We start from the raw sequence: 57,596 nt of genomic DNA, 5'->3' as shown, positions 1-57,596 counted from the left end.
GAACAACTCTATCCAGGTGCCTATATCACACAACGTTTACTGGAAGGAGTTATCGATGCTTGTGTATGTCTGGGTGGCTTTTCTTATTGTTCAGATTGTTAAGGTAAGTTATTTTACTCTGTAGTTCTGAACAACTAAAGAAGCTTTTCTAGGAACTCATCTATTCACATACCGGACCTTAAAATGCTCTCCAAAAGATATGATCATCACTAGCAATGCAATCAAGTTCCATCTTTCTAATTCCTCTGCATTTGCTTCCAAAGCGCCATGATTTTAACTTTTGTTACTGAATTAGTGTATCTGAACTCTGTGCAGACATATACTGAAACTTGCTCCACCATGTTCTGGGTCCTGAACTCCTTGCAGGTAAGGTTAACAACCAGAGTAGTAAGATTTCTTTCAAGAGCACTATAGAAACACATAACTATGTACACTCAAGCATACATAAAAAGAATGATGTCCAGTTGAACATAATATTTTATCATTTTGTAGGTACCAATTGCAGTCTCCGTTACGCTCTTTGAAGCCATATGCTTATGCAAAGGCACCAGGGTGATTGCATCCAAAGGAAAGGAAATCACAAACTGGAAGTTGCATCAGATTTTTCTTTACTGCAGCTGTGGGATAGTAGCTGGTATGGTGGGTGGCCTACTTGGGCTGGGAGGCGGTTTCATCTTGGGACCCCCTTTTCATGAATTGGGAATTCCTCCTCAGGTATAGTTCAATGCAAGATAAAATTCACTATTCTTTTTATCAGGTATAGTTCAACTAGATAACCTGCATTAACAAGTCAGCTGGACTGGCCTCAGCTCAGAGACATATATAAGCCTCATAGGCTGATAACCTATCATCTATAACATACATTTTCGGGTATCATAACCGAAAACATCAGGCAGAGAAAATCACATCTGCAACCGAAATAAGCAAGAAAACGGAACCAGATTTATGATTTTTTATCTTTTGGCAGGTAGCAAGTGCTACATCCACATTTGCAATGCTATTCTCATCCTCCATGTCAGTTGTACAGTATTACCTTCCCAACTGAGAGAGAGAGAGAGAGAGAGAGAGAGAGAGAGAGAGAGAGAGAGAGATTATAAATGTAGACAGTAGGCAGGTACTAGAAGAGTGCACTGCACTTTAAAAAGCTAGGAGGAGAAGAGGGAAGTGCAGAACATTCAACAGAAAGTATTACTTATTTATAGAAATAGCTTCTGTAAACCATAACTTCCTTGTTTTGTTATCAACTATCATCACCTGAATGGCTCAAACCAAGGTCACTCAGAGGGCTACAATATCAGCAAGAGCAGCATCAATAGCATTAGCATGGGAACTCTTCATTAACATCCTTATGATAATTGAATTTGCCAATGCAGAGAGGCCTCTAAAAGATGAGAAGCCAACAAAATTTATTGAGCAAGACATACATGCATTTTTTGTGAAAGTGGTCAATTTTCTATGGCAGGCTGGAGGGTCTTCTTATCTTCTTATCAGCCTGTTTGGCCAGTGAGTTTGATCTCTCTTAAACACTACGCATCTCCAGCAAGAACACAGAGAGAGATAGAGAGCATAAAAGGGATATAACTATTACATCTAATTTCCTATTAGATTTGATGATTCTTCCTTTCATGTTTACTGTTTTGGTATTTTGACATATATATATATATATATATATATATATACACACATACTGGTTGTTCAATAGTTGGCTCAATAGTTGGATAGACCTTCTTCCAACACCCTATTAAACACAATAAAAAAAATCTGCCTCTTGCCAATGAGGTCATACCATAGTAGAAAAGTATGTTTGGTCTAAGATTAGTGTGTGTGAGTAAATTCCACACCCCCTTCCTATCTTTGACCAAAAAAAAATCTGCCTCCTCAATCCTTTCATATTTGTTTTTAGCAAATAATGTTCAAATTCATTCACATATAACAAATTTTATGGATGTTGTAAACAAATTTTGGATTCTTTTATCATGTATGGCAGTCTAAGGGCCCAATTATGTTGGCAATTCATTTTGATTGGGGTGCGCCAAAGCCCAAACTGCAGTGCACAACCTGATCCACATATCAGATATTAAACTTGTGAAGCTATTTTCTGTGTTTTTTTTTTTACAAGTTTTTTCATGATTCTAAACCGTTGAAGAGAGTGTTTTAACTTCATCTCTGATCCATGCCGGATTTCAAAATCATGGACCAAAAAAAAAATGGTAGACATTGTGTTTCGGTAGAAAGTTTGTTGGGCAACTTGGCACTGTGAAAGGATGTGTTGTTGGATCCTTGTGTTACTGAAAGGACCACTCCAAAAGTAAAGGAAACAATAAAATCATGACATATAACAAAAAAAATGCTTTTTCTGTTGTAAAGTTAGTGGATACCAAGCCAACATGTTGGAAAGAAGCATCATGATGTCTTCCTGCACACTCACATGTGTAAATTATCTTGCATATAAATAGGCATCCTTACTACTTGCAAAGACACACCCAACTAGGAGAAGAAAGAGGGTCAGGAAGAGAGGAAGGAAGAAAGAGAGACAGTGAGAGAAGAGAGAGATTCTCTAAGAGAGAAAAATTAGTGAGCCACATATATTGTAAATACTGAAGTTGTAGCTCTATTATTTTACATAGTGAAAAAGTTACTGCTGCTGCTTTTCGAGGACATACGCATGACCGAACCTCGTTAAATATTGTATCTCATTTATTTTACAGGCAACTTAATATTCTCGCATATACAAATTATTATACCACATTTTCGAGCCTTTAGTTGTTCCAATAAAGCCTCACAAAATGATACCATAAAGAAATTTATCAAATTCATGGTATCATGATACCATGAATTTGCAAATTTACAGTATTCGAGGATGATCTTATGTTATGTTTGCAAGTAGTCTTATTGTTCACCCGTTTTGTGTTTATTCCTGTGATGGAAGGGCAAAGTTCCCCATTGCCTTGAAAACCATTGACTAGTCAACAAGCCAACTTTCTTTGGTGTGCGAGCGTGCCATTGCTAGCAATGAAAAATTCTAGCAAACTTCTTTGAAATAGATAACTTGCGCCCTAAGTCACTGATTTCTAAACAAGGGATTGTGAATTTGGGTGAGGAATATCTCCCAAGTAAGTTCTTTTCCTGTCTCAGACTGGTGAGGACTTCACAATTTATCACAGTATAAAATTGGTATTCTGGCCAGAATAAATAATAGTAAAATTGACTGTTTTTAGGCAGAATTGCCTTTTACAGAACTAGAAAGGGAAAAATCAACTCTAGAAAGACAAAAAGAAAGCTGAAATTCCATTTCTGCCTGGATAGAAGCTTCTGATCCGGGCTGGACTGGGCATGCTTGTGCTGGATTGGACTGCTCCCAACTTCAGTTGTAAATCAGTAACAAAGTTTGAGTTTGGCAGAGCTTTAATCTATTTCGAGCCCTGGGAGGCTTTTTGAATGGGCAGAATTACGGCTTTTTCAGTTTGAAAGGAGCAAAGTGGCTGGACTTGAGGATTACTGAGCAGGAACTGCACTGTGGTACATGTTTTGCTTGGTCAGGGCTCTTCATAAATTTGTTAAGGTTTTCATATTTGTGAAAACTCAAACTCTGTTTGTTTTGGCTTTTGCTGAACCAAATTTGTAATGAAAGAAGTCTCGTTTTGAATGACTTATTTCTCTAAGTCTGAACTCGGAAGTTTTGATCTCTAGCTGGCTTCTTTTGTGGCTCAAATGAGCTTTTGATTGCTCCAGTTTGTTTTGAAGGTTCTTAGTGATCCAGTGATCATTTTGAGTTTTTTCCTTTGGTTGATTTTGATTGATTGTTGAATTGAGTGTGTTTTGCTCTGTTCACCCTCTCCTATATTTATAAGAAATACTTTGGAGTATGGTTTCTTTCTTTTAATAATGGGAGGCAAAATTCTCAAAAGATCTTTCATTTTTAAATGCAAAGAAAAGGAGGTTTTATCAGTTCTGGCATATAAGCCCTCAATGGTCAGTTCTTAAGACAATCACTTCCCTGTTTTTTGAAAGAGAACCTAACTCCTCTTTAATTTCAACTGCCTCTTGTGAGAGCTCAAACCGTGATGGTTAGTTTGATTTTTCAGTTTGAACAACTCCCTGTTTTCCTGCTTATCTCTTTTTGCTCATCTCTTGAAAGATGGTGCATTCTCTAGAGTAGAAACAATATCTTTAAATATATAAAAGGGATTTGATCTTCTGATGGCAGAGATTCAGAGATGTCTCTTCCTAGTTGCATGCTTTTATTAACTCTTTATTAACCCAGTTGAAAATATTGACTTTTCAAAGTTTATTTCAGACAATCACGTGAGTTTGCCTCTCTTTGGGTTTCTTTTTACGAAAATTCTGTGGTGCCTCAGCTGTACCGGTGCAGCCGGTTATCCAAAGGTCAGTATTGCATCTTAAAAATGAAGGGCTGAGATTGAATGACCTGAAGACTTGTTGAGCCCTTTGTTATTAAATATCACGTGACATACAAGTGACTCAGAAAACAAGTGAAAAGCTTCAACGAACGCGCGGAAGCTGCTTGTCTCTGCGATCTATCTCTCTCTCTTGGAAATCCAATCCTCATCTATGTCCCCAAATCAGAATTTGGGCGTCTTACCTCTGCCAACGCCGAGATGCAACAGCCATCGGACATCGCCGATTCTGGAATCACCATCCACGCAAGGTTTGCCTGCTTAGTTGTCTTCTTTTTCCATCGGTTTAATTAAGAAGATTACTCAGTTTTTGTCTTTGAAGAATCTTAATCAAGAAGCTTGGAAGCAATTGGGTTTTGGGGTTGATACATCTGGCATATCACCACATGCTCTCCATTTGTTTGCTTAAATGTTACACTCATGTTGGGTATGCAATGGTGGTACTGCACTTCTTGATTTTGATCTTGGCTACCATATGGGCATTCGAGACAATGGTGGTGGTGAGTTTCTCACGAGTTGCTGCACAATTTTTTCTGTTCAAGAAGCCTCTATGCCAGTGGAGAGAATTGTGCATCAGAGTTTTGGTCATTTGTTTCTTTTTGAATTTGCAATAGTCATGTTAATTGTATCAAGGTTTCTTCTTTCTGTTGTTTATTGTGTGCTATTCATAGTTTTATACCAGTTATCGCACGGAGTAAGACTCCGTTTTCAGGCCACTTTTTTGGTGTTACACTCCAAATAGCACGATGCTTCCAGTTTTTGATTGTGTACTGACATTGAGATGGACAAGTTATGTGCCATTCGTAGATGACATTTGGAATGTCGAGTGGTATTTTTGCTTTTCGAGTGTTAATTTGTTTGATTTTTAGATAACATGTTATTTGTGTTAGATTTAATGTGTCAATTTCTGTTACAGAATTATGATCATGCAATTTTTTTTTCCATGTAAGAGTACTGGGATGGATGCTTGCTTGGGCATTCTTCTCATTCTCTTTTCCACTGCAGATTATAAGCTTAGATGGGTCTGCTTCAAGAAGCTTTGTTATATTCATAATCAGCAGTTTATTTTAGTTGCTTGCAGTTTTTCGGTGCTCTCCTCTTCATCTCTGCTTTTCTCATTAATTCATTTATTTAGAGTTGTGTCCAGGTTAGGCTTTGATTTTTGTTCTTCTTTTGTTTTCTCAGGGGATTCTTTTGGCAGAGGAATTGAAGGGTTAGAAGCAGTTAGGTGAAGAAAATGCTTTCTTTGAGTTACTTCTATTTCAACTTTCTGTGAAATTCCCTTTTCATTTGACTGAAAATGCTATGACCTTCTAATGCAGATCTTCTAAGAAAGAAACAAAGTGGATGATATTTAATCCAAGTTATATCATCTTTATATGTTGAATAAATTGTTTTAGTATTTGAACCCAAAGATTGAGTCTTTGGGTGACTATGCCTTTGTTTGTTTGTTTAAACTTATTTATTTGTTTGCCATATCAATAGCTTCATTTTGGTTTATTACGAAGCATACATTTGGTATGTGATTTGGCAATAGAACATAAATTCAGCCACTATTCCTGTTTTCACTAGTTGATATTAGTTTTGTTCTTTAAACTATCTATTCTATTTTGTTGTGTATAATGGATGAAGTCAAAAAATTTCAGAGGGGAACAATTAAGAGATAAAGGTGTGAAGTGTAAGAACTCAAGCCAAAATATCTAAAATTTAAGATTTCTTTATTCTAGCCAAAAGACGCGACTTTTCCCTCGCATTTTTTTTAAGGGGGAAAATTTGACTTTTTGATCGAGAAGGAATTTGGGAATTTCGTTTGCGCCGTTGCGTATAGCACGGCGAAACGAGTCCGTAGACACGAAGTAGACCCGAATCGGAGTTCTAACGAAGAAAATACGATCAAAACATCGCGAAGGGCAAAATCGTAATTTGGAAAAGTCAGATTTTTATCCCTGTTTTTCTCTCTCCCCGCGTCATTCTCTCTCCCCTCTCCCGATTACACAGCACCCGTGACCTCCTCCCCTTCCAGCCGACCTAGCCGCCACCACCCCGCGACCCGATCTCCGACACCGGTCCCATCCGAACCGCAGTTAGCCCGCCGACTTTTCCCGACCAACCCCAGCCCTGCGCACGCTGGATCCTGGCCGGAATCGGCCATTGTTGCCGTCGGTTGTGTTCGAACTTTCAGTTCGAATATCTCTCTCATTTCTTCACCAAATCTTTCGAGTGAGGTATGGATCTTCACCTATTTTTCATGTTATATCTGATGGCTGGCTGGGCTTTGATCGATTTCATCTCTAGATCACTCAATTTTCGACTTGAAAATTCGGCCGAACTTCGGCCGCCGCGATTAGCCATTTTCGGCCACTTTTTGGGGGTGGTCCAACAACAAAAGTGACTCCAAATGGGGTGTTTTACCTAGGGTAGGAGTTTGGAGTCTTAGTTCCACGATTTTTCGGCACACCCGAATCGCTTTGGACACACGATCTGCCCCGCGCGTGTGGCGGCACGTGGGCCAGGGTGGTGGCACGGCTCTGGCCAGTTTTGAGGTCCTCCTGTCGTCACGAGCGCGTGAGATTTCGCGGATCTCAATTCGGAGTCCGTTTGAGCCCCGAACGGATTTTCCATATCTCGCGATCCGTGAGTGCAGTGTCGTTAAATCGTCGGATCGCGCTGAATTTTGGATATGTCGGTCTACACGATGTCAGGATCGGGTAGGATTCGACGGATTGCGAATCGGAGTCCTGGATACTCCGAAATCACGAACCCTGGGGCTAGGGTTTGAGTTTTAAGGGATAACGTGATTTTGGCCAATCCGACCGTCCAATTCAGACCAAATTCGCAGAACATGGTTCCTCCTCCGTGAGAAACCTTCAGGGTTGATCAGATTGGCCATCGGACACCGAGGACCCCACGGGTCTCGGGTCGGCCGATCTGGTGGTTTATCGCTTAGCCGAGTGTCGGACCTTCCAAAACTGATCCAAGTGTCAGTAAGAGTTTATGTGGGCATAGGAGTAACTCGGGGTAAAATGCACGCATTTCTATGAGCCGGGGGGTGTTTAATTTAAATTTCTTTTATACAGCAGTTTATTAATTTATTATTCTTGGATAAACAGGCACCAGGAGTCCGGCTAATCCACAGGAGGGACCCTCGAGAGGTCCAGCTAGCTCGGACCAGCAGTGAGTGGACTTTTCTTTCTTAAAAAGATTTTATAATTATATTTTATATTTGATCTTTAATAAGTGATTTAGCAAGAATTTTATTATGCAAATCCCTTGATTTTTATGCAAATTAGCTAAGTAACAGATTTAAGATTTTTGAGCCAAAACAGTAGTTTAGTTCAGAGTTAGCAGAATTCAGAGGATATAAGCTTTTATCAGAAACAGTGATTTTGACCACCATGTACCCACCCTACAGTGGTGATTACCCAGAATTGGACCGATGTCGACGAACGTCCGGTCCGATTTCAGTTAGTCAGTGCACTTGACTTGCCTCACGAGTTCCGGGGACGCTCGGACCGTGAGTGCCAGGATTTGCGGCTCGGTAGACTTTGTGTCCCCGAGACCTGCCAGGATTTGGAGTCGGGCATGCACTCTGTGTCCCTCGGGACCTGCCAGATTTGGCTTTCGCTGGTGCGACTCTCGTGTCCCCGGACACCTGCCAGATTGGCGATCGGCCGTGGAGGTCCCCGGTGACCTCACGGTCCCGATTACTGCTGAAGCTACTGGCGACTTCAGTGACTTGGTGTCATCGAGGAATCTGCCGGCGGGACAGGTTGATCATAGTCCCCTGATTTCGCCAGTTTGCGGCTCGGGTAGCCTGTGTGACGCCCGAGACTTGCCAGGGAATTGACGGTTATCAGGGGTACAATTCAGTGGCAGTTTTAAAGGATTTTAAAGCCTTTAATGCAGTTATTGTTTACTCATTTTTATTAGTAAATTCATTTGAGTTATACTGATCTATCTTTGTTTAGTATGTGATTATAATCATGTTATCTATATTTATTTGAATATCTCGAGTTGATTCTGATCAGATTCTAGTTCTATATCCCTATGTTTTCAAACGGGGGTTAGTATGTTCTCAAATATTTTCACGAGCATTATTTTTGTCCACTCACACTTTTAAACTTGTTTTTCGCCCCCAGGCCGTAGAAGAACGAAGGAAACCACTCGGGCCATCAGCTTAGCTCCCGACCCACCACTAAAGTGTAGGAGTTCGTTGTAACTTCTTTGTAATCTTGTAAATATGCTCTGATATCTCGTTGAACTTGAGAACCTGGAGTTAAGATTTGTCTGTTGAATTAGTCTGGCTGTTGGTAGGATTTTTGAGACTGTTTGACAGGTGGAAGATTTTTGGTTTTGGTTAAATTACAGGGGAGGCTCTGTCGAAATTTCGGCAAAAGTTTAATTAAGAAAAGGGCAAAAAGGTCATTTGTGCCCGACATCCGCCAGGTGTCGGACACACACAGGAGTCGGCTCGGTTTCCAAAGCGGAAATTGGGTAGGGTCCTGTCATGAAGCATTTAAGGTATATACATTACTATTATTTGTAAAGGAGGAGGACACAACCAGGAGGAAATTGTTGACGAAGTTAAAGGATCTTCACAGGCAACCAGCAGTTAGATTACACACAACAGGTTGTGAGAACAAAACATGTTTAGCAGACAAACATACAAATTCCACGAAATAGCAGATGATTGTCTTTTTAGCGGAGAAATAATTAGTATAGCTCTACTTTTTCTTTTCTTTTCCTTTTTTGGGTAAAGAGTTAGTTTAAGTACAGAGTTGCCGTATGAAATTTGTTAATGTTTTTGTGTGATATCTGTTTGCTCTTTGTATAAAAAGCCTTAAAGGCTTCTAATATTTCCATTTTCCCAATTGAACTCCTATATTAGTCCCTTTTCCTATAATAGGAACATTTGGTTGCAATTTTTTTCTTTCCTGTTCTGTATTCAGTTTAAGTTTCATGCTTCATGATTGTAATGTTTTTTTTTTTAATAAAAGAAAAGCGATAATTTTCTTTTTTAGTTGCACTATTAGAATTCTGAAACTTTAATTATCTACTTCAATTTGGGTAATTGTCATTATAGAATTTGATTGGTTGTATTTTGAGGTTCTCTCATTATTTGGTTGTTGTAGTTCATTCTAATTACTGTTTTTTTCTTTCTTGCTGTTCAAATTTGTAGATTGTGCAATTTTACGATTTCTCTTGCGTCTAATTTTTTCCATTTTTCCTATTGTAGGCGCACAAATTGCAAGGAAGGTTTGCATCACTGCATTGGTTACTGAAAAGGAATATGGATACATGTGAAAAAACAAATAAAGGAAATTTGTACTGGATAATTTGTCTTTGTGCCAAAATCATGAGTTGCTTAAGTGAAATACAAATCTGTTTTTATTATTTGATTGTGTCTTCTAAGGGGTGGTGCCAAGCTATGCGTTATTCTCTGTGAAAGGAAAATCTGTTTGAGAAACCAAAGTAATGTTATATTTATTCTGTTCTTAATAATGGAAGCAAATTTAACCTTTTGATGAACCGTAATTCTAATATATTACACCACCTAACCTCACCATTTAGCTAACCCTTTGGGCTTAAGAATTGGTGTTTATATGAAACAATAATATGACAATTAATATAGCAAGATATAACGTGTGGCGCAAGTGGTCTTGAGTTGTGTAGAATGAAAATATTAACTTTTAAAAGGATACCTTTGTATACCTTTTATTTATACTTTTCTATCTCATTATGTCAAAGATTTTCTTCAATATGGTAGTATTTTTGTTCAAAATTTTAAAGATGTCTTAAGCTATCTTTAGTTTGCACACAGCCGGTCGGCTTTTGCATTGTAAACATACAATTGCACGACGTTGATGCAATGCGAGAGTGACTGCGCGCAAACCCCTAAAAAGGAAAAATGGATATTTTTTTTTCTTTTTTTTTTACTGGCATAAGTAGACCTATTTTTTGTACTATCAAATGAAAGGTACGAAATGATCCTTGGAAAGTTCACATGGACGCAAATCATGTGGAACATGGTTACAGAAGTTAGTCGTAACATGAACTTTGGGATCATTTGGATCCCAACCTTGCTGTTTTGGGTTGTTGACAATATGAGGTTGGTTTGAAGAGGAAGCCATGCATTTGTAATGGATAGAGTCAAAGAGGCAGTCACTCAAATGCCCTTTTATAATAGAATGGAGGGTTTCAAATGTTAACGCAAGTGTTATCCGGAAAAATTAACCCAGCCAACTAACTTTTTTAAACTAACAGAGTATTTGTTCAGACGAACGCAATACCTGCGTTCCTGGGGAAAAGCTACCCGTTCGCCGAAAACATGCCCCGACCACCTTACCTTTTCAAGAAAACAGAATACTTTTTCATACGAACGCAATAGGTGCGTTCGTTGAGGAAAGTTTTATGTTCGCCAAAAAAATATATCCAACAAACTTATTTTTTCAAACAAACGGGGTGTTTGTTCTAGCGAACACAAGGGTTGCGTTCGTTGCGTTCGTTCAGTAAAGTCACCCGTTCCCCTAAAAAAGGACCCAACAAACTTACTTTTCTAAACAAACGGGGCGTTTGTTCAAATGAACGCAAGGGTTTGCTTTCGTTCAGAAATACTCGACGTTCCGCCGAAAAAGAAGGCCAACATAGTTACTTTTTTAAACTAACAGAGTATTTGTTCACAGGAACGCAATACGTGCGTTCCTTGAGAAAAGTTACCCGTTCGCCGAAAACATGCCCCAACCACCTTACTTTTTCAAGTAATCTGAATACTTTTTCACACAAACGCAACAGGTGCGTTCGCTGAGGAAAGTTTTATGTTCGCCGAAAAAAGAAATCCAACCATCTTACTTTTTCAAACAAACGGAATGTTTGTTCTAGCGAACGCAAGGGTTGGTTCGTTCAGTAAAGTTACCCGTTCTCCTAAAAAAAGGCCCAACAAACTTACTTTTCTAAACAAACAGGGCGTTTGTTCAAATGAACGCAAGGATTTGCTTTCGTTTAGAAATACTCGACGTTCCGCCGAAAAAGCCCCGCCGTCATTGTTACTTTTTTAAACCAACAGAGTATTTGTTCAGACAAACGCCATACGTGCGTTCCTTGAGAAAAGTTACCCGTTCGCGGAAAACATGCCTCAACCACCTTACTTTTTCAAACAAACGGATTACTTTTTCACACAAATGCAACATGTGCGTTCGTGGAGGAAAGTTTGATGTTCGCTGAAAAAATAAATCCAACAAACTTTCTTTTTCAAAGAAACGGAGTGCTTGTTCTACTGAACGTAAGCGTTGCGTTCGTTGAGTAAAGTAACCCGTTCCCCTAAAAATGAGTCCAATCAAATGACTTTTTCTAATGAACCTGGTGTTGGTTCAAGTGAACGCAAGAGTTGCGTTCGTTCAATAAAGTTGACCGTTCCCCAGAAAGATGGGCCCAACCAACTTACTTTTTCGAACAAACGGGTATGTGTTCAACCAAACGCAAGTAGGTGCATTTGTTTAGAAAACTTTGACCTTCTAACGAAAAAGGAACCCAATCCAAAGTACCAAGTACCAAATACCAGCTACCAACTACAGACGAAGGATTATTTAAGGAGTTACTTCCTATACATTTCAACTCAAACATTTCCACCTCTTTTACTAATAACATTACTCATACACAACCTGAAAGAGAAAAACGAAAACCCAAATAATGTCACATTCAATGGTTGGTAGCTCAAGAGGCTCCTCCACGCCTAAGAAGAAGGGGGTGGGTGATGATGATGGTGTTGATTGTTCAATTTCCTCCACTTATTACTAATCTCTTCTTGTACCTGAAATAAAAAATTCTCATGAATATACCCTTCTTAATAAAATAATTAATAAACTGACCAAATCATTGTCATCTCTCACCTTATGGTCCAACTTTGCATTGGCCACTTTCCCCATTTCATGTCGTTCTTTTTTCCTGTAAATCATTTATTTTTTATAAAAAAAACCATTATAATATTAAGCAACCACATTTCCAATTTGTAGATGTACGTGTAACTTACATGAAATTAAAAAATGCATCTCGGCCAACTCTTGTTTGTTGCACAGTACTCTCGACCTTGCGCTTTCCTTTCGCTGATCCCCTTTTTTGAGCTTCCATAACTTGCACAAATCAAGTACAAAACACTATCATGCAATTCTCTCTAGCGCCGATCATTTGAATACTAATCCAAAGCCTAATACACCCTAAACCCCGTAAACCCCGTAAACCCAGTAAACACTACAACATCACATTGCTTAATTCAAAAAATACGGGGACCAGGATTTGCACACAGTTGCTTAGTAATTGCATGTACTGATATGCAATTGCACGACACTACTTGCAAGTGCATCAGCCCTCGATTATAACATTGCACAGATAATGCACACAACCCACCAATGCATTTCTATATTGGGCGGACATTCTAACTCATTTCAAATCCCAATCCAAATCTTAACCATTCCTAACATTACACTTTCGGAACACTTTACTCCCCATACAAAAAATTCAAAAACACAGTCAAACCTACCTACCTACCACGAAATCACCTCACGTGCATAATTTCAAAACAAAACTATATCCTGTAATTGCATTCAGTTACTTGGATTTGCATACAGGCGATTAGTAATTGCATATAGAGATATGCAATTGCATGAACATAACAACCATGAATGTGAGATACCCACTTCACCTCACGACACTTTCAGACTGAGAAACCCACTTCATCTCATGAATGTGAGAAACCTACTTCCCCTCTTGCCCCAATTCATCACCACAGAAATTCAATTAACAATAACATAAAACATAGTGTTAACTTACCTTCACAAGGAACTAATACCAAATGCTTTCACAAGGGCTCGATTGCAGATGAGAGGAGTGCCAACAACCTACCAACGACTGGAAAAACTGAATTCCAATTCCTATTATCAACCCAAAATGCTAACCCAAAAAATTTCCCCAAAATCCAAACCCTAGAATATGGGGTTTTCTACAATGATGACAAAGAAGAGAGAGAGGTTGCAGAGACAAGGAAGAAACTTTCTACAGAAGAGGAGTTGAAGAAGATGACTTTGATGTAATGAAGATTATCAGTTTCAAGTTGAAGCCCCTCCACTTTGAGGAAGAAGACTGAGTGCATGCGAAATTGTATTAGGAGCAGCGTCTCCAAACCTTTACCTGTTGACCAGGTCAGCAGGTTTCCTATGTTTTTTAAAACCCCTCACGTTATTGGCTGTACTGGTACAGCCGATGCACCACAGATGGTCTCTTCTTTTTAATCATATCGGGCCCAGTCTGAATTTCCGGGGCCATGGGCTGATTTCTCTTTCTATTCTTTCAAGGCCCATGTTTTATTGTTATGTCTTGATAGATCCCGGGCTGGGTCTTCTTGGATTTTGGGTCTTTGATTCCTGTTTATTTTTAGAGTCCAGACTTCTCGGGCCCTGTGTTTTGTCTTTGTTATTTTGGGCTCTGTAGTGTTGGGATGGGTGCGCAAGATTTTGGCCCAAACACTTATTTACCATGTCCAAATTTAGGAAGGATGTGAATTGCCAAGTCATATTTCTTCCCTTCATTTGCTTTTTCATTGCAATCTTGTTTCAAACATAATCAAGCAGCCAATTTTATGTAATTGTAGAGGAATGAAAGGTTAAAATAAGGAAACTCAAGTGACATGAAATAAGTGACGCGACAATAATATGATTTATCGAAAAAGTGTTTTTTTTCTATTCAGAAAATCCGATTATATATATGAATCAAACTTCTTAACTAAACATATTTTTGTTCACATATCTTGTTCTTTCAAGATTTTGTTGCAAATTTAATTAACATTGTTTTCAAATTCCTCCATCCGATATATCATTATATATCTCGCAATTCCCATTCAAGGTCCAACCAATAAATTTTTTAAATATTAATATATTCTCAACCAACAAACAACCAAATCATGATCCAAATCATATGCGGCTATAAGCAAAATCCACAAATCATAGTATGAGCAATCTAAATTAACCCCGTGATGGAGCCAGCTTTACAGGCTCTGCAGACACGATCTTTGATTTGATCCTAGCAAATTGGAATATTGGACTCGGGGAAGCCTCCTGTAGCTCCATTGCTGCACATAATTTCATTTCACTAGGAAGAGTAAACCCTCTTTGGCTACGAACTATGACGTCTTTGCCGACAAAGCCCATTTGTATTTGGCTATTATTTAGTTCATCACATTGACATGGTGCTTCCGCACTTAAAATCTTTGCTCCCTTGGAACTGTCCAGTGGTCTGTTTAATAGGGAAAATATGAACAAATTAAGATCACGGGTGAAGAGCATTGGAGTGAAACACACCAAATTAAACTTCAGGAAAACACATACAAACATAAATCAAGGTTACATACATCACAAATAGCTTATACATATCTTTCTGTCATGATGCTCCATTTTTACAATGCAATTGCTACAGTTCCCAACTTCCCATTGGGTTCAGGTTTAAAACAAAAACATATAATCTTCCGAAAGAAGATTGTTTTTTCGAAATAGTAAACCCATTCTTCATTCTTATAATGATAAGCTTAAAAAGTATTTGCATCCCGAAGCACTCTAAAAACGGACTGATGATATGAATCCCTCCATGCCAAGAGAAGATATGGCTTGCACTATTTTTCTTCATTTCAACATCTATATATGATATTTAATACAAAATATTAAAAACAAAACTTGAGTGAAACTGAAATATTGAGTTTGAGTTGATATAGTGTAATGTTGTGTCCATCCATCCATATGCACATGTTTTTGTTGTTGTTGGCAAGCAGGTATGAAGATGTTTATTAAATCTAAAAATTTATATTAGGTTTTGGGTTGAGTTGCAGAAACGCTCTTTGTACTGAGAATGATAAGCAACCCACGAATTGGAAAGTAGTAAAATATATGGACAATAACAAGTTTAAAAGAGACAAGGAAACAATCCACTTACAGTTGAGTAGACCCGGCATTCCTCTCACCCAAACTTATCAAGCAAGCACGTAGTGTAAAAGAAGGAAAGTGAGAACCAGGTGGAGCTATTTTGAACAGTGATGCATGGACGAATTTCAACATTCTGCTTTCGAAGTTGTAGCTTAAGATCCCTTCTGAAGTGCCAAAGAAAAATTCATGAGAAGATGGACTTATTGCATGTGGTCTCAACACTGGAGTACCATCACCCGGAAAGCGCCATTCCAATCCCTTCCCAAAAAGAGTATATCTGAGAGTCCATTTATCACCAGATCCGCATCGATCATCGTAAGACCAAAAGCGAAAAACATTTGAACTATCACGCTTTATATAACAGACAAGTTCCATTGACACCCCAAGACATGCCATTGTTACATCGTGGTTGTCGTCGTCTTCAGAGACATGAGGGAGTTCAAAGGCTCGAGCTTTGATAGTATTCAGGTCAATACACAAAAGTTTCCCTGAACAAGCTAGGCTGTATATAGCCCGACGCAAGTACACAAAATGACTGCAAAACTTGGAACTTTTGAACCCCTCAATAAACATGGGGTCGAGTTGCAATCCATGTCGAATCCATTCTCCAGATTGCGACGAAAATATGTCAATGTGCACCAGGGTTTGGGTTAGGGTTGAGTTTGAGGTCAAGGTCGAGTAGCAACATGATTGTTGTTGAGAATAATCAATTCGGACAACTCGGTAGTGATTGGATTCAATAGGGTCAAAAACCAAGGCAGCACAAAAATAGTCATGTTCATGTGAAAATGCTTTAGGTATGGAGACATGTTGTCTGGTGATGGGGTTGGAGACACAGAACTGATAAGTGTGTGGGTTGAACAACAGAATTAAGCCATTACAACAGTCGAGGTTACGATCAGAGGTGTCGCGCGTCTGATTTTCATATAAGCGCAACATTCTCTCGCGGGAAACTAATTCACTTGGTTTGTCCAAGTAGATATAATTAAGATCAAGATAGGCGTGACTGAGTTTAACACAACTATCATCAGGTGCGTGCAGAGTGCGGAAGAAAAGACCCAAAACAGGAGACTGCGACCAAAATCTCCGCAACCAAACATGAGAGATTATTTGATGCCATGACTTCGCCACCATCTTGCATTTCACCAGATCCTTCTGTGATAATCTAAACAAAATATTGCACAACAAATCATCACATAAAGATAAAATCCCCATACCCGAATCCTGATCCGCAACGGCAACGGCAGCGGGCGAGGACACCACTGACAGGTTGCAGAGACGATCAGTAGTCATTCTTGTATATTTAACAAGAAGAAGGGAAATATTGTGAAACTCAATTTTGATCTTTAGGTTCAGCCACAAGAGAAACCTCAATAAGTTGATTGATATGTAGATCGAAAACTAACTATAAAAAGGAAGGCTGGCTGAGTACCAAATCCTTCTCCTATGCGGATTTGACTTTATTTCTTTTTACCTATTTTGATATGTAGAGAAAACTCCTATTATATTCATATTTTCTCTTTTTGGTAGGAAACTCCTATATAATAAGAAAAAAAATTACTATACCTATTTTCTGACATTAAGTTTCACCCACAATTGATTCCAAAACTACCCTTTCCCATCACAATTGAATATAATAATAAATCTCCTTTATTTTTTTCTTTATTTTTTGCTGTGGAGCAAAAATAGTAGCTGATATATTTTATTTTGTTGCTTATTTTGGCTTTCCTCTTCCCACGTGCTCTCTCTCTGGCGTTTTTGTGAACCTTATGCGCCTCAATCCTCATAAAGCATATCGCCATAACCCAAAGAGACATATTTGGGGATAAAAGAAGCTCCGAAGATTGAATAGGTGAAGATAATATCTTCGGAGCTTCGTTTAGCTAATGCTATCTCTTGGGTCAGATTGAGCTCCAGCATTGATTGCCCATCTCTCCTTCTTCAACTCCAAAACGGTGTGTTTCCTGTTTATCCATTCAACTGCTTTTACATTTCATAGCAACGATGCTTTCATGCTTCAAGTCCAATTTTTCAGATTCATTTTCATATGGGTACGTTGTGTTATGGTTTGGGGTTGGAGAAGGGGGTGTGTGGGGGTGTTTAACAATATTTGCAGGTAACATAAACTTTTTGAGATGATTAGGTATTGAAGCTTGAAGATAATATAATTTCGTAATTTCGATAAAAATCAAAATTTGGCGGATATACAAGCAATATTGTTGTGCATGTAGCAAAAGCTCACATTTTTGTGAAGAAATTCAAAATTTTGTTTCACATTTCAGGTTAAAGAGGCATACGTATCGCCCTGGAAGTTGAACAGACTCAGCAGCAGTAGGTTTTAGGTTAAGCTGTTAATAGATGTTCTGAGAGTGATGAGCTTTTATCTTCTATATCATATTTCAGCTTGGATTTTCCTTGAGACTGTAGTTGAATCAAGGGTTTTTTACATAAGGGGATAAAAATGCAATCCGGGATACTCCCCAAGGTGAACACTAGTATATGTTCTAGTATTTGGAGAGTCCTAAGTGGGAGCGGGCTACCAAATTCGAAAACTTTACTACCTTGTCAGGGAAAATTTTTGTCTCGAAATTCAGGGTTGTCTTGTTCGTTACCATATTCAACCCTTTTGATACCCGACACTGCTAGATATAATTTTAGTCCTTTGCGTAAGGGAAAATCTATGGCTGCTTCAAGTTCGACACCTGTTTTTGGGGACGTTTATGTTGATGACTTAATTTCAAGTTGCGGGAACTCATTAGACTTCACAAAACCTACGGCTGTTTATTTTAATGATAGACGCCAGAGCAGTTTCCTGAAAGCTAGCTTGAGTTTCAGAAAAAAAGAATCGTACAACAGTCATCTGATTTCTGTGCATGTTGGACCTTGGTTGAGGAATTTCCATAACTCATCTTCCGTGTGCTGTGCTGCTGGTGCTGCTCATAATGTATCATTTGATGGCAACTCTAGTGATGAACAGCTTGCAAATTCTACCATTTTGTCCGACCCGTATGTGCTGTTTACTTTGCCTCTTTCGTTGTTCGGTGGTCATTTTCATTATCTTAAGTCTTTTTCGTTTGGAACGGAATTAAGGGTTATCTTCTGTGCACGTGGATGCAAAAATGTTAATTTATTTATATAAAACAGTATGAACTTGGTATCTAGTGTAGAACAAATGGGATTGATTAGTGTTTACAGCTTATAGCACTCTTTAATACCAATATAGGCATTGGTCTCCTCAGTGCTTATATATATTGCTTGGTTTCATTTTCAGACCAATTTTGGGAGAAAAAGCTCTGAAACTACTTTCAGGATCATGTTATCTGCCACATCCTGATAAGGAGGAGACAGGAGGAGAGGATGCCCATTTTATTTGTGAAGATGCACAAGCAATTGGTGTAGCAGATGGTGTGGGTGGATGGGCAGATGTTGGCGTCAATGCAGGACACTTTTCTCGCGAACTTATGTCCCATTCTGTAAGGGCAATTCAAGAGGAGCCTGAGGGTTGCTTCGACCCGGCCAGGGTGTTAGAGAAGGCCCACTCATGCACCAAAGCAAAGGGTTCGTCAACAGCTTGCATCATTGGCCTTACCGAAAAGGTTTGTTGTTTTCATTTTGACTAACCATTGGTGCTATAATTTACTGTTTGGGATACTTTATCATTTTGACCCTGTAAGGAAATATGTGATCTGGTTTGTGGACGCAATCATGTGTGGCTGCATTACACTGCTGTAATAAATTGACAGAAATGATCTTACTGTCTAGTATCTATCCATTACTATATGCAAACCAGGGTTGGAATTATTTCAAGAAAGGACCTAAGTACTTCCTGTAAATGGACTCTTCCATATGCATAGTAATTGCTGACTTTTGCATATAGTATTTTGAGTTGCAAGACTTACTTATATATAAGTGGAAGTCTATTAAATGCATCGAATAATCTTGAAATAAGTGATTAATAGAGATTAAAAAATAGGCTGCAGATGCCCAGCCCTTGTGAGTCAAACCTGGATAGGATGCATGATTGAAGTTTCTAGTACATAAATTGGAACAACTTTTCCTGGTCTGTAAGATCACTTGAGTTTGATTGTTGTGTGCAATTTGGATGCTTGTTTTCTTGAGTGTAGAAAGTCAGGTAAGGTTTATATATAGTTGAGTGTGTTTTCTCATCAGTTTTCTTCTTCTAACAGGGACTACAAGCTATCAATCTTGGGGACAGTGGATTTGTAGTTGTGAGAGATGGAAGCACCATCTTCCAATCCCCTGTGCAGCAGCATGGCTTCAATTTTACGTATCAGCTGGAAAGTGGCAGCGGGGCTGATCTACCTAGCTCCGGTCAGGTCAGTAAATTATTGAGCATTATACTAGTTGTCACTCGCATATCATCAAAGTAATACATAGATTCCCCCAAATGAACTTGTTTTGACTCTATATATTCTAAAAACACTGCTTCGAATAGTTGTAGTGGAGACTGACTGTAAGATCTGATGTTATTTTTTCATTTTCTTAAATACACAATTTTGAAATCTTGAGAGTTTAAGGTTTCTTATCCAAATCACACTGCTTCCAATAGATGTGTGTCACTTTCCCTGTCATTGTATGTACATTGAGGGGAGAAAACTTTAATAAAATTCCCTGACCAACTAGCGCCTAATTGGGATTTGATGTGGACCAGGTCTTTCTGATTCCTGTTGTCCCTGGAGATGTCATTATAGCTGGAACCGATGGGTTGTTTGACAACTTGTATAACAACGAGGTTACTGCTGTTGTTGTTCATGCGGTAAGGGCTGGCTTGGAACCACAGGTAACTGCTCAGAAGATAGCAGCTCTGGCACGGCAGCGAGCACTAGATAAGAACAGGCAGACACCATTTTCTACAGCTGCTCAAGAAGCCGGGTTCCGTTATTATGGAGGCAAGCTTGATGACGTTACTGTTGTTGTGTCCTATATAACAGGCTCCAGTAATGTTCTCTCAAATCCGGGTGTAGACAAACCATCTCTTTGCTTTTTGTAAGGTTGCTGGCGGAGCTTAGAAGCTCATCACTCTGTTTTGCCATGAAACCCAGAGGGAGCTGTATTTACATTGGTTTTTTTTTCCTAGTGCTATCTGAGATATCATTTTCATCATCAATGTCAAACAATACGTGCAATTTCTTCTCTTCTAGTTCTTGACTTGAATCTGAAAAGTTTGAGCTGTATTTCACTTAAAAACGCCACCCTTTGGAAATCCAGAGGTGTGATTCAATCAACTTTAAAACAGGTTGCATTTTCACTTCGTTAAGGTCGCTTGAAATACATAGAATTGTGTTTCCTCAGCCTTTAATTCTGTTTTTCCTTGAAAAGGATTGAAATAAGATTCAATATTTTATCTTTCTTCTGTAGGCTCAAATATTTCTTATCAACAAATAAATAATTTTCATCCTTTTTTTTCCCTCTAATTTGCAGCAAAATTTATTTTGGACTTGGGTCATAGAAGTTTATTACATTAAAAGAAAACACGCAGCATAACATATATTATTTTTATTAACAAAACATGCAGCAATCCAAACTCATAAGACAGAACAGCCGAGCCAACTGGAGAAGATAGATCGATTAAACCTTCAAGACCCTCAAATATCTCCTTCCCTCTTCAACATCAATGCCTCTGCCACCTCCCTCTCGTTCCTCTGGCTGTCTTCCTGCCGACTCTTCTGGTCTTTCTTTGCCTTCCCTTTCTTCCTGTTGTCTCCTAGCCTCTTCTTGCTCCGTCTGTGCTTCCTGCTCTCTTCTTTCCCATTCCTTTTGTTGCTGCCTCTCCCTCTCTGTTTCTTCCTCTTGTCTTCTTTCTTCTTCTCTTTGCCTCCCCTCCTCTTCCCTCGCTGACTCTTCTGGTCTTTCTTTGCCTTCCCTTTCTTCCTGTTGTCTCCTGGCCTCTTCTTGCTCCGTCTGTGCTTCCTGCCCTCTTCTTTCCCATTCCTTTTGTTGCTGCCTCTCCCTCTCTGTTTCTTCCTCTTGTCTTCTTTCTTCTTCTCTTTGCCTCCCCTCCCCTTCCCTCTTTTTTGCTTCTTCTTCTTCTCTCTGTTTTGCTGCTTGTTCTTCTTCTCTCTGTCTTTCTGCTTCTTGTTCTTTTTCTCTCTGTCTTGCTGCTGCTTCTTCTTCCTCTCTCTGTCTTGCTGCTGCTGCTTCTTCCTCTCTCTGTCTTGCTGCTGCTGCTTCTTCCTCTCTCTTTCTTGCTGCTGCCTCTTCTTCCTCTCTCTTCCTTGCTGCCTCTTCTTCTTCTCTCTTCCTCTGTTCTTTCTCCTCTGCTCTCTTTCTAGCCTCCTCTTCCTCCCACTTCTTAGCTTCTTCTTCTTCCCTCTCCTTCTCAATTTCTTCCATCATCCGTCTCTCCTCTTCTTCAGCACAAGAAGTACAATCTATAATCACTGAGTCAGCCTGTGCAGCCAAAAGTTGATCAACCGTTGTGTTGCTAACATTAAACGACGCCGCCAAGACCTGTTTGTCCAAACTCTGCAGAACAGAGTATTTTCCAGCCAAAAACTGTGGATAGTTTCTCCTCGTTGTTGTGCTGAACCCCATGAACACAAGGGAGTCATTGTTAAACGACATCTGAGCCATTGGATGGAACCTCGGCACGGCAAATACATCTCCTTCATGAACCCTAAGCCTCATGCTTTTGCACTCTGATTTCTTTGCTGCAGTGCTAGAACAAACCACCCTAACCATCCCTTGCCCATGTAGTACTATTGCTATCTCAGTTGCCCTTGGATTCCAGTGAGGCCCCATCATTGACCCCTTCAATAACAAAGCGAGTTTTAGAATTAGGCATCAAATTAATTAGACTCTAATTAACATAAGATCAAGCTAAATACCACAGAACCAGACCTTTGTCAAATTCACCATGAAAAGACCAATGTTTGATCCCTTCAACAATTGGGAGTTTTTCTTGTTCACAGTTAAGCTCCAACCATTGCAGTTCTTGAAATCTGGGCCCTCATCAAAAATATTATAGGTCTTTGTTTTCTTCTTGTTCTTGTTGAATGCACTGCCATCTTTGCCTGTCAGGAAGGTTTTCAAGAACCGAGCCTCCAAATCCCAGAAAGTTTCCTTCTTTGTTGGCACTGCGTGTACAATGCCTGATTGGTCTGTTCCATTTATTATTGATTCTATCACTTCATCAGAGACCTAATCAACCACATCGTCTAGTAGTCAGAAAACCAACAGAAACCAAAATCTTCACAATTATTTCTGACAGATAGCAGGATGATTACAATTTACAGCAAAGTTGTCGATTTTGGCCCAGAGTTGTTCATACCTTAAAAGCTGATCGAAGCACTTTCGGATCAAAGGCTCGAACCAGGTCCCTAACACTAGAGTATGCTCCTATTGCTGGGTCCTGCACAGGTTTTGGTATCAGAAAAAAGAAAATTTGGACACAAGTGAATGAAAATGTCCATTGAATCAGGAAAAGAAAAAGAAGCAGAGAAATAGGTGGTCTTACGTATAAGTCATCATCAGTGTTGGTTGCAAAGATTGCATAGATTCTAAGCTTCTGGCGCTCAGCCTGCAAATCACTCTGTACAAAGAAAATAGAGCCTGGCCTAAGCCTAAAGAGATCACCTCTCTTTATAGCCACCCTTTTAATGTCATCCTCATCACCCCAACTCAACCTCCCACTGCCTAAACCAACAAAAACAAAGATTACAAAAAATCCCAAATCACATAATAAACAAATAAAAAGTATAATTAGAGCACCTGTATGAACATAGAAGACCATGTCTGCATGGAGAAGTACAGGAAGGAAGAGAGAGTTGGGTTCCAAGGTGATGAACTGAATATGGTAGGGCCCTCTGTGCCCATCACTGATATCAATGGATGAGATCTCTCCATACTCTGTCACAACCAATGCCCTCCGTTGATCTCTCTTTACCAGAGACCCTGCAGCAGCAGCAGAAGCACCTGAGCCATATTGCTCCTCATTTCTCAATATTGCCTTTGCAGCAGGCAAAGACAGACCAATGAAAAGCAAGATGAAGAAGGTAAACGGAAATGGTTGTTGGTTTGAAGATTTGTTGTTCAACATTGTAAGAAAAGTGAATGGATTGCAATGAAGTGAGGAGGTTGAGGATCTATATAGAAGAAAGGTGATGAGATGCGGATCAGATAAACAATTATAGCTCATGCGTTTAATCCAAAAAATAATAATAATAATGTTAGAGCCAGGTGGCTTTGTTCATGGACACGTGGATGGTTATTCAGGCACGTGGCAGGTGATCAGGGTCCTTGTCTACCCGTGGAGGGAGACCATGCAGTTGAGAAGTTTTCGCGGGAATCAAACGGGTTTTTGTTAGAAAATCTGAGTTGGGCTCGGACATTTTGGGCTCATGACGTCTTCAAACGCTGTATTGTATTGCTATGTTTTGTCCTCGTTTTTTGGGTTTTTTTTTTTTTTCAATTATGTCACTTTGAATTTATTTGTGTTGAATTTTTATTTATTTATTTAAAATAGACAGGGGGAATTAAAAGTGAATTAAACAAATGCAATTTATTTTATTAAAATAAAATCATATTGGAATTGTGCTCTTCACCTAACAAGCCTATTTTTGAACAAAAGAGAAGAAGCAGCACAATTTTTAGGGTCTTTCTCAATTTAATTTATTTTGTTTTATCCCCACTCACTAATCGTATTTTATTTATTTATTTTTAGAAGATCTGGCTAGGCCATAGCTTTTGGCTACTACAAAATAAAAAATTACGGACATTAATATGGTTAGTTATATACAACTAATTGTAGACAAAAACTACTCGATCAGTTTTGGATTGGATACTCAAAATATTAACCTTCTTGGATTTAAACCTTTTTTTTTTTCTTTTTTTTTTGGTTGTTGCTGGCAAATTGGCATTGAAAGGGGCCTAAGGCTAAGGGCATAGCTTCCTGTTAATGTCTTGGTTGTATCATCAATCCAACTACATATCTGAGAGTTGGTCATGCCATCATCAATTCAAGTTGCAGAAGAGTATACCAAACACCTTTCACCATACACCACATACTATTTGGAGGAATCAAAGAGAGAGAGAGAGAGAGAGAGAGAGAGAGAGAGAGCATGTATAAAATGTGGAGGAATCAAAGAAGAGAAAAAGAAAATGAAGAATGGTGGTCATACATATATAAAAACTAAAATGAATCAAGGGGTATTTTTCAAAGCAAAATCAACATATCCAGTGGGGATCCCAATCCCATATCACAAAAAGGAGGAGGGCTTGCTGGCTCTAAGTGTAAGGTGAATGCTTGCACGAGAGAGATAGAAGATCCTCAGGCCACTATGGTGCCTAAAAAATCTCCCTACCACAGCTGCATGCGCCAGTGCTCTCTCTCTCTCTCTCTCTCTCTCTCCCCATCACCCTTTGCCTTTTATTTTCTTTTGGAGAGTGGGTGAATGGACTGGTGAGACCATCTTTATATGAATGATTTAAATCAGAATCTCAACCCCGCTCAATTCCCATCACCTCCTCTCTCTCTCTCTCTCTCTCTCTCTCTCTCTTTTGTGTGCTTCAAGCTTCCCTCTCCCACCGTGTGTGCCCCGTGTACTTAATTATAAGAAACCTTAGTTCTTAAGTAAGTACTTTTCTACCTCCATTGATAAGTATTGGCTACAGAAAACTCCATTTTCATACTAATTTGCAATATTAAACTATTTTTAGGCCACAAAAAAAATTATTTTCGCCCACTTTTAAAAGCATTAAGTAAATCCTAAATACATATAAACAACTCGTGAATCCTAACGTATATGCACAAACGAAGTTTAGGATAATGAGAAATTTAATCCCAACGTCTATAACAATATTGACAGTTTATTAATAGAAGAATTTTGACTATAAGGAGTTAAGAGATCATGTTAAGCAAACCTTGGATCTTCCATATCCTACCCATAATGGAATCATCTGCTGATGTTTTCCTTTGTATTATTAGGAAAAATATGCTTATCATTATTGTCGAAAGTGTCAGTAGATATACAATTGAATTATTTTGTAACTCTTCATCGATGCCGTCAGTTGCATTATTTTATTATATTCTAAAAGAATGGACGAGGATGCCTTAATAGTTAATGGTATATAAAATCATCAAAGCTCAAATCAATCTGCAACATCTATACTTGTCAATTTACAAAAAGAAATGTCCATTAAAAAAAAAGGGTTAATTAATACAAACTACAATGACATTAGGATTTGTCGTATTCTTTCTGTTTTTTCTACTGCAACGTATTCTGTCCTTTACCATCTATTTATCTTTTCTTTTTAGTTTTGTCATCTTCTCCGTTCTGAAATTAAAAGAAAGGAAAAGAAATAAAAAAAATATAGCTCTTTTATTTTTATTTTTTATAACTGGATTTCAAATGAGAAACTTGTATTTGACCATACAATTTAAAGTTTTTAATGGAATGTTAAAAGAAACTATACAAAAAGAGACTACGTTTGATACTTGTTAAAAATTATAAAGAAAACTCTATATACACAAGTGGTTTAGACGGTGAATTTAATTTGCAGACTATTGGTCTTAGATTCGAATTTTATGACACCTTATTGGTAATGTGTATGTGAGAAATCCCCTTCTCCTTCCTAACTCCGAGAAGGAAAAAAAAAATTTATCATGCAACATAATGCAATAAAAAATAAAATTCAAATTCCTCATTTTAAATTCAGAGATCAAAATGCAATTATTATTTTTTTCTTGAATGTAGTTGCATAGGATCCTATATCATCCTTTCATAGTGTTTACATTATTAAACGACAAAAAAAGAGCACAGAAAAACTCAAAGAATTGGCAATTTAACACAAACCCTTTCTTTTCCTCTCCTTCTTTTTGGCTTTGGAATGAAACACACATGATAATCAGGTTGATTAGGACTTAAGTGCTTCAGCTCATTATAAAATTAGTACTAAAATACTTTTGTTTATAGGTCTCTAGCAAAAAGACTCGACCCATCTTTCTGTGGTGGGCAAAAACTTTTCCAATAGTAAAGTTCCTCCCACCCATCACACCCATTACCAAAACAAAAGGTGCAGAAAATGTGCATCGCTAGATCTTGTGTGTTAACTTGCTCTTTGGTACGTAAATGGACGGAAGGATTTGCATCAATCAATCGGTGATTGCAATCTATCTCTCTCTCTCTCTCTCTCTCTCTCCATATTGGAAATTCTTGTAAGGAACATATTCTCTCTTTCTGGTTGCCGCCAATGGCAATTGGCCAAAGCAATCCAACGTGGGCCTGGTTTCTACGCTGCTATGGTGCATGCCCATGCAAAACCATGCATGTCCGACAAAAAGCAACCCTAGTGGCTCCTACTTGTGGGTCCTGTGGGTCCCTCGCCTGTGCCCAATCAATCTACGCTGGAGTATTTGCATGTAGGGTCCATCCCTTTGGCCTTTGGGTCCCTCCTCAACGTCAACAAGTGTGAACGTTGCTTCATTCTTGTAGAGTACGTCGACAGTTTGTTCTTTGATTAATTAAGTAAATTAAGAAGAGTATAAATTAATGCTAGTTTAGGGTATTAAACCTAAGATAAAGAGAGAGTTAATTATACTCTAATTAGGTTTTAATTGGTACTTTGCCAACTTCCGATGTGGGAGAGTGAGCCAGTATCTGCGGCCCTCTCAAAGATTTAATGATGGTTCTTTTTCTAAGCTTTTCTCAAAGTGGGATAAGTAAAGGTAAAGGGGGGTTGGTTTTAGTAAGAGCTTTTGTGGGTCCTCTCCTCGGAAGAGTTTTGGGGAAACACAACTTTGGAGCTTTAACGCCAATAGTTTGACTTATTTGTCGTTTTACGTTGAAGACTTGAAACGAATTGAGAAGTCTTCCTATATGCAAAGGCCTTGGAATTTTGTACAGATGATGTGAAGGCATTGCAAGTGACCGTTTTTCACCTTTACCCATTTTAACAGATTCAAGACGAAAAAGGAAAAGGATGCATGACATTAACCAAAACACAATTAGGACTGAAATGGAGCAATATTAGGGACCGTAAGTACGAGCGCGTGTGACTTCCAATCGTTTACGTGGTGTTTTTATGTGTGACTTTCTTATTCTAAAAATTATCACCAATAATAAACTTATAAAAAAATAAATTAATTCAGAGTTTGAATCTGCTAATTATATTGTTAATCACATTTATCTCATAAGTGGAATCCACTCACACATTAAGATAGATACCTCAAATTAAAATAAATATAAAAATATAAAATTTTGGTGAGGAATATGATGAGGAAAATATAGTGCATGGAAACCTAAACTTTCCCCGTTGAAGCCAATCGTTGATTGGTGCATGTAAGTAGCTAGCCAACCGCTCACTTCACTGGTTTGAGTGATTAAAGTTTTGCCTATGCGATCCTTCTGAAAATCAAGCAACACTAGATGGGTTGAGTTCAGTGCTTTGCATGGGCTGAGTGAGAGTTAACAAAAAGCGAATTAGGCAGCGAATCAAACAAAGACACAGAAACTCAAAAAGCAAATGGCCATGGAAGACTTGAGCAAGAAGCCTCAAAGAGATTAAAAGCCTCCTCTGACCCTCGTCATCCATGTCTGTCATGTATGACATATTAATGCAAGCAAGCACCAACCTCCATGCACACACGCAAAGATAAAAAGCCAGCAATCATCACATCCAAAAGCCCCCTCAGCTCTTCTTCAACCTCATCTCCCTCTTTCGTTTCCAGCACCCAAAAACAGAGCAGCAGCTCATAGAGCAAACAGAGCTTTCTTGCTAAGCCATGAGAGTACCCGTTTCCTCTCCACAAACCAACCCAAAACTCGAATCTTGCAACAACAACAACACAAACACAAACACCAACCAAACCAACCGAGGCCTCAATTTTCCTGCCAATCTCAATATCCAAAACTTGTGCTACGAACCCACGTCTGTTCTTGACCTGCGTCACAGCCCCAGCCCGGTGGCCGAGCAAAAACCAGCAAAAATTTCAGCGGTTTCAGACGTCCTGTCTCACTCAAATCACCATGACCCTCTTGAGTGGGACGAGCAGGCCCTGCACAATCTGGACTGGGACTCGATCATGAGAGACTTGGGCCTGCACGACGACTCTGTTCCCAACTTGAAGACTTCAATTCCGCAATTGAACTCCACCGACTCACAAATTTCTCATCTTTCCGACTACCCACATCCCCAGCCGTTCGACCCGACCCAGCTGGTCCACTCCGATTTCAACATCAATCTCTCCGAAGTATACTCCACCCAGAATTTCACTAACACCACCCACAATTTTTACGACCATCAGCCGGGAAATTGGAACGTCGGGTTTGATTTCATAGAGGAATTAATCCGCGCCGCGGACTGTTTCGACTCGGACGAGTTGCAGCTCGCCCAGGGGATCCTGGACCGCCTGAACCAACGGCTACGATCATCCTCCCCGTCGAAACCCGTCGGGAAACCGCTCCAGCGTGCGGCGGTTTATTTCAGGGACGCCCTCCAGTCCATCCTCAACGGCTCAGATTCAGCGGCTCACAATCAGCTCTCGTCCTGGTCCGAAATCGTCCAGACCATCCGCGCCTACAAGTTCTTTTGTGGAATTTCACCAGTCCCGATGTTCTCCCACTTCACGACCAACCAAGCCCTCCTGGAAGCCCTCAGCGGCTCCGCCTTCATTCACGTCGTCGACTTCGACATCGGCTTCGGTGGCCAGTACGCTTCCCTGATGAAAGAGCTCGCCGAGAAAGCTGACGTGGCTGGCCGAACCAGCCCAGTCCCACAGGTGCTCCGCATCACCGCTATCGTGCCCGAGGAGTACGCAGGCGAAACCCGGCTGGTCAAGGAGAACCTCTCCCAGTTCGCTCAGGACCTCAAGATCAGGTTCCAGGTAGAGTTCGTCCCCGTCCGTACGTTCGAGATGATGTCCTTTAAGGCCGTCAAGTTCATGGACGGAGAGAAAACGGCGGTTCTGCTCTCGCCGTACATCCTGCGCCGCCTCTGCTCTCAGAACAACATTTCCGCTTTTCTTGGCGACATGCGGCGGTTGTCGCCAAGCGTCGTGGTGTTTGTCGACGCCGACGGGATGGGGGACTCCGCAACGACGTCTTTCAGGAGGAACTTTGTCTCCAGCCTCGAGTTTTTCTCCGTTATGCTGGAGTCGCTCGACGCGGCCCCGGCGGCTTCCAGCGAAGTGGTGAAGAAGATTGAGACGTTTTTGCTGCGGCCGAAGATTCAGGCGGCGGTGGAGGCGGCGGGGAGGAGGGTCCCACCGTGGCGGGAAGCGTTTCAAGGGGCAGGGATGAGGGCTGTGGAGCTGAGCCAGTTTGCGGACTTTCAGGCCCAGTGCTTGCTGGGGAAGGTCCAGGTCAGGGGGTTCCACGTGGCGAAACGGCAGGCCGAGTTGGTGCTTTGCTGGCACGATAGAGCCCTGGTTGCCACGTCGGCATGGAGGTGTAATTAGGGCCGCTAATTAGCGTTTTGCAGCTAGCTAGCTAGCTAGAACTAGCTAATAATTAAGTAGTTATTTTACTTCATTATAGTCTATACTCTGACTCTTTAACTATTGGGGGTTTGGGGTGTAATTATGTTTTAAGGTTAAGTTAATGATCCCGACCAATTTGTTTTGTTGGATTTGGGACTAGTTTTCTCTTTCTTTGGTGTACGTGTGGTTCTCGTTTCGTTTTGCCCTTGTAACTCTTTTTTCGGCTTGTTTTTGAACAAACATAACAGGGAAGCTAAGCAATTATTGGCAATGTCACAACACTCAATTATGAATCAATGAATCATATTTCATTCCACATCACTTATTTCTTACATTTCATCTTCATAGATTGAATTATAAGATTGACTCTTGTAGCCTAAGTTTGTAACTAAAATAGAGCATTTAAATTATTAACAATATACTGGTAGTTAAACCAAGTGAGCAAGATGATCTTAATTTGGTCGCAATTACATGTTGGTGAGATTGTATTAAGCACACTCCAACCCCTTGGATTAGTAGGGCAGACCCGATCCGTCACGGGTGGGTTGTAAAAATCTAATAACAAAGCATGTAAGTGGCTTGTAAATTCAAGTGATTTAAGAGTATTTATTATTGTACTCGAAATCCTAAGTTCGATTCCTCCTTTTTCCAATATTAATTTACATTACCAATTGCTTTAGTTCATATATAGGTTGCTAAACCCTCTTCCCAAGATTAATAATCTTCAAGGTCTAATAAATCTCAACATGTGAATTCGATTGAATTAGAAAAAAAAAAAATTACAATTGATTAAGAGTAAAATACACGGATTTGGATTTTTTAAAAGTATATATACGATAATCAATGGAGAGAGGAATTCAAACTTGAATGCAAGAGGACAGACTCACAAACCTACGTCTTGTGGAATGGGTTTTAAATTTAACGAAAAATCATTTTAAGTGATATTAGTTTTTAATTTACTTTTTTTTTTCCTTAATTTAAATTCTCAGTTTTTCCATTTATCTCGTGCCTACTAACTTAGATTAATAAATCACAAGTATAAAAACGCCATATATCGAAAACGAAATTAGCGGTTAGGCGGTTTCCCTGCGCTCTTTGCTCTGCTCGGAGATGGCGCTTCTCGGATCCAACATAGCCAGCGAGGTCAAGTTTCACCTTCCTCCGATTTTGCTTTCCTTTCTTTGCTCAATGACATTTTTCTCTTTTGGCTTGCTCTCGTTTCAATTTCGCATCAACAGTTGTAACAGGCTGATCCCAAAATTCGAATTCCAGTTTGATTTAGGGATTCGTAATAACTGATAATATGAAATTAAATTGTTTATTCAATAATATTTCCGATGATTTACTTTAAATTGATTATTTGTTTTTAGAATTTCAATTTTTGCTGATCCGGTGCAAGATAATGAATTAGAGGAAATAAACCAATGATTTTTTACCATTTCCAGTGAGAAATTAAGAAACTTTGATTGTCAAATGCAGGTAGGTTTACGATTGCTCCTTTGCCCTCTCGGTTCAAACATTGTTCTTCGAACAGCATGGTAAGCCATGACTACCGTTTCTTTCTTCTGTATAAGCTTCAAAAATGGTTATTTTGTGATTCGACGTTCAGTTTTTCTCTGGTATAGTTGTTCTGTGGGGATTGGTATACCAGTATACTGTACATGCAAGGCAATTGAGAGGAAAGATCGTAATGCACAAGAAAAGTGGCTTTTATATTGGGCAGGTTAGAAGTTATTATTCTTATTAGTATTATTTTCCTTTTGAACTTGGATTTGGTTCACCTTTCATCTCAACTGTATGCAACTAATTTAGTTCTTTCAATTGTCCACTTCAAATGGTTGCAGCTTATGGATCTTTCAGCCTTGTGGAAATATTTTCAGACAAGCTTATTTCTTGGTAAGATTCTGGATCCTATTTCTCAAAATCATTACAATTGTCATGAAGTTAGATTCTCTATTTTAGGTTAGATGGGTCAAGTTTTCCCCCTTGAAAACCCGATAAATTGTTTTATTTGTGTCGTTTAACGTGTACTACTTTTTTACATGTGCATGTTCATCTTTGTATATTTGCCCAGAATCCCATACGGTTTTGTGTAGTTTCAGGATTACTCTTGACCTCTTTCGAGTTTGTACATTACAGATGGTTTAATTAAACCCCTGATGAATTGCATGTGTCAACCACAATGTTTTGATGAATTGAATAGCAAAAAATTCAGTTTTCCTATATAATTAAAAGAAATCCACATTTTGAAAAATAATAAAATCAGATATCCTACACTCTTTCATATATTTTTAAAGTTATCTATTCATGTACTTGTTATAATCATGACATGAACCATTTCTCCAACAAGACTATGGTGCAGTAGCATTCAGGATATAATGTGTTTTTAACTATCGTTACAAATGAGATTATGTTGGCATAGGGAAAGAGTAAATTGCATCTTAACAACATTATAAGAAAAGATATCACTACTAATTTAAGCATGCGTTTACCTGAGCTTGATAGACAACCTCATTTTGATTGTCGTTGTAACCAGGTGCCCAATGTACTATCATTTGAAGTTTGCCTTTCTTGTTTGGCTCCAACTTCCATCTGTCGATGTAAGTTCAATGCTATTCTTCTCTTTGGAGTGTTTGTGTCAGTACATAATGAAAATGACAAAGGCAGTCACAAAGTTGAGTTGGTTCTAATTATCTATTTTCTCTCACCCTCTCTTGCATTAACTTCCAGTATGTCATTTCAATTATCCTCGTATATTCAAACTCATTTGTAATTCGGGAAACATCCTGGGAATGTTTGGATAAATTGAGTAATTTCACAATTTTTTTCATCTTTCTGTTTTGAATGATATTTTTTCTTTGCCAGATTGGGATGAGATTTGACCCATGACCTATTCTAATCTTAACCCTTTTCCCCACCTACCTCATCACTTGGACTCTTCTCCTGGGTTTATTAACAAAACCATATTACATAGTTACTGTGCATATATATATATATATAATTATAAAATGAAGCTCATTGCAGATAATACTAAAGCATATTTCTTTTGAATTAGGTTGAAATTTCTTTTTTGAAAGGCATTTTGGAAGGGACTTGGAAGGGGGTTGGTGCAATGAGATTATGAGGAGTAAAATGTAGTTTAGACTAGTTGATTTAGCTTTAGAGTTTATATCTTTTAGTTGTGATGTCAAGTGATAAGCAGCTAGTCTCGGCTGTCAGGCAGTAATGACAGCATCATGATTGTCATCCAATTCTGTTGAACATCACTTGTTAATGAGGATGATAACAGGCACTTGGAAGAAAATAAATGCATATTTATTTTGGTTTTTTTTTTTTTTTTTCTCTATGGTTGCATTTTTAGCTGTGTTCATAATGCTTTGTAGCATTTCATAACATACTCTGTTTATATGCATAACTTTATGAGATACGGACACATGGGGAAAATTGTGTTGTAATTAACTACCTGCTTTCTTCTATGAAAATTAGTAAATAACTGCCTGATTCTACCAGGGAGCAAAGCAGTTGTACACGAACCATCTACGTCCATTCTTTTTGAAGCATCAAACTAGGGTTGATCGATTTCTGGGACTCACATATGGTGAATTGGTATGCCTTCTGTCTCTTGAGCAATGTGAGTTTATGTGAATATTACTTTGGTAAGCAGTACCCTTGAAATTTGTTGGTCATGGTCAAAATCAACTGTCTGTGCAAGTGCTTGTTTCTGTTTTTACATTGTAGGTAAAATACTACGATGTGCATTCATAGAGCTATCTGGTTTCTATATTGCAGCACAAACTCATTAGTGCACACCAAGCGGAGATCGAGTATGCTAGGGCTGTGGTGATGAAAATTTTGGGTTCAGGTGAGAATGACATTGGTACCCCCACCACATACACTCAAGTCAAACACCTACAGTTTCTCCCCTGCAAAGGGATCGTATATAATGTGATGGATATCATTAGTTTAACAGGCTAGTAGTTAGAGCTTGTTTGTTATATTTGCTGGTCCAGTCTTTCTGACTACAGTTCATTGCCCTCCCTCCTATTTAACAGACCCGAGGCCTAATTCAGATGTACCACAACAGAATGCAATAGAAGGCCAGGCAAGAATAGCCCCAGTTTCGGAGTCTGATCATGAGGATTAGTGATATTATTAAAAAGAGAATGATTAGTGTTTTTCCCTGTTGGTAACATGTGTAGTTTTGAAATCCTTCTGTTCCTGGTGCAAAAGGAGAAAAGAAAGAAAAGTACCTTCCCTTTTGTAACGTAATTGTGTATTTCTTATTTGTGCTGTAATTAGTGAAGATCTGAGGTAGTATGCAATGAAGAAAATCATTTTTGGGTAGCTTTACTCTTGGCATGTTATCTCACAATTTGGTAAATATGATGTCAACTCTAACTGTACTTTAGCACATGGAAATATTGCTCATGTTTATCTTTACCACATTCGGTTTCACGTTTTGTCCTTGTCTTTTCCTTTCCTACCCTTTTTTTCTTAGACATATCAGAAGCCGTCTGGTTGGAAGATCTTTAACCAAGCACTGCCTTTTCTAACTGATGCCCTGCTAGTGGTAAGAGAAAGGGAAACACCACCTATTTTCCCAACTCTCACATTTGATGTGGAATTAATGAATCTATGAAAGTAAAAAGCACGGTGAATTGCATCATTTCTTTCTCAGCCTCTGCCTCTTCGAAACAAAGATACAAAAAGTTTGCTGTTTCTATAACCAAACTCCTCCACTCCGTCCGCAGCATCATTTTTGAGCACAGAAACAGTAACAACGGGGAGGAAGAATGAGGGAGTACAAATTGGTTCGAAAAGATAAATAGTCAATGGAAGCAATCTATTATATACTCTTTTCCAATGGTACAACAACAATTTGCATGGCTCCGAGGATCCAACTCAGTTGAAAGTTGATAAATAAACGTTACAGTTACAGAGAAGGGTTAAGTGTATAAATTAGTAAGGGAGACAAATGCTCTACGCTCAATTCGAGTGAGGGTCATGGCTTCCGGAGCTCAGTAAATTTGTGTTACTACAAAGAGAGAAATTAATTCCTTCTCAACTGTTGCCCTCACCACCACCAGGCTGCTGCTCAAGGTTTGCTACGAAATCTGGTCCGCACACTCGTGTCAACTCTTCCTGTATAGCAGAAAAAATCATTAGTATCAAAAAATGGACTGCACTAGTGGAACAGATTAGTGAAACATTCAGGCAACTTTGATTGCTTTTAACCCATCAAGCTACAACTTGAACCAGCAAGGATCCTCTCCCCATTTGGGTTTATGTGAACATGGATATGACATTTGACATAGAAGTAAAATAAGAAGAAAATGTAATTGTATTGAAGTAAACCTTTATATTAGTATTCTCAGATGTGAGTTTCTCGCATTCTTCTGAGAGCCTGTGCAGTTCATCTCTAAGGTTATGATTCTCATTGCTCAATGTCTCCACCCTTGCTTGTAGCTCTTCACACTCCGCCTGGTAAACATAAGAAATGGAAGAGGGAGTTAAGCATATATATGTATGATATCAATATATATTATATTTGTTCAGGTCTTAGCACATAGCTCTACTGTTTGATTGGTCCTTTAAAATTGATCATCATGTAGCACACGATGCTTATTAAAATTTCCACTAGTTAAAGAGGGACAAATATTACTTTTTTTTCTTCCTTAAATCCGATTTTCCTCCCATAGCCCTTCATTTGTGACCAAATTGGGTACTGACCTTTTTATTGAAATTTAAATAAATAAATAAAAAGCGAGATAGAACAGGGAAATTGCTGCCAAATAGTGTATATAAGAACATCTGTACCTGCTTCCGTAATCTTGACCTCCTAGCTGACTCCCTATTTGATTGCTTTCTTTTCTGTCTTTTCAGTTCACGTTCGTCCTGTCAAAATCATGAAAAAAAAAATTAAAACCTTACTAGAACTTACTATAATGCCAGTCTTTTAAGAAAGATATTCATAATGTCTCCACCATGACTAGGCAAATTTCCTCTTGGCACACAATCTGGCATGTTAATTTACATGGTTGTTAATCTAGCATTAATTAAGTGGAATCTTTAAATGTGCTTCCATATTGGTCCGAAAAATAAACTGACAACATCTCTCTCTCTCTCTCTCTCTCTCTCTCTCTCTCTCTCTCTCTCTCTATTACATACACATATATCATCATGTGTGCGTGTAAATTTTTGCTTGGATAGTGATTACAAAATAACAATTTAGAAGATAACAGAAAGATTCGTACTTGAATCCAGTGGTCAGCACCCGCAGCTGATGGAGCTCCTGATGGATTTGCTCTCATTTTTGCTCCTCCAGCACCTGCAGGGGTTGAATTCCATAAGTCCATTCCGATATTCAGATTAGTAGCAGGCATAGAGGCAGGCTTCCCAGGCACTGAAGCTTGAACAATTGCCCCAGTATTCTGTGCATTTGCTCCTGGAAAATTAATTATGAGCAAACCATTTTACAAATATAACACAAGCAGGAAGTTGAACACGATTAATATACCATCTGCAAGCATCTTGTCAAAGCTTCCCCTCTTGTTTGCACCATACTCCTAGAGAGAAATCAACCATGTTTTCATTAGAAGAAAAAGAATACATCATACCAGAAGAAATTTTGTTCGAACAGGTTAATATGGAAGTATAAAGTCCAACACAGAATATCTAAGTGTAGATGTGGGCAAGCGAAAAATGGGCAACAATAATTTTCCAGATGGGCCCGCAACTTTGTTAGTCAAGCAAAATAACAACCAACACCTAGGAGCAATTAGCTAAAATGCTTATACACACCTGTTGGTTAGCATTATCTTCACTGCCATCTGATGAACCCTCACTACCACTTTCACCACTATTATCCAAAAAATTTACAGTCAGACAACAAGGCACCACACTGATACAAAAATCTTGCACGGAGCCAATGTAAAATGAGAAAAGAGAAATCTAAATTGTCGAAAGGAGAAATCCAAAGCAAAGATTAGCACACCTTGAAGCGCCATCATTTCCTGAACCTGAAGTTGCTTTTCCACTCTCCCCAGCCTTGCCACCAACCAAACCTGTATTTCCTGCAGTTCCCTTGGGTTTTTTGGTTGAAACCCGCTCTTTCCCATCTGGGCCCTTCCCTTCCAACTCTGGATTTGTCTGTGCTGAGGCTGGAGTCTAAAGAGTAAATGAATGCAAGAAATCAGCTGATGAGGTTGAAATCTTAGATAACATCATAGAGGCCATTTTTATCAATGAAGATGGACAGACGTGTATAAAGCAAATAGGTCAGAGTTGGTTTGCGAGGGGATATAATCATATGAGAGGGATAGCATCATACCGCGACCATACTAGGATGAGCATAAACTCCACCTGGAGGATACATGGCTGGGTACGGAACTGGAGTTCCATATGGCGGCATCATAGGATGCTGAAACACAAAAAGAGAATAAACACCACCTTTTTTCAACCAAAAAAAATAAATGCAATCTTCTTTCCTATGTAACAAAGGAAAAGACATTTACTTGGGCTCCCCACATATAGGGATGTGGAGTTGGGGAAGCAACAGTAGAGGCGAAAAAGGGAGGTGGAGTAGCTCCAGGACCATAATAAGCCTAAACAAGAAGCTATGAGCTATTAAAATTATTTATCAAGATATCAAATTTATCTATCTGCTTACTTCAAAAAAAATCACATATTGACCCAGAATGTGTTTTCATCATGAACCTGCATAGAGCTGGACCAATCAGGATATGAAGGTGTTGTTGGTATTTCCTGTAAATTCATGGGAGACTGATTAAAAACTCGAGGGGAAAGAATTGAGGACTTAGGAGGAGGGAGGGAGGGACTACCTGAGCTGTAGAAGCTTGTTTGGAAGGCTTAGAAGGCGTGCCCTCTTCCCCTGTCCCCATTTTTGTTGGCCCAGAAAACACCCCTTAAGTTCACAATTTAACAGATCACGTTTATTCTTATATATATATATATATATATCTATGACGCACCTGCGAAACAACAAAATTAACAGCCCTAAGATAAGTAATTAGATGGTTCAATTAATCAAGATTAACCAAAACAAAAAATGTGGTTAACCAAAGAAGGGTTGAGAGGGAAAGACTGAAAAATCCCCTTCAAATTGTCAAATATTTACTATTCAGGCACCGATTTGACACTCAAAGCCAAGAAATTTATCAACTGGGGATTAAATTACACCTACCCTTATCTCAATTTAACTAATTTTCCTACAGCAAGCTCAAAATTCAATCAAACCATTATCACAGAGCTGAAGCAAAAGCTAAGAGTATATAAATAGCAGCCAATAAGCGCAACAGATTAACTTGCGTACGCAACAAAGAATTCAACAAAGCTCAGATTTTGACACAATCCGTGGAATAATACAAACACAAAACGAACAGAAAGGCAATTTACGGGAAATCAGGCCATGAGACGCGTGATTTGCATTATATAAGGAGAGAGAGAGAGAGAGAGAGAGAGAGAGAGAGAGAGAGAGACCTGCTTTCATGGCGTTTAGGAGAGTGAGGTGGAAGTCCAGGTGGAACAACACTTTATTTAAGATCAACGGCTAACAAATTAGGAATCTAGGGTTTTCGAATTTAGAACCTTCAATTCAAAACTACGTGGGCGAGAGCGAGAGAGAGATAGAGAGAGAGAGAGAGATGAAGGCTTCAGCTTTTTCTCTCTAAGTAGTTTTAGTTTTAGTTTTGTCGTTGTTTGGGGATGGGGCTTCGGCTTTGGGTTTGGGGGGCTGAGTAGATATGTGGGTTGGGGGCTGTACGGAGTGATCCAGTGTGGCGGTGGTCTACCGGAACAAAAAGGGTTAGGGTTTGGCGGGGGAGACACGTGCGAGGAAAATGTGTCCAGCTGTCCACGTTTCACTGGATTAGATCGTGACGATGCAGAAGCCACAATGACTCATCCTGACAGCCACCTTTTCATATTAATTTAATTTAATATTATTACTTTATTTTATTTCTTTATTGTTTATCCCTACTCTCTCTCTCCCTCCCTCCTGTCCGGTTTCTTGTACTAACTCTCCTTGATTTACGGCCACGTCACCCTAATAAAAAAGCTATAGTTTTTAGTTGAATATGGAAAAAATTCATGACCCACTTTCTCCTCTTGAAAATTTGTTCCTTGTATCAAAATACCCGCTGCTGTTACATATTTATCCCACTCAAATTATAGCACGTCTCTCGATCTTCAATATACACTAATTATGTGAGTCCAACATTTATTACAATTTTTGTAACATGCAAAAACCCCACATCAATACAAATACTTAAATATCTTATTGTCGTATATATATACGTGCAATCATCTACAATTTAATCGAAGCGTTTTTAGAACCTGAATAGTTTTGATATAGAACCCTACACATCTTTTCATTAGTAAATTATCCAAAATTAAAAATTTTGGACTTAAAAATAGCTTTTTACCTTCTTTACAAATTCACATAACTTGGATAGAGTTACCACTAGCAATGATGTTTTCGCTTAGTCAACGCATAAGATAAGCACTACTAAGCAACCAGCATAGAAAGGGAAACAAGATCCTTATCTGAAAGCCTACTGTTTTAACTTGTACTAATTTTGCCATAGCCAACAATTCAAGCATCAGAAAGGGTGTCATTATGACTAATCACATTAACTTGTACGAAACAAAATATTCCAAAATCTAAGAGTTTTAAAGGGACAAGCCAGCATACCTATGAAAATGAAATACAAAATCCAATGGTTTGAGAAGAATTTGAAGAAAAATAAAATGCTAAAGATCAAAATTGACAAAAGATTAAGCTCTTGATTTGTAAAGCAATCCCAACCGGGAAAACACTTTGTATCCAACTCCCTCTCTAGCTCTCTATCTGTTTTTTTTTTTTTTTTTGGTTTTATTCTAAGGTTCCTACCAATGTAATTTCTGTACAGTTGCCTGTAACACAAGTTACATAACAACAGTTCAGCTCAGAAACCCTGGCTGTGTGTACCTATCTATATCTGTAGTTCTTCTGTGTATCCTACAAAAGGTGAGTGAATAACCAAAACAATTCCTAGCCTGTGGAGTGAGCCCCTCAGCCCTAAAGAACCCAAAACAGAACCCACAATGCCACTTGTCAACCACACCAGCACTTACATACAAAGCACCTCAAGAAGCTTAATGATCTGCTCTTCTTTCGCCTTTTACCCTTCTTCTTCTCTTCAGGCCTGTCAATCACATGGTTGGTAATTGCCGATTCTTCTTTCTTCACATTGCAGTTCTCAGGATGTTCAACTTCAGTCTCAACGACTTTGGGAGGTTCAGCCTCAGTTGAACACAGTTCCTTGAACAAGTTGGAAAGAAAATCTGTGATTTCCATGAACTCAGGCCGGGTCTTTGGGTCATGTGCCCAACAGGACTCCAGGAGTGGGATGATCTGCTCAGGAATGTCATCCAGGCTCGGCCGTACTGCCTGCAAAGCAAGAGCGAAAAATTCATCCAAATGTTTCCACAGAATGTAGCAAATCATAGAACATCTGTTTCTATGGCAAAAGAAAAATCCACCAACAGTCATTTAACTTTCGAAAAATTGTTTTCATGTTACACTCAGTTCATCGGATCAGCAGCAAAATCAAACTTTCCCAAATATAAACAATCATACAAGTTTCTTAGTAAATCTAAGGCAATTCGAAAAGATCAAGCACCATGGAATGAAGTGGGCTGAGTTTTAAAAGAGAATACAGATAGGAGTGCTAAAGAGCTTGCAGTAGCTATCAGATAGAGTTTTCGGGTTTCTGGAATATTATTTTATGTTTAAATGTCAGTCACAGGATTTACTTTCGCTGTAGCATATGCTGCCATTATACTAGCCCTTCCCCTGAATGGAGTTTCGTTCATCAGCAACTCCCACAGAACTATGGAGAAGCTGTACACATCTGCCTTGTGATCATATTGCTTCTTCACTCCTCTTGGAAGTGGCTCTGTGTGGAATAACTAATTCAGATAAAAAGAAAAAAATTAGCCATATTATGAAATTTTTTGCAGTATAAAAATTTGAACAAGTAACACAAAAAACTGCACCTCAGGAGCCATCCACCGGTATGTACCAGCCTCACTAGTCATTGCACCCGCTATCTCCTCTCTAGCATGCCCGAAGTCAGCCAGCTTAATTTGCTTCATGTCTTCTGTAATAAGTAGATTGGCTGGGAAAGAAAAGGAGGTTATTTTTTAGATTAGAACTCAATTTCTGCGAAGAACAATGTTTCAACCATATTGTCTAATACTCTAGAATTAGAACTTAGACGAGCATGCAAAACTAAAAGAAAACAGGATGATTCTAACAATAGCATTCTGGCAAATGTTCAAAACTAGAAATGATTAAATATTTTTGTAGATCTACTAAGGACCTCATTTACAATTACAAGCGGGATATGTTGCCAACCAAACGCCTGATCAGTTGCCCATCATCAAAATAAACTAAAATAACTAGAACAACCAGAAAAAAGAAAAGGAAAAGGAAAAATTACCTGGCTTTAAATCACGATGGATAATACCATTTGCATGCAAGTATTCCATAGCCCGACTTATATCCAATGCAAAACTTATGGAAAGCTTTAGATCTAGGGTCTGTGGCCTGATGTTCCGCAGATGCTTCTGAACTGTACCGCCTCTCATAAGCTCAGTAAGTATCATCAGAGATGGTTCAAAACACGCACCAATAAACTGTTTCAGAGCAATGACTTATATGAGCACATGGGCAAAGGGCATTGATCATGAACGTAAGATGTTCAAGCTTGAATAAGTGACACTGATATGAATCTAGATACATTTAGAGGTGAAGCATGGTGAAACCGAAAGATACAGAAACCAAAAAGGAAAAGAGATTTTATTCCTTAATATGTAGATTTCCAAATTACTATCATCACTATATCTCATAATTTATACTAAAAGTTCCAGATAATACTATCATCACTATTAATATGTAGATTCTATTCCTTAATATGTAGGTTTCGTGCAGATAATACTCTATCAGTTCTTAGAGTGCTAGTAAATTCTCAAAAAAGGAACTGTAATCACATACAGTGATGTATAGCAGGAGTTGTTTGTCAAAGATACTTTATTCTCACAGTCAGTACAGTACCAAAAGTTCCATATATGGTTACATTATGAGTAATTTAAGGAATCGTGAGGGAACAAGTATTACTCCAAGCAAAGATTATCCCAAACCATCATTACTTTAATATTTAGGCAACCAGTTTGCAGAAGCTAAAAGGGCATTGAATACCAATTTAGGAACAAAAGTACAGCGATCTCAGAGGTGTTCATTTCCTCAGGTCACGATTTCATCTCATCACCTTGATATAAATCGAAGAAAGATGTTTCTTGAAACAAAAAGTCAATTTACATAAATGTTTTCGTCTAATAACCAAACCGAGGAACTGAGGAACCAGAATAGTATAGAACTCATCCCAGGCAGGTACAAGTTGTTAAAGTCCTCTACAAAAGAGAGAAAAGGCTTTCCAATTCCAAGAAATGATGAACAAACAGTATATATTTATAAAAAATGCAGGCATGAGAACAAATAAGAGGAAATAAGTAGTAGGATACCTTCACAATATTGTCATGTTTCACCTTTGCAAGAAGTATAACCTCTCTCTGAAATTTTTCCTTCAATTCAGTTGATTCTTTGGTTGGCTCTATAATTTTTACAGCGACAGGCTTGGATTTGTACCTAGAAACATAGCCTTGAAAGAGTCAGCACCCTATCATCATCCAGAACTAAACATTCCTCCATTGCAGCATGGAACAACACTCAGATTTATGAGTTATACACACACAAATTATAAAAAAAGCACACGATACCATTTAAGTTTTGCACACAATACAAGTAAAATCCCGTCTCATATAGTAGGTTTCAGAAAATCATTTAGCGTAAGAAGCAAGACCCTGCTACAAACCTTTTCTACTGACATTAATCATTAATGATTTTCATACTAACTGCAACAAAGAGATTAGATTTGTGTCCTCAGTGACATCTACGTTGGAATATGCTCGCTTTCCAGGAATTCAACCTTCGGGTATAAAAGATATGATAACTATAAATAAACTAAGTTAATGAATCTAAAAAAGGCCTCACCAAGTTAAAAAGATCTAAAGATATCCTCATTTGCTATTCCTCACTACGTAGTTTGCCATTCCGCTCTAGATAGGGCAACTTCTATGATCCAAATAATTATTATGACAGCTGTGTTTTAAATTTTTTTCCTTGCATTGAAGGATGACACATAAATTATACTGACCTTTACAAACACTACACTTTTCAACTCTACTCAATCGCAGAGTGTCTTCTCCTGTTTTCCATCTGTTCAAATTGGCCCAAGCAGCCAAATAATTAAAACTCCTTTTTACCACTTCTTGGCAAACTGTGCTGTATCATGCAATTTTCTTGGTCCTGCATGTACCTAAACCTATGGACTTGGTAACATATCTTTATAGCTGAACTTCTTTAAATATAATCTGGTCTCATCAACTGATATGTCGCCAAAAACCAAATATCAGATGATAATTCTCTCTGTCCTGTATATGCCTAAAAGTCTAAAACTGTTTACTCTTCATTAATCTTTATATTAAAACTTCAAAGTCTAATATTAATCTGGCCTCATCAACTGATATTACGTCCTCAAAGACCAACGATCCATACGTTAATAATCTCATTATGATATGCAAATGCTGTTGGTTGAACCCACCTGCCTGCCGTCTCACTACCCTACCCCGTCTCCTAGTACCCCGGGATACTGAAACATAAAAGACACCATAAATAATGGCCAGGGCTTCTAAATTAAAACAAGAGATATCACCTACCATAAGTAACCAATGGTTTTAAATTTCTAATCTACCACACATTAATACATACCTCCTTCCTTGAACTATTTTGCTTGGTGATTAATGTAGGATGGTTTCGGTCCTATATAATATTTAAAAGATTGCCAACAGATTTTCTCACTTGCATTATATACTGCTAATAATCGTCATGATTGCATTTATGCAACTCCTGAGAGCATAGAAACGCTACACGCCTCAATGCCTCATTTCAGAGTGATGACTTGCAGAGAAATAAGGGAGGCCTTGATCACAATTCAACAAAACCTATAATAAATTAATTTTTGATCCCTCCTATGCTAATAAATGAATAGATTCCAAATGCAGAATGTTTGCATCCCATTTTGGAGCATCCACAACCGCAATCAATCGAACCTACATTAATGAAGTTTTTGATCCCTCCTATGCTAACAAATGAGTGGACTGCAAAATCCAGAATGATCACGTCCAATTTGGAGTATTCACCAAAAGCAGTTAAAACCACATGATTTCTCTCAATAATGATTCTCATCAATGCCATTCAGGGTATGTCTTCTCCTAGTATAAACGGTGATCCAACCACTATAACACATTGATATAAGACCACCCCCAAAAGAAAAACATGCAAAACTTAAAAAGGGTTACACTAAGGACCCTCTAATTATAATTTACTGTGGATTTAAGGCAATGAATTTATACAAAAACTCTGTATATGCAGCATAATAGCACGAAATTCTCTCTGCTTCCTTACTCGAAAGAATGTACAATCTAATCTTGGCAATAAATTAGAGTTATATGACAAATGTACCACAAGGAGACCTTAACTCACTTTTCACTCACAAAGGGTTTACCAATAATGAGAACCAGGACTTTAAGATCAAAGAAAATCTAAATGTGGCTCTGAAATTAACAATTGGCACCAAAAAACACCAACACTCGTTAAAACGCATAAAACATCAAAAACCCTCAAAAGGGTTTATCAGAAAGACCCAGAATTCCAAGACTAAAGCAACTCACAGACCAAACCAAAACAAAGAGACCAACTCAACCAAACAAACCAGCACCAAAAGCAAGACAATTCAAGAACATGCAAACAATGTGAGCAACCTAATCAAGAAGCACAACCAAGAAAAAGAGAGCAAACAGATACAGAGACAGTGTTCCAGTGCAAGAAATGGGACCCACAAGCCTTGGAAGACCGTAGAGCGTGGCCCCTCTGTGATTTTTGGACCAATCTCGACGCAGCTCGGGTCAATGAGCCAGCTGGGGTCAAATGACGGCGCGCTTCCACAGTAACCTTTCTCGATGTTCTCGAGGGAGGAGGTTGGGCACGAGTTGCAGGCCTCGCCGGGTGAGACTGGGAGGACCTCATGTCCCGCCATTGCTGGAGCTTCTGTTTGCATTTTCACACAGAGAAGAAGAGACGGAGAGACAGAGAGAGTCCACGAAAATGGGTTTTCAGCGGAAGTGAGAAGTGAGTGAGAATTAAAACCAATTGTACAGAAAAAAAAAAAAAATTAATACCCGAAAATCGTAAATGGGAAATTATGGTGTGTTTTTAGGAGGTATTTAAAAGCAAGATGGACCTGTGCGAGAAATGCGAGGGAAAACTAGGAAACTTTGGTGCATTTTTGGAAAAATCTAATTTATTCCTTAATCCTTTATTTATTGGAGTATGGATCCGGTACGGCGGGGTACATGGGAGTCCGGTTTCTGGTTGCCACGTGGACATACGAGGTGATGTTCCATTGGTCCAGCGGAGTTGTATTACTCTTTTGTTTGTTTCTTAGTTGGATAAACTTCGGAGCAGGTGCTGACTTGTTATGGAAATCTTGGATGGATAATGGACGTTTTGGGGTCTGCAACCCCACCTGATTTAATTTCAGCCCTCATAAGTTGCTGTCACAAATAAATTTTTTGTATGTACTAATTGTTATACCAATTTTGTCTCACTAGTACGTCGTATGTGATGACTAGATATTGTGAATACGAGGTTGTATATGTTTAATTCATACAATAGGGTTTCTATTTAGTGCAAGCGATTAGGGGAAGGAGTTTACAATAATATTTATCAGGTGTTCATATAGATGGAGATAGAAGAGCTCAACCAACTGAGCTATACCTTATTAAATTATATATAATATAATTGGTTTTTATTGTTTCACAATTACGTCATATGTGATGACGGAGTGTTGTAAGGAGGGTATATGTTTAATTCATACATTAATTAGTTGTTTCAATTAATCAATTTGCTAAGGTAGGGCATTCAATCTTTAGTAGATGCAAATTATTACACTAATTATGTTCTCACAAAACCCTACAATGTGGTTGATGATTGAATGTTGTGACAAAGATGTATATATTTTTAGTATGTGCCAAAAGTGTTTGTGGGCTTCTGGAGAACATTGCGATGCCTCAGTCCTTTTGCAGGTTGATGCTCAGCTACAATGTGTTACTTGTTGATCAAGAAAGGTTCGTTTGGGCCCTTGGTTTGGACTTTGACGCTGCCCTTCTCTTTAAATGCATTAGGCGTGCCACTACTATTGTTTTACTCTTCTAGTAGAAAGAGAAAATGAGTGATCAAGTGATGTGAAAATAGTGCCGGGCTCATTGATCCTAACCTCTAATCAAAGCCATTGTGCTCCAAGTAGGGAATCTTGCTCGGATAAGTTCTTTTCTATGCCTCAGTTAAGAGGACGTCAATATTTCACTTGCTATGGAATAAAACTTGGAAGAAACACCAACTTTAAACTAACATCGGACAGAAGATACAATAAAAGTTCAAAGTTGATTATGTCCGAAATGCATAATATTGTTACAAGAAAGCAAATGTGAATCTATTCAGACTAAATACATTTGATTAAAAACAATAAATAACCTAACAACAGAAAGGGGGAATGGTTGTTGGACATAAACAGAGCTCATCGGACACCACTGTAATCTATTTGAGACATTACAATGAGTCCGATGAAAGTGCCAACAATATCTGCAATGCTCAAAAGGGCTTGCAGATACTATTTTGATCTTGGATAAACTAGAAAAAGTGACTAGCTTATAAAAATCATACCAAACACTGATGTTGGCAGAGCATTAAGGTTAAAAACCATAACAAAGTAATTTCGATAAGGAGTTGTCAACTGGAAATTAGACAGAGCATGTGTTTGGGAAAACAAGAGAGTTCCAATAAGGAGTTGTCAACTGGGGACTCAAGAAATTGATAAAGGAGTTGATTCAAGTCTTAGCCATTGATCTGCTGTGAGATGCGTTTGGAAGTTGTTTTGAGTCAAGTGTATTTGAAGTTAGTTCAAATAAGATGTTTGTTCTTGAGAGAAAAGTTAGATGTCTTATTTGTAGTCTTTCTAGAATATGGGTTTTGTCCTCTTGGTTAAAAAAGGAATGCCATGATTACTGGCCTCTTCTCTTCAGCTGAGTTTGGCGGTCTTTTGTATTTTCCTCAGTTCTTGTGCTTTTAGCTGGCTTGGACAAGTTGGAACGTCCGACCTTCATGGTTCAAATTGTATTTAATGCGATTGTCTTGCTCTTCTTCCACCGCATGAATTTTCATCAATTGTCAAAGTCAGCCTTGAGTTCAAAATTGGATATTCGTGCCTTTACCCAGGTAATAGTAACGGTCTTATGAGGTTTAGTCCAAAACCTTTGAGAAATCAGCTATTGCGAAAGCTCAAAATTTCAGTTAAGGTTCGAATTAAATTGAGTTTATTTGTATCTGTCTTACACGAAAAAGCACTTAAAATAATGCTTGGCTTACTAATTTTTGTACTTGTTTTAGGACAAACGACTAAGGATTTTGTAACATCCCACATCGACCAACGGAGATGGGGTGATATGCCTTATATGTACATGCTCGCCTCCATCTAGTACGAGGCCTTTTGGGAGCTCACTGGCTTCAGAGTCATGGAAACTCCGAAGTTAAGCGAGTTAGGGCTATAGCAATCCCATGATGGGTGATCCACTAGGAAGTTGCCAGTGAGTTCCCAGAAACAAAACCATGAGAGCAGAGAGGGGGGCCAAAGCGGACAATATCGTGTCACGGCGGAGCTAATCCTGGGATGTGACTAGGCGTGGCAATGGGTCGTGTCGTGTCGGGTTCGTGTTGTGTCGAGATTTTAAACAGGTCAGAAATGGTCAACCCGAACACGACCCGTTTAATAAATGGGTCAGAAATTGTCAACCCGAACACGACCAGTTTATAAACGGGTTGACACGACCCAACCCATGTAACCCGCCACCTGTTCATTTTTTATTATAACTAAATTAATAATTTTAACAGTTTGATAAAACTTCCCCCAAATACAACCTAAGTAAATAATTAAATACAAATATATATTCATTAGTTCAAGTTCAACTACAAATTGAATAGAAAAGTTCAAGTTCAACTCCAAATTGAAGAGAAAAGTTCATATCACTTGCAAATAAAACGGGTTAATGGGTTCGATGCGGGTTGACACGACCCGTTAAATAAACGGGTTAGATATGTATTATAGCGGGTTAGCGGGTTGACCCGAAACCCACTCGTTTATTAAACGGGTCAGGACGGGTTGACCCGAAATTGATCTGTTTTTTTATCGTGCGGGTTGAACTCGGTAATTTCTCGTGCGGGTTTCGAGTCGTGTATCGGGTCGTATCCGAAATTGCCACCCCTAGATGTGACAATTTGGTATCAAAGCCACTCTGCCATGTGGTACGAATGTGCCGACGAGGACGTTGGGCCCCTAAGGGGGGTGAATTGTAACATCCTATATCGACCAACGGAGAGGGGGTGATGTGCCTTATATGTAATGCCCGCCTCCATTTAGTACGAAGCCTTTCGGAAACTCCGAAGTTAAGCGAGTTGGGGCTAGAGCAATCCTAAGATGGATGACCCACTGGGAAGTTGCTCGTGAGTTCCCATAAACAAAACAGTGAGGGCAGAGAGGGGGGCCCATAGCGGACAATATCATGCTACGGCGGAGTCGATCTCGAGATCTGACAGATTTGTATGAAACCAGAGTGTGCAAGCCTTTGCTTTTTCTGTTGACCAATTTGTTTAGTCAACGTCTATTTCAAGTTTCGTATGTCCGATGGGCTTTTAGGCTTTCGAACATAAATTATGTCGAGCCCTGATTTATTTGACAACTCACTTAGGTAACTAGGCTTTAATTGTTCATAAAATCAACCCATTAATTGCAGAAATTGGACTGAGCTAATTTTGGTCCAAACATGTTTTTTTTTTCTTAGTCAGGATTAATATGTTTAGAGGGCAATCAAAATAAAAAAGAGTCCATGCCTTTGCTACAGTAGGTCATGTTGAAGAACAATCAGTATAAAACCAAATAATAGAATAAAAACGAAATATGTTATATATATATATAAAATCAAATCAATACAACAGTAGAATAAAATACAGAATATTAACTTGGATTGATGATAGAGTCCAGTAGAGTTGCAGTGTCCTTTAGACAGTATTTCTCCTCTATTCTTGTGCTTGTATTTCGATAAGAATATGTCCACCTGGATTAAACTATCACAAATTAAAGCCTAAGCACTGTGGCTTTGATTTTTGGCGAACAATGATATGATTTCTCTCAGGAAGTACTTATATGTGAGAATGATAATGTTGTTTAAAGTTGTTCTTTCTGATTTGGATGAATTGTCAATATATAGAGGTCTGACACCTCTTCATCCAATAATGACATTAACTGTTTAACATATTCGAATTTCAGATTTTAATTTTATTTGAAAAAATGAATTTCTAATTAATAAAAAAAAGATATTAATTAAATCAACAGTGACAGGACCCGACCCAATTTTCGCTTTGAAAACCGAGCCGACTCCTGTGCGTGTCCGACATTGGCAATTGTCGGACACAAATGACCTTTTTACCCTTTTTCTTAATTAATTTCCTTCCGACTTCTGCCGAAAATTCGGCAGAGTCTCCCCTGTATTTTGACCATACCCAAAGTCTTCCACCTGCCAAACAGTCTCAGAAATCCTACCAACAGCCAGACTAATTCAACAACAGTTTCCAACCTCAGTTCCTTAAGTTCAACAGGATATCAGAGCATTTCTATACAAATTTACAGGATTAACAAAAGAGTTACAACGAAATTCTACACTTTGGTGGTGGGGCGGGAGCTAAGCTGATGGCCCGGGTGGTTTCCTTCGTTCTTCTAAGGCCTGGGGGCGAAAAACAAGTTAAAATTGTGAGTGGACAAAAATAATGTTCGAGAAAACATTTGAGAACATAATCACCCCCGTTTTGAAAAAAACATAGGGATAAAACTATAATCTGCTCATAATCAACTCGAGATATTCCAATAAACGTAAATAAACATAATTATATAAATGTTCACATAATATGCACAATCTATTCGAGTAACATATGCGGAGTATCAAATATACTGATAGAGATGCATGAAATAATAACTGCATTAAAAACTTAAAAATCCTTTAAAACTGCCACCTAATTGTACCCCTGATAGCCGTCAATTCCCTGGCAGGTCTCGGGCGTCACACAGGCTACCCGAGCCGCAAACTGGCGAAATCAGGGGACTATGATCAGCCTGATCCGCCGGCAGGTCCTCGATGACACCAAGTCACTCGAGTCGCTCAGGCAGGATACAGGGGACCGTAGTCAGCCTGATCCGCAATCCTGGCAGGTCTCGGGGACACAGAGTCAGCCGAGCCGCAATCCTGGCAGGTCTCGGGACACCAAGTCTGCCGAGCCGCAAATCCTGGCACTCACGGTCCGAGCGTCCCCGGAACTCGTGAGGCAAGTCAAGTGCACTGACTAACTGCAATCAGACCGGATGTCCGTCGACATCGGTCCAACTCTGGGTAATCACCAACTGTAAGGTGGGTACAAGGTGGTCTAAAATCACTGTTTCTGATAAAATCTGCTATCCTCTGAATTTTGCTGACTCTGAGCTAAGCTACTGTTTTAGCTCAAAAATCTCAAATCTGTTGCTTAGCTAATTTTTATAAAAATAAAAGTATTTGCATAATAAAATTCATGCTAAATCACTTATTCAAGATCAAATATAAAATATAATTTAAAAAAATCTTTTTAAGAAAGAAAAGTCCACTCACTGCTGGTCCGAGCTAGCTGGACCTCTCGAGGGTCCCTCCTGTGGATTAGCCGGACTCCTGGTGCCTGCTTAATCAAGATTAATAAATTAAACAACTGCTGGATAAATAAAATTTAAATTAAACACCCTGCCCCCGGCTCCTAGAAATACATGTGTTTCATCCTGAGTTACTCCTATGCCCACATTAGCCCTTTCTGACACTGGGACCGGTTTTGGAAGGTCCGATGCTCTGTTAAGCGAGAAACCGTCAGATCGGCCGACCCGGGACCTGTGGGGTCCACGGTGTCCGATGGCCGATCGGAGCTTCCCGGAAGGTTTCTCATACAACGGGAACCATGTTCTGCGAATTTGGTCCGAATCGGACGGTCGGATCGGCCAAAATCGCGTTATCGCTTAAAACCCTAACCCTAGCCCTAGGGTTCGCGATTTCGGAGTATCCGGGACTCCAATTCGCGATCCTTCGAATCCTACGCGATCCTGAAATCACGTAGACCGACATATCCGAAATTCAGCGCGATCCGACTATTTAACGACACTGCACCCACGGATCGCGCGATATGGAAAATCCGTTCGGGGCTCAAACGGACTCCGAATCGAGATCCGCGAAATCCCACGCGCTCGTGACGACACGAGGACCTCAAAACTGGCCAGAGCCGTGCCACCACCCTGGCCCACGCGCCGCCACACGCGCGGCCAGATTGGGTGTCCAAAGCGATTTGGGTGTGCCAAAAATCGTGGAACCGAGACTCCAAATTCCTACCCTAGGTAAAACACCCTATTTGGAGTCACTTTTGTTCTTGGACCACCCCCAAAAAGTGGCCGGAAATGGCCGATCACGGCGGTCGAAGTTCGGCCGATTTTCAAATCGAAAATCGAGTGATCTAGAGATTGAATCGATCTAAACCCAGCCAACCAGCAGATAGAGCACTAGAAATAGGTGAAAATCCATACCTCACTCGACTGATTTGGTTGAGAAACGGAGGAGATCGAGCGACTGGAAGTTCGAGCGAGCCGATCGGAAGTTTTCCCAATTTCCGGCCAGAATCCGGCGTGCGCAGGGCTGGGGGGTCGGGAAATGTCGGCGGGCGAGCTGCGGTTCGGATGGGACCGGCGCCGGAGATCAGCTCGCGGTGTGGCGGTTGCTAGGGCGGCTGGAATTGGGAGAGGTCGCGGGCTGCTGCAATCGGGAGAGAGGAGAGAGAATGACGCGGGGAGAGAGAAAAACAGGGATAAAAATCTGACTTTGACCAAATTACCATTTTGCCCCTCGCGATGTTTTGATCGTAATTTCTTCGTTAAAACTCCGATTCGGGTCTACTCCGTGTCTACGGACTCGTTTCGCCGTGCTCTACGCAACGGCGCAAGCGGAATTCCCGAATTCTTCTCCGATCAAAAGTCAAATTTTTCCCCTTAAAAAAATGCGAGGGCAAAACTGTCTTTTGGCTAGAATAAAGAAATCTTAATTTTTAGATATTTTGGTTTGGGTTCTTACAAACAGAGCCCAAGAGCCCAAGGCCATCTTTTGACAATTAAATATATATATATATATATTTATTTATTTATTACCCAAAAATATATATGTATTTCAAGCCCAAAACATGATGAGGCCCAACTTTCCCTCCACTAGACCCATACCCTATTTAGAGTTTCTAAAGTGTTGGTGCTTATAAATCATTAAAAGAAACAACTCCTTTCCAATGTGGGACTAACTACAAGTGTATTTTTTCCTATACAAACTCTAACATGTCATTGTTGCTAAAGTACGTCATATGTGGATGACTGGATGTCGTGAGTAAAAAAGGAATCCAACCAACCCACAATGCTCTAGGTCTTTTATTTAGCATGAAAAGTGTGCAGATGACCACCTTTAAAATAGATTGAACTGGAATAGCATTATATATGGAACAAGAATATGTCTCCACCTGCATTTAGAAGAAAGAACACTGATAAAATTTGATCAAATTAAATGCGCAGGTAATTGTTCTGCATGGTGTGGACTGTGGACATAATTTTCATCAATAGATTGCAGGCCTATCCAATTTGAATCTTAATAGTGCCACTCCTAACTTAGCTATGAGTTTTGATGGCAGGCCAGTGGAAATGGAAATGGAAATGAATAGAGAGATCCAATTGGAACAATTATTACTTGTATTAGGTCTTAGGTGTCATATATTTACTTTAATTAGCAGGTTTTGTATAATTATTTGGCAATGGCTTTTAGGCCTAATAGTACGTCATATCCCTTTTGGGCCTAATAGTACCTCATATCTCTAAGAAGAAGGATGAAGTGCAAAGGACCCACTAGTGTAGTGATTTGAAGTAATTGCTCCCTTAGAAAAGGTTTTGGGTTCAAGTCCTAACATTCGTGTAGTGTATATGAGTTTAGTTTGCTATCGCCACTCTCAATAGGAAATATCTTTTTAAAAAAAAAAATTTTAAAAAGAAAAAAAAAAAGGAGGAAGGATGAAGCTAGTACCCTCAAGCCAAAACATAAGTGCAACTTGATTAACGTACCATTTCATAGTTTGCATCACGATAGAGCAAAAACAATCCTTTCAAAATTTTCAACAGAGTCATAGAGATACCTTATGGTTTGGTTTTGTTTCTCCCCTTAATTTAGTTAATTTAGCTAATTAAAATCGGACCGCGTCCACCCTGCTAGATGTTCGGAGCCGCTTTGGTGGTGAACCTCATTGACTAGTATACCAATATAGGCTTTCAGTGCATAAATTACAAAAAGGTAGAGCTTATCATGTCCCATTGAAATTGGGAAACACACATAATAGACATTTTGCATTTCTCGTCTCAACAAGAAGAAACAAGAAGGAGTAACGCAATATTGCATACGAAAATAAAACACACATGCTGGCGTGTCAGGGCAAACAAATAAAGAAGAGTAGTGCTGCTACATGCATGGAATTGACCACATCTTTTGAATTATCATTTGAAGGCTTCTTTCCTAAGTGCATGTGGCTGCAAATCATCTACTGTTGGCTTGTCCCCGTCCTCCTCCTTGAGCGGCTGTTACTCCTCCTTGAGTGGCTGTTACTCCTCCTGATCCTCTTAGATTTGGAGTTCCCATCATAATGAATTTAACACCGACACCTAGATCATGCAATAGTGTCATTTGAATACATTTCACAATATCCTCCTGGGAACTGAATTGAAGTTGTTTAAACGACTCTGTAAATCTTCTGAGCCGGAAATCCTCCTCAGTCTCGTTTACGAGTTTCTCAATTGTATGATCACCTCCTCCTCCAACTTTGCCAAAAAATACTTGAATGATGTTTCTCGGATCACTGGCACATACTGCTTTGAACCAAATAATTGAAAATCCCAAGTAAAATTCAGCATAGCGGTACTGCTTGATTTCTTCTATCTCTTCTTTACCAAGTGATCCAGACGATCCCATCTTTAACTTGGCATGGGTATTCGCTAATATCTTACGAGATCTTTTTCGTTTCGAGAATCAAATTCCTTTCTTCCTTCTTCAAAAACTATTTGATGAATCAAAACCTTCAAGAAAAGATAGTGACTCATCCTTAGCCAAACTTGCTTTAGACTTCTTTCGTTATGCAGTAGAAACCCCTGAGAAAGTGTTAAATCAGGACTTCACTACTGTTGAAGGAAAACATTTACTGGATTTACTCCGCTGGAGTTTTATCCCTAAACCCTACGATCATTCTGTTAAACGTAATACATTTGTATTAGTTGTTAAAGTAGAGTTGTGTCTCTTAATGAAAAGTTATGTTTAGGAAGAGTTGTATCTCTTTAGAAGTTAAGAGTTATGTCTGTATATGAAAGGGTCTGAGTGTTATTATATATAGCCAATGATATAGGCTGCTGGTATATATCTAAGAAGTTAATAAAAATCAGTTTGTCTAATTCCCTATTTTAGAAACACTCTCTGCCTCACTTTATATTTCCATCATACACTTCAGTTTTGTGATCATTCCTCCAACAAATTTGGTACCAGAGCAGTATTTGATCTTATCGCTACCGCTGTGATTAGCAATGGCATCAAGTTCAAATTCCTCTACCATTGGGAATATCCAGAATCTAATGCCTATTTTTTATGGTGAGAATTATGAGTATTGGAGTGTTCAAATGAAGACTCTGTTCATCTCCCAGGATCTTTGGGATATTGTTGAAGATGGGTATGAGGAGCAAGAAATATCAAAAGCAGGAAAGGAAACGCAAGAAAAGCAGCAGACTTACAAGGAAAATAAGAAAAAAGATGCCAAGGCGTTGTTTCTAATTCAACAAGGAGTAAGCAAAAATCTTTTTCCAAGATTACTTCCAGCAACAACATCAAAGCAGGCTTGGGAAATTCTCAAAATTGAGTTCAAAGGTTCAGAAAAAGTTATCTCAATCAAACTGCAATCCTTATGGCGGGAATTTGATAACTTACTTATGAAAGACACTGAATCCATTCAAGTATTCTTCACAAAGGTTTCTGGGATTGTGAACCAAATCAAATGTTATGGGGACACTATTCCAGACAAGAAAATCGTAGAGAAAACTTTACGAAGTCTTCCGCCAAAATATGATCATGTCGCTGCTGCAATAGAAGAATCAAAAGATTTATCTACACTTTCTTTACATGAATTAATTGGTTCATTGGAAGCACATGAAAAAAGAATCAACAGATCCACAGAACAATCTGTGGAGCAAGCTTTCCAGTCCAAGGTGAATTCGAAAGAGAAAGAAGACAAACAAAAAGGAGGACAATTCCAGAAATCTCAAAATGGGAGAAACAAAAATTTTGGGCGTAGAAACTACAACAAAGGAGGCAATAGTTTCAATAATCAACAACAAGGCAGCAGTCTCAATCATCAAGAAGGAAGCAACAGTTCCAATAATCAACAAGGAAGCAGCAATTCAAATAATCAAAATGGAAGATCATCCATTCAATGCTATGTTTGCAACAAATATGGGCATAAAAGTGCAGATTGCCGATACAAATGTACCCGATGCAGGATACCCAATCATTCACAAAGAGACTGCAGATATCAGAAAAACAATGAAGCAAATTTTACGGAGAACAATGACTCTCAAGAGCAATTATTTTATACATGTTTCAGTTCTCATAAAGATTCCCAAGATGTTTGGTACGTGGATAGCGGATGTAGTAATCATATGACAGGAAATAAGCAATGCTTTGTCAAGTTAGAAGAAAAAGTGAACTCACAAGTCAAGCTTGGTGATGGAAAACTACACAACGTGGAAGGCAAGGGTATCATTTCTGTGCAAACAAAAGGAGGTATTCCAAAACTTGTCTATGATGTGCTGTATGTTCCTAATTTGGCTCAAAATTTACTAAGTGTTGGACAACTTTTGCAAAGAGGATTCTTGGTGAAATTTGAAGATGATTATTGTGTTATTTCTGATAAAAAGAATAACACTCTGATGGCAAAGATAAAAATGACAGCAAACAAAGTTTTTCCGCTGCTGATGACATCAAAGGAAAATTTGGCTTTAGAAGCAGAAAAAGTTGATGGGTCATTGTTATGGCATTTAAGATATGGGCATTTGAATCAAAGAAGCTTGCAGCTGTTACACCAGAAAAGTATGGTGGTTGGACTTCCCTCCATTCACTCTGAAAAGGAAATATGTGAGGGCTGTATCTTTGGAAAATTCCATCGATTACCATTCTCACAATCATCTTGGAGAGCAAAAGCCCCTCTTGAATTGGTACATGCAGATATTTGCGGACCAACTCGTACACCATCCTTCAATAACAAAAGGTACTTCATTCTATTCGTAGATGATTTCTCAAGGATGATGTGGGTATATTTCTTAGAACAAAAGTCAGAAGCATTTTCTGTTTTCAAGCAATTCAAAGCTTTTGGAGAAAATCAAAGTGGTCACAATTTGAAGGTGTTAAGAACAGATCGTGGTGGAGAGTTTACATCAAATGAATTTTCTGAATATTGCAAAAGCAATGGTATTAAAAGAGAGTTGACAGCAAGGTACACCCCACAGCAAAATGGAGTTGCCGAACGAAGAAATCGAACCATTGTCGAGATGGCAAGAAGCATGTTGAAAGCAAAGAGTCTGCCAAATACATTTTGGGCTGAAGCAATTCATACAGCAGTTTTTATTCTTAATCGGTCTCCAACCAAAGCAGTCAAAGATAAGACTCCTTTTGAAGCATGGCATCGTTTTAAACCAAAGGTGGATTTCTTCAAGATTTTTGGGTGCACTGCATATGCACATATCCCTTCTCAAAAGAGAGAAAAATTTGATGAGAAAGGTGAGAAATATATTTTTGTGGGATATAGTGATCAGTCCAAAGCTTACAGATTAATTGATCCAAGAACCAAAAGTTTGGTAATTTCTAGAGATGTTATTTTTGATGAACTCAAAGCTTGGAAATGGGAGAATTATGATATTGAAGTGCCAAGATTTTTTGAGGAACCAGATTCATCACATTCAGAAGAAACTCAGTTCCTTCAAAGTCCAATTCCAAGTGCAGGGACAGCTGATCCTAGTTCACCAGATTCAACTCGTAGACTAAACGCAAGAACGCGTTCATTGGCAGATATATATGAGTCATGTGATCTTGCTTTGAGTGCTTTGGAGCCTCAAAAATTCGAGGAAGCTGTTGTCACACCCCGGACCGGCTCCGCCGTAGCGCGATATTGTCCGTTTTGGGCCTGGCTACATTCTCACTAGCCCGCACGGTTTTGTTTCTGGGAGCTCACGAAGCAACTTCCCAGGGTGGTCACCCATCCTGGGATTGCTCCAGCCTCCACCTCGCTTAACTTTGGAGTTCCTACGAACCCAAAGCCAGTGAGCTCCCAAAAGGCCTCACCAAGGTCAGAGTGGCGCAGCGGACTACCCAAACTCTACC

General features: G+C 39.0%; 7 protein-coding genes, 1 long non-coding RNA gene and 1 pseudogene across 11 annotated transcripts in view; 4 read left to right on the top strand and 5 right to left on the bottom strand.

Annotated features, from left to right (window-relative positions):
• The window catches only part of LOC117635444, a 2,429-nt pseudogene extending 1,384 nt beyond the window's left edge, over positions 1-1,045 (top strand). The window contains exons 7-10 of the transcript XR_004586895.1: positions 17-103; positions 316-366; positions 493-714; positions 968-1,045. The product of XR_004586895.1 is annotated as a sulfite exporter TauE/SafE family protein 3-like (transcript). The remainder of the gene's footprint in view (positions 1-16; positions 104-315; positions 367-492; positions 715-967) is intronic.
• An 11,151-nt stretch (positions 1,046-12,196) lies between these two features.
• LOC117635777 lies at positions 12,197-12,586 on the bottom strand. Its single transcript, XR_004586946.1, has 3 exons — positions 12,445-12,586; positions 12,305-12,359; positions 12,197-12,225 (listed from the first exon to the last, which is right to left on the bottom strand). It is a non-coding gene; the product is annotated as an uncharacterized LOC117635777 (long non-coding RNA).
• Positions 12,587-14,323: 1,737 nt separating this feature from the next.
• On the bottom strand, positions 14,324-16,832 carry LOC117635062. Its single transcript, XM_034369393.1, has 2 exons — positions 15,390-16,832; positions 14,324-14,699 (listed from the first exon to the last, which is right to left on the bottom strand). The coding sequence occupies exons 1-2, from the start codon at positions 16,670-16,672 to the stop codon at positions 14,429-14,431; spliced, it is 1,554 nt and encodes a 517-aa protein (XP_034225284.1). The 5' UTR covers positions 16,673-16,832; the 3' UTR covers positions 14,324-14,428.
• A 218-nt stretch (positions 16,833-17,050) lies between these two features.
• LOC117634057 (probable protein phosphatase 2C 80) lies at positions 17,051-20,648 on the top strand. The gene is made up of 5 exons (XM_034367958.1): positions 17,051-17,334; positions 17,662-18,385; positions 18,651-18,975; positions 19,567-19,716; positions 20,052-20,648. Exons 2-5 carry the CDS (start codon positions 17,841-17,843, stop codon positions 20,388-20,390), a joined length of 1,359 nt encoding a protein of 452 aa, XP_034223849.1. The 5' UTR covers positions 17,051-17,334; positions 17,662-17,840; the 3' UTR covers positions 20,391-20,648.
• Positions 20,649-20,778: 130 nt separating this feature from the next.
• On the bottom strand, positions 20,779-23,531 carry LOC117634056 (vicilin-like seed storage protein At2g18540). Its single transcript, XM_034367957.1, has 5 exons — positions 23,111-23,531; positions 22,857-23,035; positions 22,671-22,751; positions 22,241-22,540; positions 20,779-22,150 (listed from the first exon to the last, which is right to left on the bottom strand). Exons 1-5 carry the CDS (start codon positions 23,436-23,438, stop codon positions 20,969-20,971), a joined length of 2,070 nt encoding a protein of 689 aa, XP_034223848.1. The 5' UTR covers positions 23,439-23,531; the 3' UTR covers positions 20,779-20,968.
• Positions 23,532-27,775: 4,244 nt separating this feature from the next.
• LOC117633540 (scarecrow-like protein 15) lies at positions 27,776-30,087 on the top strand. The gene has a single exon (XM_034367179.1). The coding sequence runs from the start codon at positions 28,122-28,124 to the stop codon at positions 29,793-29,795; it is 1,674 nt and encodes a 557-aa protein (XP_034223070.1). The 5' UTR covers positions 27,776-28,121; the 3' UTR covers positions 29,796-30,087.
• Positions 30,088-30,830: 743 nt separating this feature from the next.
• On the top strand, positions 30,831-34,166 carry LOC117633876 (HVA22-like protein k). The gene is made up of 8 exons (XM_034367702.1): positions 30,831-30,959; positions 31,296-31,354; positions 31,442-31,539; positions 31,661-31,712; positions 32,353-32,416; positions 33,327-33,422; positions 33,606-33,678; positions 33,869-34,166. Exons 1-8 carry the CDS (start codon positions 30,927-30,929, stop codon positions 33,958-33,960), a joined length of 567 nt encoding a protein of 188 aa, XP_034223593.1. The 5' UTR covers positions 30,831-30,926; the 3' UTR covers positions 33,961-34,166.
• A 466-nt stretch (positions 34,167-34,632) lies between these two features.
• LOC117633874 (G-box-binding factor 1) lies at positions 34,633-38,676 on the bottom strand. Of its 3 annotated transcripts, none has more exons than XM_034367700.1 (12): positions 38,316-38,676; positions 37,658-37,807; positions 37,533-37,580; positions 37,331-37,420; positions 37,147-37,236; positions 36,811-36,983; positions 36,618-36,675; positions 36,334-36,382; positions 36,071-36,261; positions 35,634-35,711; positions 35,172-35,297; positions 34,633-34,958 (listed from the first exon to the last, which is right to left on the bottom strand). In XM_034367700.1, the coding sequence occupies exons 2-12, from the start codon at positions 37,715-37,717 to the stop codon at positions 34,878-34,880; spliced, it is 1,044 nt and encodes a 347-aa protein (XP_034223591.1). In that variant the 5' UTR covers positions 37,718-37,807; positions 38,316-38,676; the 3' UTR covers positions 34,633-34,877. The 3 variants fall into 3 exon arrangements, with proteins under 3 accessions (XP_034223591.1, XP_034223592.1, XP_034223590.1); XM_034367701.1 differs by having other exon boundaries at positions 36,071-36,144; positions 37,658-37,740; positions 38,316-38,552; XM_034367699.1 differs by having other exon boundaries at positions 37,658-37,740; positions 38,316-38,549.
• Positions 38,677-39,687: 1,011 nt separating this feature from the next.
• Positions 39,688-45,173, bottom strand: LOC117633506 (serine/threonine-protein kinase STY13-like). Its single transcript, XM_034367133.1, has 6 exons — positions 44,838-45,173; positions 42,402-42,525; positions 41,321-41,516; positions 40,875-40,996; positions 40,632-40,787; positions 39,688-40,266 (listed from the first exon to the last, which is right to left on the bottom strand). The coding sequence occupies exons 1-6, from the start codon at positions 45,053-45,055 to the stop codon at positions 39,931-39,933; spliced, it is 1,152 nt and encodes a 383-aa protein (XP_034223024.1). The 5' UTR covers positions 45,056-45,173; the 3' UTR covers positions 39,688-39,930.
• Between the last annotated feature and the right edge of the window lie 12,423 nt (positions 45,174-57,596).

Source organism: Prunus dulcis, chromosome 7 (assembly GCF_902201215.1).
Source record: "Prunus dulcis chromosome 7, ALMONDv2, whole genome shotgun sequence".
NCBI lineage: Eukaryota > Viridiplantae > Streptophyta > Magnoliopsida > Rosales > Rosaceae > Prunus > Prunus dulcis.
Note: the sequence above shows the minus strand (reverse complement) of the source record. Positions and strands in the feature narration are given on the sequence as shown.

Bases quoted from the DNA above. Each gene is read 5' to 3' on its own strand.
- LOC117634057 (XM_034367958.1), top strand. From the start codon at position 17,841: ATGCAATCCGGGATACTCCCCAAGGTGAACACTAGTATATGTTCTAGT. The intron at 18,976-19,566 runs GTTTGTTGTTTT...TTCTTCTAACAG, and splicing joins TCATTGGCCTTACCGAAAAG to GGACTACAAGCTATCAATCT. The intron at 19,717-20,051 runs GTCAGTAAATTA...GATGTGGACCAG, and splicing joins ATCTACCTAGCTCCGGTCAG to GTCTTTCTGATTCCTGTTGT.
- LOC117634056 (XM_034367957.1), bottom strand. From the start codon at position 23,438: ATGTTGAACAACAAATCTTCAAACCAACAACCATTTCCGTTTACCTTC. The intron at 23,036-23,110 runs GTGCTCTAATTA...TTGTTGGTTTAG, and splicing joins GGTCTTCTATGTTCATACAG to GCAGTGGGAGGTTGAGTTGG. The intron at 22,541-22,670 runs GTATGAACAACT...GTGGTTGATTAG, and splicing joins TGCTTCGATCAGCTTTTAAG to GTCTCTGATGAAGTGATAGA.
- LOC117633506 (XM_034367133.1), bottom strand. From the start codon at position 45,055: ATGCAAACAGAAGCTCCAGCAATGGCGGGACATGAGGTCCTCCCAGTC. The intron at 42,526-44,837 runs GTGGGTCCCATT...CTATGTTTCTAG, and splicing joins TCTACGGTCTTCCAAGGCTT to GTACAAATCCAAGCCTGTCG. The intron at 40,788-40,874 runs GTGCAGTTTTTT...TATCTGAATTAG, and splicing joins ACCGGTGGATGGCTCCTGAG to TTATTCCACACAGAGCCACT.
- LOC117633876 (XM_034367702.1), top strand. From the start codon at position 30,927: ATGGCGCTTCTCGGATCCAACATAGCCAGCGAG. The intron at 31,540-31,660 runs GTTAGAAGTTAT...AAATGGTTGCAG, and splicing joins GTGGCTTTTATATTGGGCAG to CTTATGGATCTTTCAGCCTT. The intron at 33,423-33,605 runs GTATGCCTTCTG...TCTATATTGCAG, and splicing joins GACTCACATATGGTGAATTG to CACAAACTCATTAGTGCACA.
- LOC117633874 (XM_034367699.1), bottom strand. The intron at 36,262-36,333 runs GTATATTAATCG...TTAATTTTCCAG, and splicing joins TGACAAGATGCTTGCAGATG to GAGCAAATGCACAGAATACT. The intron at 35,712-36,070 runs GTACGAATCTTT...TGATTTTGACAG, and splicing joins GTGCTGACCACTGGATTCAA to GACGAACGTGAACTGAAAAG.
- LOC117633540 (XM_034367179.1), top strand. From the start codon at position 28,122: ATGAGAGTACCCGTTTCCTCTCCACAAACCAACCCAAAACTCGAATCT.
- LOC117635062 (XM_034369393.1), bottom strand. From the start codon at position 16,672: ATGACTACTGATCGTCTCTGCAACCTGTCAGTGGTGTCCTCGCCCGCT. The intron at 14,700-15,389 runs GTAAGTGGATTG...CCTATTAAACAG, and splicing joins AATGCCGGGTCTACTCAACT to ACCACTGGACAGTTCCAAGG.